This window comes from Poromitra crassiceps, assembly GCF_964638095.1.
Source record: "Poromitra crassiceps genome assembly, chromosome: 3".
NCBI classification, from domain to species: domain Eukaryota; kingdom Metazoa; phylum Chordata; class Actinopteri; order Beryciformes; family Melamphaidae; genus Poromitra; species Poromitra crassiceps.
In genome coordinates, this window is record NC_139625.1 from 3,444,868 (window position 1) to 3,516,956 (window position 72,089).

The window sequence follows — 72,089 nt, forward strand, 5'->3', positions numbered from 1 at the left end:
TGAGAAATCAGATTGTTTGGCATTACAAACTATTCGCCATTAACTTGTCCTGTTTAAAACCAACAAACTCGATTGCTTGTTACGTCACCTATATTGATCAAATAAATTGTCTCTATGCTAGGCTACTTCTGTGCTATTAGTTCCATACATGTACATACGTAGACAATCTTAGTTGTTTGTCAAATAAGCACAAAGTCTATAGCTATCAACTTAAAAGCTTATGTTAGAATAGAAATATCTGTGTGTAATGGGCAAAATCCTCCACTATTGTAGACATCTATAAGAATTTCTATGACAACATGGCGCCTCATTGCTCACCTGTAAAAGCTATCAAGTTATAGAGTGAAAAATGACCTGTGTCATGTGACCTCTGCATCACCTCCTCCTAATGCACTCATCATATGGAGCTCAACAGTCACGTGACATCGTGACGTCACCTTTGGGTCCGGAAGAGAATTCTGCCGTTCATTTTTCTCATCACTTTTAGAAAAATCCTCCTCTAAATAGTTTTAAGCCTGCAACCAAGCCAACCGGCCAGCTAGAGAATCGTGATATATATATATATATATATATATATATATATATATATATATATATATATATATATATATTGGGGTTTTTTTGGGGGGGGGGGGGGGGGGGGGGTTATATATATATATATATATATATATATATATATATATATATATATATATATATATATATATATATATATTGCATATTATATTATATTGTTTTTTGTGGGGGGGCATTTGCCTTTATTAGACAGGACAGTAGGCAGACAGGAAAGGTGAGGAGATAGAGAGAGGGGACGACATGCAGCAAAGGACCTCGGGTTGGATTCGAACCCGCGTCGGCCGCACGAAGAACCGAGCCTCCGTGGTTGCATGCCAGCAGGTGAGCCACCAGGACGCTAACATGTTATATTGTAAGAGTGAATGAACTACTCATCCCATAATCCATTCCGGCATTTCCGGCCAATCTGATAGACCAGAACTGCGCCGCGTCATCAAGCGTCCAGCGCGAAGGCCACTGCCCCTTTTTTACGGGGAAACCCACCATAGGAAAAGACTGTACAAGAAGCCGAAAACACTTCAAACAAACTATTCAAAGCGGTTTAATTTGATAGAGATATACCGAAGAGTTACAGATCTGCGATGTTTTTTTTATAGTCAATATGGATGATGCATGGTAACCTGGTGGAAACTCATCAGTGGGCTGGATACAGTGTTCATAAAACAAGTCCTATTGTCAATGTATCTTGCTTGATCTATCTATGGCCGGCCGAGCTGAAATATATTGTCATGTCATGGTGTCTTTGTAGGGTTGTCAAAAGTATCGGTAGTATCGATAAAAGTCAATACTAAAAATTTGAAACGGATACAATACTCATTTGCAACTGAAAAATCATGACTAGAGCAGGTGTAATCTGCTGTGTTATGATAGGCTGATGACTAGAACAGGTGTAATCTGCTGTGTTATGATAGGCTGATGACTAGAGCAGGTGTAATCTGCTGTGTTATGATAGGCTGATGACTAGAGCAGGTGTAATCTGCTGTGTTATGATAGGCTGATGACTAGAGCAGATGTAATCTGCTGTGTTATGATAGGATGATGACTAGAGCAGGTGTAATCTGCTGTGTTATGATAGGCTGATGACTAGAGCAGGTGTAATCTGCTGTGTTATGATAGGCTGATGACTAGAGCAGGTGTAATCTGCTGTGTTATGATAGGCTGATGACTAGAGCAGGTGTAATCTGCTGTGTTATGATAGGATGATGACTAGAGCAGGTGTAATCTGCTGTGTTATGATAGGCTGATGACGAGAGCAGGTGTAATCTGCTGTGTTATGATAGGCTGATGACTAGAGCAGGTGTAATCTGCTGTGTTATGATAGGATGATGACTAGAGCAGGTGTAATCTGCTGTGTTATGATAGGCTGATGACTAGAGCAGGTGTAATCTGCTGTGTAAGGTTACAATTTTTAATGAGTTTTATTGGGCCTAGATTATGGAGAAGCATGCATCTGTCTGTCCGTCCATCTGTCTTCGTTTATTTTTTAAGCCTCTTGATGTGTTGTTGTCATCTCGCCGCGTGGTATGGAAAATGGTATCGAGTATCGATATTTTCCTGGGTATCGGTATCGAAGTAGAAATTCTAGAATCGTGACATCCCTATGTCTTTGGGCCAATTATAAAAGAAATTAATTCTGTTCTTTTTCTAGTGGCGAGTGGCTTGTGTTCTCCCCCTAAAAGGGGCGCGGCCTTGGCGTTTTGCGGTCTGGTCTATTAGCGGACGATTGAGCGACAGAGCGTTTCAGCCAATGGGAGACCACTCTGAGCGGCAGTGGGCGGGACCAGCGATCTTTAATGGCAGCCATATGAGCTCAATGGCTAACGTTGTCCCTTTAGTCAGCAAGCTGTAGCCTACTTTCGTAGTAGCCTAGCCGGAGAGAGAAGTCGCTCGCGAAGAGAGAGGAATGAGTGCAGGGCCCAGCCAGCGTGCTCCACCAATCACAGACGAACCATACAGCGAGCTGCACCAATCAAAGAGGTCGCTATTACACTTCAGAATTGTGGGTAGTGTACGGTAGTACTTCTCCATGACATTGAATAAAACATGTTTAAAAATAAACAAGGATGATATCATACAAATGTGCGGCTTCTACAGGAACATAGATCATCATCGTTTCGCAATTAGCTCGTGGTTACGACATTATGGCCAATACTCAAAATGTTGCAGGAGGGGGAAATACTCTTCCAGAACCCAGGTGTCACGCCACTGTTGAGCTCGATACAGCATCATTATCAACTACAAAATATTGTACAGCTCTTAACGTCTACCGCACGCCGCCGCCCCCTACAGGGTGGAGGAGCTGGACTTGTAGTCTCTCAGAATGACATCGGCGTATGTCATACTGGGAGGAGTGCACAAGATGGACTCGGACACCGGCGAGGTGGGGTAGGCGGGCGTGACCGGAGGACGCGCGAAATCTCGGAAAGGGGAGGGCGGCATCAAGGCCAGAGAGTCCTCCACGGCTAACTTGGCCTGGACCAGCTCCGCCTCCTCGTCGTGCAGCTGGGCATTGTCGTACATGTAGCCGTGGAGGAGGCCAAACTGCTCGTTCTCCACATCGGGGTCCTCGTCCTCCATGTCGGGGTCGTCGTCGAAGGGGTCCAGCTGGTGCTGTTGGATGAGGTGGGCCTGGTGGTAGACGGGCATTCCCCGGCCACTCACCGCCTCGGGCATGCTGATCATGTCATTGAGCTGAGGGATGTCAATGTTGAATTTGCCCGAATGTGGACCGCCCCGCTCCAGGTGGTCCACCACGACGACGCTTTGGGGGAGAATGCTCTTCTCCCGCTGCAGATGCTCGGGCGTGTAGAGGTCCACCTCGCCCTCGCCCGAGTCTTTCGCGGGCCCACTGGCAGGCGTTTGCCCGTGGGCGATCATCATGGGGGGAGTGACAGGGGGGTTGTATCTGACCGGGTCAATCTCGTCCTCCTCCGCCACATTGTACAAGGTCTTAGTGCTGAGGTCTGAGAACTCCAGGGCTGTGTTTTGGTAGGTATTAGTTAAGGGTCTGATGACAGCCATCTGATTGGAACCTGTCTCCTGTTTCTTCACATGCACTGACAGTCTGTGCCACATGTGATCCCCTTGTGGAGGATGTCTTGCACCTGGTTCAGACCATGACACAGACTTTCCGTTAGAACTATGAACAGAATAAAGATGGCTGTTATTTCACAGGAACCCAGAAAGGTGGATACAACAACAACATTTCTGGTTCATGTAAAAAAAAAATAAAGAAAAAAATAAGATAAATAAATAAATATTGAATTCATATCACTGTGTCACATCTGAGTGTAGAGAGTTAGCTGTATTCACGTTAAAATTCAAAAATGTCAATGAAATAAAGAGCAACATTTGATATGTGATGAATGTAATAATGGTATGTCATATCCCACTTGTGATCCCTTAGCACACAGAGATGCTTGTTTTAATTGTACCAACAGAGCAAAGGTTAAGATGGCTGTGCGAATTGAGTACTGACCTACATCCGTCACTTTAGAACAGGTGTCCCTATAAGAGTGAATACAGCAAGACAACAGGTTTCCTTTGAGAGGGAATTACATTAAGAGACAAAACCAGCATCCCTGAGGTGCCTCAGGAGCAGGACACACACAGACTTTCAATTACTCATGTGGACCCACCTGCCATTTCCGGCGTTCTTCTTCCTCTTGAACATGTTGAGGAGGCTGTTGCTCCGGCAGGCGATTTTGCCGTCGCCGACGTGCATGCGCACCACGTCGGAGGTGGTGAACGCGCTGCGCACGTTGCGCTCCGGCTTGGCGAGGATGATGTACATCTTTGGCGTGAACATGCAGCCCAAGGCCACGGTCACACTCAGGCTGACCGAGAAGGACGTGGTGATGATCTTGTAGTTGCTGCCAAAGTAGATGGGCACAAACGCCAGCCAGATGATGCAGGTGGTGTACATGGTGAAGGCAATGTACTTGGCCTCGTTGAAATTGGCGGGAACGTTGCGGGTCTTGAAGGCGTAGTAGGTGCAGCTCATGATCAGCAAGCCGTTGTAACCCAGCGGCGCCACGACACCTAGATTGCTGGTGTTGCAGATCAGGAAGACCTCTCGGATGCTGGGGTAGGACTTGACGGGCTCGGGAGGCTCCATGACGATGAGGGTGACCTCCAAGGTGAGCTGGGCGCTGACCAGGATGGAGGCGATGACCACCTGGGCCCACGCACTCATGAACCTGGGCTTTCTCGTGCAAATCTTCTTCTTGCTGCCCGCCAGGATGCGGGCGATACGGTTGGTTTTAGTCACCAGGGCAGAGTAGCACATGGCGGCCGAGAGTCCCACGAGGAGCCTCTGGAGATAGCAGGAGGCCACGGTGGGACGGGCGATGAGGGTGAAGGGACAGATGTAGCCCAGGAAGATCCCTGCCAGGATGATGTAGCAGAGCTCCCGACTGGAGGACTTGACCACGGGCGTGTCTCGGTACAAGACGAAGATGAAGGCGACAAACAATGTGATCAGGATGCCCACACAGGAGAAGACCACCTGGACAATGGATTCTGGATTGCTCCACTCCAGGTACCGCAGCGGGATCGTCTCACAGCCTGGAAACAGAAGGAGGGAAAAACATGAGAAGAAGGACCAAAAATAGAATGATTGGAAACATCTAACATGTGCAACGAGAAATACCAAGCCACTGTATTTGTTTTTTTCTGATTTTTCTCCCCTTTCTCCTCAATTGTACATAGCCTATCCCCCCTACTGTCGCGGGTCGCTGCTCCACCCCCTCTGCCGAACTGGTGAGAGTTGTAGACTAGCATTATGCTTCCTCCGAGACATGGGCAGTCGCCAGCCGCTTCTTTTCACCTGACAGCGAGGGGTTTCACCGGCAGAACGTAGTGGGAGGATCACGCTATTCCCCTCAGTTCCCCTCTCCCCCGAACAAGCACCCCGACCGACCAGAGGAGGCGCTAGTGCAGCGACCACCGGCTTCCCACCCGCAGACACGACCAATTGTGTCTGTAGGAACGTCTGACCAAGCCGGAAGTACCGCTGCCCGGGATTTGAACCTGCGTATCCACGGTGGTAGGCGAGTGCTTTTGCCTCTAGACTTTTTCTTTTTTTTCACGATTTTTTTTTTATCCCATTTTTATCCTCATTAGTGCCAATTAGCTGCTCCACCCTCTGCCGATCTGGGGAGAGCCGAAACTGGCTCCATGCTTCCTCCGAGACATGGGCAGTTAGCCAGCCGCTTCTTTTCACCTGACAGGGGAAGCTTCACCGGTAGGACATAGCACGTGGGAGGAACACGCTATACCAGTTCCCCTCCCTCCAAACAGGCGCCGCTAACGACCAGAGGAGGCACCAAATCAGCGACCAGGATATTGCATGTTTTGGTGTGGGGTTACTATATGAAGGAAACCCCCCGGGAGGCACGGGGAGAACATGCAAACTCCACACAGAAAGGCCCTTTTGACGACCCCACCCGGGCGGCGGGCACTCGAGGACATGCGGACGGGCACACACTCCTTCAGCGCTCACGGTGTCCCAGGTGGGAATCGAACCCAGGACCTTCTAGCTGTGAGGCGACAGCGCTTACCACTGCACCACCATGCCCCCTTCTTTTTCTTTTCTTTTTCCCCCTCTGCACTGTATTCTCAGAGCAACTCATAAAAGTTTGATATTTTCAGTATCAGCTCGTTTAGATTTGCACTTATAATCTAGAGAGAAAAGCGGCTAAATAAAAAATGAATTTGCAGGAAGAGAGAAAGCCTGTGAAAATACACTAAGTCTTAAAGTAGGTTTCCAGCTCAACTATAAATAAACCCCTTTCTAGTGAGCCGTGTGGCCAGGCTGGGCTGCAGCCAGTGGAGGGGAGGGAATGCAGCAGGACAAAGGTAAGGTAAGGTAAGGTAAGGGTAAGGTAAAGGTAAGGTAAGGTACTGTAAGTCACTGCATTTTGCAATGGATCCAAAATGATCCCAATCATTTTCTACACGTCAAGGACACTAAATATCTGAGTTATGTTGTTTTAATGTCTGTAAAAAGTAAGATTTTCTTTCAAGTAATCACAAATATTTAGCATTATTTTATTCAAATTGGGTCAGAAAAGTGTACAAAGATCACGTTTTGAAGTGCTATTAGGAGTGTCTTGTCTTTGAACAGCACATACGTGCTATTAGGAGAGTGTCTTGTCTTTGAAAAAAAAAACACGATTTCAGACGGCAGCCCGTCTTTATTGTCACACGAACACTACAACACATGCATGCGGCCACAACACACACTCATGCTGACGGTGGCCGGTGAAATATGTCCTCTGCATTTGACCCATCCAGGCTTGTCCTTTCCTCCAGGGGGCAGGCCAGGAGCAGTGGTCGCTTTTTCTTTCCAGCGCCCGGGGACCAACTTCAGATGTTGTCGTCACTGGTCGGATGACGATCTTCTGCATGTTTTTAGTGGGGGGGTTATGTACGGATGAACCCCCTGGGGGGTACGGGGAGAACATGCAAACTCCACACAGAAAGGCCCTTTCGACGAGATAGCCCACCTGGGCAGTAGGCACTGAAGATATGGGGGGGGGGGGGGTCACAACTCCAGCGCCCACAGCGTCCCAGGCGAGAATCCAACTCAGGACCTCCTAGCTGTGAGGCGACAGCGCTACCGACTGCGCCACCGTACCCCATGAACAGCACAGACGTGCTATTAGGAGAGTGTCTTGTCTTTGAACAGCACAGAAGGCCTTTGAAAGTGGGCCAGAGGAGCGCTAAGTGAAGTAGGGCTGGATAAAGTGGTGAAGATGATGAATGGTTCTCAGGTGTCATGGGAAAGCTTTGGAAATAGGACAGAACAGGTCTGTGAAATAGCACTGCAGAGCCCATAGCAGGACAAACTGTGCAGGTGGGGGGAGGAGGGTGACGCCTTGGAGGAACTTCACTTCCTATGGTGGCTTTAGCAAGACCAGTGGAGCTTCTGATCTGTGAAAGCATCAAACATGCAGTATCACAAAGAGCCTAGCATGTGGCTGAAGTCACCTACTGTACATCCATCTGAAACTAAACGTGTAGTGTAGCGGTAGATTCCCTGCCTACCGACGTGTGTGTCGCAGACCCCCCCCCCCCCCCCCCCCCCGTGTTACCTCCGGCTTGGTCGGGCATCCATACAGGCACGAGTGGCTGTGTCTGCGGGTGGGAAGCCGGATTGAGGGTACATGTCCTGGTTGCTGCACTAGCGCCTCCTCTGGTCGGTCGGGGGGCGCCCGGTCGGGGCGGAAGGGAACTGGCGGGAATAGCGTGATCCCTCCACGTGCTATGTCCTGCTCCCCGCTGTCGGGTGAAAGGAAGCGCCTGGCAACTGCGCACGTGTCGGAGGAAGCGTGGTGCTAGTCTACGGCTCTCCCCAGATCGGCAGAGGGTGGAGCAGCAGGAGGGGAAATTGGCCAAGAGCAGTTGGGGAGAAAATGATGAAAAATCTGAAGGAAAAAAGACAAGACAGGAAGACTAGCAGAGGATACACGTACCTTCCAGTTCGTTGTCGGGCCACCAGCCCAGGTCGCAGGCCTTGCATGTGAACTCATCCTGGACAATCTCATTGTCCTTGCAGGCAGTGCAGATCCAGCAGCAGCTCACCTCCCCCTTCCTGATCACCTGCAAGAAATGCAGAGCAATGCATTGAAGGACACTTTACTGTACAGTATGTGTACGTACTAGTCTGGCTTCATGTAAGAGCGACGTCCACCCCTGTTTAAGACGTGTGACCAAACGGCATAATAAGCATCACCAAAAGGCAGCATGCTGCAGAATAGCGAGGATAGGGAGTGGCCCATCAAGGGCGAAATTTCCATAGACTTTTCAAAATCCAGATTTTGTCCCCCCCTACTTTTTCCACTGCAAAAATTGTGGATGTGGGCCGACATTACTGTATTTGAGAGGCTGTAGTGGTCTCATTTTTAAGGCTAGAGTTAAGATAATATAAGTATCATATGAAACTAGAAGACCTAAGGCATCCATTGATGCCAACCATGTCATGCTAGCTTGCCGGCAAGGGGGCTAAATAACGCTCAGAATTAAGGTAAAATTTAGGTGAGGGAAAAAGTGGCCAAGCATGGCCATTTTCAAAGGGGGCCCTTGACCTTTCACCTCAAGATATCTGAATAAGAATGGGTTCTATGGGTAGCCACGAGTCTCCCCTCTACAGGCAGCCCCACTTTATGCTAATCTCATGCGAAAACAAAAACATTAACACGTTCACTGCCATTGACGAGATATCTCGGCTTACAGAATCCAACGGTTGACTGCCAAAGACGAGATATCTCGGCTTAAATTTTTTTTTTTTTTTTTTGACGGTGGGACGTGGATCCAACCCTTTTACGTCTTTTATACAAATATTGGAGGTATTGAATGTGTATAATCTATTTTACCGACCCACTGAGTGGCGACATGTCTCTCCAGAGTAGGAAGAGGCGAGCCAAAACTGGAGGGAAAAGCGCGAGGAAGCCGTTTTCATACTGTAAAATGGATGGCGAAAACGCTTTCACTTTCGCGCTGACGCACAGCGGTGGCAACGGTGGGGGGTTCCAAGAATAGACTGGATGCACACTTTGAAACACGCACCATAAATAAGCCCAGAATCGCAAGAGCTTGATCAGAGCTCTCAACCGAAACGCCAAGAAACGAGCGAAACCCATCCAGCGAGCCCCATCCAGACTGCCAGGCAGCAGCCAGGCAGCAGCAACTCGTTTGTCACAGACCCGCTGCAGAGCCAAGGAGGGCGGAGGAGAACGCCCACGGAGGGAGGAGTTGGAAGCAGAGGGGGGTTTCCTGCTGTTATGGAGGAAATTACTGTTCAAAACTATTGTTTAGATGTCTGACGTCTTACTGATGCCAAAAATGAATGGTTAAAGTGACTGTTCTATCGAATTTCACAAAAAGCCGTTTATCTCAGAATAAATTTTCTGACGCTGAAACCATGCTGTATTCAACTGCTAATGCTTACATAACTACTAACTCTACAAACTAACTCTTTTAGACAGAGAAAGCACACATTCTATTAGTTCTTTTGAGATATTGTGTGTTCACAAAATCCTAACAGAAACGAATCCTCGTCTCTTGAAAGATGAGCCAGAATCCTCAAAAAAAAACCTTGGCAGAAGCTAACTACAGTATTGAAAAATGGCTGGCAGTGAATGTGTTAAAAATAAACATTAAAAATAAACAAAATGCGGTTTTTGCATGTGTTATGTGTTATTTTTGTCTATTCTGTTTGAGAATGTCTGCATACTGGAGTCCCTAAATCAGGGATACCCAACTTGCTTTGCCCGGGGGCCACTTTCGTGAAATGATAGAAGGCCAGGGGCCAGTTAATAAACAAACAATATACATTTTTCTGTAGCGGATTGTAGGTTTTTGGGGTGTCAGCCGGAGTTTAGTCTGACAATGTTGTGCACACCGGATAGTTAGTTAGGTTAAGTTAGTTAGGTTAAGTACATACATAAGTGCCCTGGGTAGCGAGCAGATGGCAGTATTTGACAATTTAGCAGCTAAATCATAGATTATGTAAGGGATAATGTATAGTGAGCCGGTGATTACTGGGGAAATAATGACCGACAGGTGAATGATTGAGCCCGACGCGCAGCGGAGGGCTTAATGATTCACCTGAAGGTCATTATTCCCAGTAATCACCGGCTCACTATACATTATCCCGCTTAGAACACGGCCTACAACTAAATCATTCAATAATCTGACAAAAATAATTATTCAAATAGATTTTTTAATAGCGTTTTCAACGACAAAGCGGTTTCATTCGTAATTGGCACACAAGACACCACAGCTGCAACTGGTTGGCCTAATTAGTAGTGTACGTGTGAGTGTTGACACAGCTGGATTAATCAGTATAACCAGCAGCAGAGCAGCGGTCGGTTGTCGAGAAATAATGACCGGTGAATCTTGTTGATTGACCAATCAGAATCGAGTATTCAAGAGACCCGTGTTCTAAGTAAGGGATAATGTATTGTGAGCCGGTGATTACTGGCGAAATAATGACCGACAGGTGAATGATTGAGCCCGACACGCAGCGGAGGGCTTAATCATTCACCTGAAGGTCATTATTTCCAGTAATCACCGGCTCACTATACATTATCCCGCTTAGAACACGGCCTACAACTAAATCATTCAATAATCTGACAAAAATAATTATTCAAATAGATTTTTTAATAGCGTTTTCAACGACAAAGCGGTTTCATTCGTAATTGGCACACAAGACACCACAGCTGCAACTGGTTGGCCTAATTGGTAGTGTTTGCTGACAAAAGGCTCTTATCAACTGATTAATCCAGGTGTGGCAGAGCAGCGGTCGGTTGTCGAGAAATAATGACCGGTGAATCTTGTTGATTGACCAATCAGAATCGAGTATTCAAGAGAGCCGTGTTCTAATGAAAGATATTCCATATTCCAGATTGAAATGCTATAACAGAAGTGGAGTATTGGCCAGAATGACATGAACATTTGGACACTTATTCAGCCGGTATCTTGCATGTTGCGTTCAGGTGCGCTGTAATTAGTTTTTTGTTTTTTTTGTTTTTTGTTTATTGTTTATTGTTTGCAATTCCATCGCGGGCCACACAGGGGCGCCCGCGGGCCGTAAGTTGAGTATCACTGCCCTAACTAGTCTTGGAATTGCATAAATTGGGTATGACTGTAAAGCTGAGGTGTGTTATTGTGTCCCCCCCCCCCACACACACACACACACACTTCTCAAACAAGGTTACGCCCTTGTGCCCCCTCATTTTGTGTGAAAAGTCATATTTTATAGCAGCTAGTGCACACACAACCACTGAATGACAATGCTGCTACTAGCAGTGTGTGAGTTCGCTGATAAGATGCATGGGTTGGGACAGGCGTAAGAAGAACAATAATGAAAAGATTTCTCCCTGACCTTGATCTCGCCCTTGGAGCATGGCTCACTGCACACAGAGTGGACCATCTCACTGCTGTTGATGTGAATCAGGTCGTCGTCGATGGTGAGGAGGCCCTCGTGCCAAGAGCCGATGTTGATGTAGTCATAAACGCCATTCTCCACAGCCTGCAGGTTCATAATCTCATACCTGAGTGTGGACAGAAGGTCGTGAGTTAGAAGAAGCTACTGTATGACCGATCAAGGCTAACCGCGGTTATTAGTCTTTTCTAAAAGGGCCAATAAGTAGAGTTTTTACTGCCCCGCCCGCAGCACAAAATGACCAAACTATATCTGGAGGTTGATAGGATTTTGGATCAATAATAGTGATCCAATAGCTACTTTACCAGGTGCTGAGAGTTCTGACTTTCATCTCACCCTACTGTTTGGTTTGGAATATAAACTCCCCACATCTTGAATGGACACACACTCCCAATACATCATGATATATCTTTTCTAGGGGTGGGACAAAATATTACATTATCGATACAATACATACATTATCGATACTTTGGCGCCCGTATCGTGATACCATATTGTGGTTGCATTCTTTTTTGCATAATTTTTTTTGTAAACTTAATTTATACACATTTAGGGACCGCTCGTTATTTAGAAAGGGGGGGTTCACTGGAGGGATTTGGTGTGCTCTGAAATAAAAAGCTGTGCCCCTTCCCTGATCAAAATATATTTTTCCTTGACCCTCCCGAAGCGATTTGAAAAATATAATTGACCCTCCCCAAACAATATTGTGGCGAGCTTGCGTGGAAGAATGCACACTGACACAGATATCTTACTTTTAACCTAACATTTACAGAAACTCCGGCCAGAGGTGATCGAACACACTAACAGTCTCAGTCATGGTGGCTACATTGATAGTAAAACTAAACATATCCTGGCCACACAAACATTGCCATGCCACATAATGCAATCAAAACATGAGCACAACATCACTAAACCACGTTTTTAACTGTACAGTAACAGCTTCCCACAAGAACATGGAACTCCCATAATCCTTTGCGCTGCTTAGAGCAGAACTGTCACCAATCAGAGTGACCGCCTCCTCCGGTCGCTACATAATGCTATTTTCGCTTGTGAAACAATCTTCAGTCTGTGTATATCAATATTTGTGTTTAAATAGTGGTCAATGACTGATGGAAAAAAAGTTCGCCGGTTCTATTATTGTGCGTAAAAACACAACCCTATGTGAAACATATATGTCATCCTGGTGGTATAAATACCCCTTGTAGACTTAACGTAATTTAGGAGATGAGTGAGCCGTAACTCGGTTCTACTGTGACTTCCTAGACGACTTATCTGCGCATAGAGCCCATATATATTTTGTGATGCCATGTCTGTTTGTTTGCTCGACTTTGTTCCAGTGGGTTATTGTACTTCCATATTATCACCAGAAAAGCGCCACCGATTCGCCAGATACTGTACACGCCTACTGTCTGGATAGGCCAAGCACAAAGATTGACAGATAGGACCACCAAAGAGAAACAATGCACCGGGACATACCAAACAGTTTGGACAGGAGGGGTGTAAATGAAGCAACTCAGTAGTTGTTGAAGTCCGAAAAGCAAACATTACACACACAAAAAAGGTTTATATATTTTTATCGAATCAACATTGTATACCCCTCCCCTGGACTCAAATTAAAGAGAGTGTACCCTCCCTCAGACTAAATTTAAAACAAAATTACCCTCCCCTATTTTCCTCCAGTGGACCCTTCCCTAAATAACGAACGGTCCCTTACACATGAATAACTTTTATGACTTTTGGAACGTAAATGCGTTTTTTTTACGCGATTTTTAGAAAACACTTCAAAAGGCATAACAAGTATTCATGTTTGTGAAGATTTATCATGCTGAACCCAAATTTGCGTTCCGATAAACTTTTGTTAACCACAGACCTTATTTTATGCATTTAAGTGAAATTCCCATTCTAAAACCCCGTAGACTTTTCCACTGACGAACCAAAATGGCGGCGATTTCTGGATAAGCCGACAGAAATACATCATCCCTGTGGTACTCTATTGTGAACTGTGCATTTAATCGGGAGAGACCATAGAACATTTCACTCGGACCAAAACTTAAAAAAAACAAAAACTATTTTTTTCTTTAAACCCGCATTTTTCTTAGGTTTTGGTCCCAGTGAAATGTTGTGCGATCTCTCCTGTTTCTAAATATATTTTTATAAGCATTTTACGAAATGTGTATGGGAAAATAAATGGCGGATGAAAATCTCTGGTACATTGCTGAAGCAGGAAGTAGGCGGTCACTTTGTCTCTCTATTGGAAATACAGTCATGTTTGGTGCTTGGCGCTGAAGGCTCCGCTCCTTACAGGAGATGCTCCCTAATTCAGCGCAGCAGCATGCTGAGCTAAACAAGGAGTGCAATGCAGAATCCCCCATGGGGATGCAGGAGTAAGCCCAAAGCAAGACATTGAATAAAGTTGAACCTTTGAGCCATAAGCCGTTTTCCCACATGTGCTTTGTACCGCTAAATGACCGGAACGTGGTCTAATGCCTTCATGTGTGAAAGTTGTTGTTCCGGTATAAGCGCGACCCCGTCGTCGCGGACATTTCACCAGTTTCGAGCCAGTCAGAAGAGCGGTATGCGCGATAACGGACACAAGTAAGAAACGGGTCCAGTCATTTTCCGCTATCAGTGGGCGTTGTCTCACGCTTCCATTCCACGTCGTCAAAATTGTTCAGAGCATCTTCCCAAAATAAATTCCCTCCTGGTCTCTCTCGCTTCCAGACGGTTCTAGTCTCACGCAGCAGCGCAGAGGTACTTAACACTGTCATCATCCGGTTTAGTCTATCTTCATATTCTGCACGATGTTGAGCGGAGAAGACTGCGAACATGAATCTGTTTCTGTTCGCACGTATATCCCTTTCCATTTGCCTTAATTTGTCTGCGTCGCTGTCTACGTTTGAGGAAAAAGCGCGTCAGCAATATTATCAAAGGAGTGGACGCCGGCTCCATGTTTGTTTGTTGTTTTTTTCTGACTGGCCTCAGTGGCCTGCAGCACAGTTTATACGTCATGACCCCAGGCCACTCTCCTCCGCCCCCCGCCCGCTCCGCCCCACCCCACCCCCCAACATACCGGCTATTTGACGACTAGATTCCCACATGCGAACGCTCAGGTGTGAAGGGAAATTCCGGGAAATGTCCGATATTGACTTACAGGTAATTTTCCGGTACGCATGTGGAAAAACGGCTATAGAGACACTGCGGAACGCATCATCATTCAGAAACCACGCCCAACACGGGGGAAAACACAAAGGACCGACTATCGTGCCAACTTCTAGCTACAAACTAACAAACCGTGGCTAACCGGGCGAACAAAGGAACTCTCGTTAGATACAGATAGTTTTGCAGATATCTAGGAGGAACTGGCTAGTGTCAAATAATGAGACGTTGTGTGCGTTTACTTCATTCATTTGAACTGCGAAAAAAGACGTGAGCTCACAATGTTTGTCTGCTGACTTTCTGCTTCCTGAAACTCCCCCCCAATCCTGGTGTTCTCCTATGTCGCGCGCTGCACACAAAGATCTTATATACGGAAGATGAACACTCCAACTTACTTCATTGACAGCTAGATCCACATTTTTCTTCTCAACGGCTTCCTTGTTTTGCTCGGGAGTACAAAAAAACTTTAATTGGTGATTTTTTACATTTGTTGTGTGCGCAGCCCACCACTCAACAGCTTTTAAAGTTTTAGCTATGTTTAGTTCAAGGAAAATGACACTGGTCTATGGGAGTGAACGGAGCTATTTCCCCCGTGATAGGCGTGGCCTATTTCATGCAGTGTCTCTATCCATGACTCTGAACTACAAAGGTGGAGGCTGGGGTGGTGGAGGCAAAGCATTGCCAGCAGCAGCGGTGTGAGGCAGCATATAGGTGAGCAAGATCAGAGTAAGAGGAGGCCATATTTAAATGGACCGCCTTGTTGTGAGAATGGATGTGATTGGTGAATGTTTAAACGCTGATCCAATCAATGGGCTGTCAGCTGATTACAGCTAGGGTGTGTAGCCTATGACTTCCGTGTCCTGCATGAACTACTGCGAGGCTTCATTCGTTTTTATGGTAACGCTTTAGAATACAGCCCGCAACTTACAAGGTATGTACAGGGTAACAAAATCTGAATTTACAGGGTAAGTACAGGGTAACAAAATCTGAACTTACAGGGTAAGTACAGGGTAACAAAATCTGAACTTACAGGGTAAGTACAGGCTAACAAAATCTAAACTTACAGGGTAAGTACAGGGTAACAAAATCTGAATTTACAAGGTAAGTACAGGGTACCAAAATCTGAATTTACGGAATAACTACAGAATAAGTTCTCCTAAATTGAAATGAAATTGAAATGAATATTTCTCATAGGTCATACCCTGTAACAACAGAATAGGTACCCGGTAGTTACAAGACGGTAAAAGTTCTTTATAAGTCCCCCTTTATTACCCCCTTATTCCATAAATTCAGATTGTGTTACCCTGTACTTACCCTGTAAATTAAGATTTTGTTACGCTGTACTTTTTTTTTTTACTTTATTTATACAGGGGGAGTCTCACTGGGAGCAATGCTCTCTTTTTCAGGAGCACCCTGTTCATATTCACACACATTCACACCTGGAGGCTGACCAGTACAACCACAGTCTGATCTGCTGGCCACTGATCAGCTCCACTGGAGCAGTTGGGGTTAAGGGCCTTACTTAAGAGCTAGTGATGCACGGGTCAGGGTTTTTTAAGGTCCGTCAGGGTTTTTTAAGGCCCGCCCCAACCCAACCCGTCATTGGAGCCAGCCCGCCCCGCCCAGCCTGTTAAAATATCTGAAAATTCCGAACCCAGCCCAACCCAGCAGCCCACAACGGCCAATTTAATGTAATATGTCTCCGGACTCAGGAGGAGCACAGCGGAGCTCTCCAAGGTGTGCAAAGCAGCTAATAACTCTGTCTCTCTCCCCCCTCTCTCTCTCACACACACAGACACTCGCATGCTGCCGTGCGCGACAACAGTTGTACTGCTCTGGATGCGTTGCGCGGCTTCTTTCATGTCGTTGATTTCTTTCTGCTCCGTTACAAACTCCGCTATTATCGGTCTTTCTTCAATTAATCCAAGGTCTTCAAATGGAGGTAACAGGTAGAGGAAGGCTACAGAAACACTTCTTATTCTTCCCCATTTCTTTTAATTACCTCATGCGCTTTAAATTGGTCACGTTTGCAGCAGGGGCAGACGGCTTGCAGATACGGCTTTAGGCTTTGCTGTCTGATTTCTTTTAATTACCTCATGCGCTCTCAATTGGTCACGTAGCCTACTCACGTTGCAGTAAAGTTGACAAATAGATCACAGTCGAGTCCACAACAGAAAATCTGCGGTGGCATTAGTTTTATGGTCACTTCAAATAATAATTACAGCAAATAATCCTTCCAAAATGTTTGTTTTGAGAGCACATAGGCTACCTCACTGAAGTGTTTATTTACTCCATGTAGGCTATAGAGAGGGCTTCAGAGTCTGATTGTGTGTACCTACTGTGAGAGAGAGTTAACGTCTTAAGGTTAATTACTCTGCGTGTTTCACTGCTCTAAATGATTTAATAATGTTGCTTTGTCACGTTCTGAGCCTGCTCCGCCCGCACCCGCGATATTTTCATAATTTGCCAACCCAGACCGCCTGCGGGGGCGGGCCAGCCCGCGGGACCCGGCGGGTTCTGGGTGACCCGCGCATATTAAGAGCACCTCAGTGATGGTAATCAGGGAGGGGCAAGCGCTGCCTTTTCACATTCCCCAGCCAGATTGATCCTGCCGGTCCCGGGGATTGAACCGACGGCCTTCCGGCCACAAGCTCGCTTCTCTAACCGTTGGGCCACCACTGCCCCGTACTTACCCTTTAAGTTGCGGGCTGTATTCCAACGCGTTATCGTTTTTTAAAACTTTATTATTATACCAACAGTAGCTTACCTATTAGCAGAAATACGAAAGATGACAGTAAGGGAAGTTCCATGTACCTCCCAGGCGAGTCCCCGTCTTCGTTGAACCATATGTCCTCACCAGAAACCCCCGCGAAGGACGTCTTGAGCAGGAACTCCAGTAACTGGCTGCCGTCGACGGGCTCCATGGCCTCACACAGCCCCACGTGGCCGGGGCACAGGTGGGTGTGCATGTCGTGCAGCCCGTGGGCCATGGCATAGATGGCGTTGATGACGAAGCCCATCTTGCTGTCCTGAACGTAGTTTTCCTCCAGACTTTCATAACCTGCCCAAACATGAGAGCTGGATGAAGACAACGTTCTCCTTTGTCTTTTGGACAGACGTGTGCAGGAGAGCATTGCAGGAGCACTTCATTGTTGCAAGCGTTAGCATGTTATGTGTTTACGCAGTATAACACTGCATATATAATATCACCTCATGTCAATCAGCTCTATAGAGAGGCCAAAGTGAACGTCACTTCCTGCTTCAGCACTGTACCAGAGATTTTCATCCGCCGTTTATTTTCCCATAGACATTTCGTAAAAATGCTTATAAAAAATAGTTGTACTTGTTCAAACCAAACGGTTCAGATATATTTAGAAACGGGAGAGAGCGCATAACTTAACTCGGACGTAAAAGAAAAGAAAAGCGGATTTAAAGAAAATATTTTTTCTATGTGTTTTTTTTTTAGTTTTGGTCCGACTGAAATGTTCTATGGTCTCTCCCGAATCTAACTATAGCTAAACCGTTTGGTTTGACCAAGTAAAACTATTTTTTATACACATTTTTACGAAATGTCTATGGGAAAATAAACGGCGGATGAAAATCTCTGGTACAGTGCTGAAGCAGGAAGTGACGTTCACTTTGGCCTCTCTATAGCTGTGGCTAGCATGAAATAACATAATACAAAGGAGTGATAGGGTGAATTCAGGCAGCAGGCAACATGCCTCTTTGCCTCTGTGGGTGAACGCTTTAAAACAGTGGTTCTCAAAGTGGGCTCCGGGGACCCCCAGGGGTCCTTGAGGTGGTTCCAAGGGGTCCCCAGCAGAAAGAGGAATAATTCGTTTTCACAATAATTCCATCCATGAGTACAAGACAATAATAATGAATTTCTCTTTTTTTGGTCGTGGGTTTCATACACGTTCTGTACTAAACCATCTAAAAGCAAAAATCGTATCAGATGGGGGGAACCCTGGGAGAAAACCTTATCAAAAAGGGGGCTCCGTGGTCTCATTTGTGTCAGTTTAGGGGTCCTTCACGTGAAAAAGTTTGAGAGCCACTGCTTTACAAGACTTGAAGCACTAGAATGTGGCTTCAAAGAAACATCATGACCAGACTATTCACCTTATGCAGGCCCGCCCACTTGACCCATTGTATCGCGACTTCCTGTTCAAAACGCCGGCTGTTTCACCTGCTCAAACTAGTCTGACTCGCCTGGTCAAACCTAGTTGGACTCACATTATACGTCAGACTAGGTTTATGAGTCACAGGAAGTGTAAACACAATCGGAACCTCCGATTGTATTTACACTTCCGGTTAGTCCCTCGAGCCAGACGGTCTCTTCTGAATAAGGTGAATACCCTTTTTTTTTCACAATTCAGGACTCAATTAGAATAGGTCTAAGGTGGTGTCTAATCAAGCGGGAATAGAAAGCGATTCTTCTCATTGACTTGGATCGGACGTTCTCTCATCGTTGCGTTTTTTTTTCCTCGTACAAATGAAATATGGTGGATGAATGAGACGACTGATATTCTGATACAAACAGTGACGTTCCAAACACACCCTATCATTTCAATGTAACGCAAGCTAGAAGCAGCACAAGCATGTATTTATTTGCTCTGTGATTATTATAATAACCAACTTCCTATTAGTCAACAATGCCATCAAAGACTACGTACAGGGTTTTGGGTACAGCAATGGACCATGTACGTATAGTTAGCAGCTCCTTGGGCTGATGAGCACCAGAGCGTAGGACACTCTAGCATCAAGTCATCTGTCAATTCAATGCATTGCCAAAATTCATAAATGTATATTCATAGTGCTAGCAAGACTGGTTAGGAATGCTCGTACATTTATCACTCCCAAGTTAATAACTTGGCTTGGCATATTAATTTAAATCAAAATTAATTTAAAAAATAATTAAAATAATTAAAAAGGATGGGTGGGGGGGGGGGATTAGGGTAGGGAAAGGAAGCTACGGATAGGAAGGTCATAGAGAGAGTCAGGGTTGGAGGGGTGGGTAGGGGGAGTGGCTAAGGGGATGTGGGTGGTGGGAGGGATTGTGTGGTTAGGAATGGGGCGGGGCTAAGGAATAGGGGCTGTAACTAGGGGTAGGAAGGTCGTAGAGAGTCGGGGTTTGAGGGGCGGGTAGGGGGAGTGGCTAGGGGCGTGTGGGTGGTGGGAGGGGGTGTGGTCAGGAAGGGGGGCTAGGGAAAAGGGGCCATAGCTAGGGATAGGAAGGTCATAGAGAGTCAGGGTTCCAGGGGTGGGTAGGGGGAGTGGCTGGGAGGATGTGGGTGGCTTAGGGCGGGTAGGCGTAGGACCAGGTTCCATGTTGAAAACGATTGCCTAAAGTGCCATAAGGCTGAATGGCCACACCACGGCGCTGTGGGCTTCAAGGTATTTGCGCTTGTTTATTAACTGTGCGTCAGGCTGGATTCACAAATGCGCCCAACAAGACTTAAAGCCCCATTCAGCAACTTTTCCAAGTTTTGCTATTGGAGAAACTGCGCCCTCTGCAGTGCAATAGTATCGATAACGATATCGCCGTTCAAAGTCAACAAAACACCGCGCCAGAAAGCCCTATGTACATGTTGTGACATCGGGTACTCACCACGTGATGAAATAATAATCCATAGTTCCGTGAAACATCATTTTCGTAGCAAATCCGAATCGAGTTACTTCCTGGTTTCCAGGAACACAACGCTGCCGCTGTAGAGCGCATGCGCGCATCTTGCCACGGGACGTGGCAGACAAACTGCTTAGTCCCAGGGCTGGCCAATGGAGGGCGGTGTGTGGGATAAATAAAGGCGAGAGTCTCCCTATTACAAGTCAATCTACCATGTCCTATGACTAAAAAGATCTTATACTACAGTAAAAAATTTCAAAAAAAATTACTGATTGAGGCTTTAAGTGAAAAGTAACTGCATGATACTCGGGAAGGGGCGGAGTTATCCAGGCTGACGCACTCTGTGAACATCATCCATTGCTGATGTGTTTGTTGCGCGGGCGGACTAAATCAAATCATGTTCATTAAAGGGTGCACGCACACGCGCACACACACACACACACACACACACACACACACACACACACACACACACACACACACACACACACACACACTCACACACACACACAGACACACACACACACACACACAGGCACACACACACACAGACACACGCACACACACACACGCACACGCACACACACACACACACACACACACACACACACACACAGACAGACACACACAGACACACACCACACACACACACACACACAGACACACACACACAAGTCACGATGAAATATGGCAGCATGCAAGCAGTGTGATTTGTCAAATGCATGATAGCTGAACCCTCTGTCCAAAACTCCAGAAGAAACATTTCACATACATTCTTTCACATGAGTCAAATACAAATGGATGTGCATTATGTGTCAGTGTGCGCACAGTGGCTTTAATGGCTGTTATGTGTCAACAACATGCAACTTAAAGCCAGACCAGCCAGTCGCCATCTCACTCAAATGTTATTGGGCTGTTATACAGCGATATTAGGACCGGAACGGGTGTGAGAGCACACAATGACCGTCCGGACCGGACCAGAACCAGAACCAGTTGTTGTTGAGCTCTCACTGTGGTGAAGGAGAAACATCCCAATAGCTTCATATAGTAGAGGTCAACTGAGATTAATGGTGTAGTTAATTTCAGAAACAATGATCACTGGCCCACTTAAATTCCAAGATTTCAATATCGGATCAAAATAATTTATAATATAAAAAAATGTAATATCAGTCAACCTCTATGTATATTGCCCAAGTGAGGTGCATTTATGCGTCCGTTCAGAGAGAGATACACTCACCGTTTTGGAGCTCTACACCCAAAAAAAACAACAACACAAAACGATAGAAGTGACAGAACAGCAAAGAATAACTCTGTCTCCATTTATGAGTGAGAAAGAAATAGTCTTAATCACATTGAAACACAAAGTGGATTGTAGGAATGGGTGAAGGAAGAGAAGCTCTATTCTTGTAAATCATATGCAAATACCGCAAAGGAAATAAGATCAAATCAACAGATGCAATGGCAAAAACAAATTCATTTGGAGAACCTCTGAGTGTCGTCAAACTGAAATGTATAAGAATGATTTTGTTTATTGCTGCATGCATCATTTTATATTTACGTTTATCAATACATTTATCTCTGGAATTGTCTCTCTGGAATGAACGGGAATATTTCAGAAAGCGGTCGCAACCGCCTCATACCTTCAGTTTTGAAAACGTAAATATTAAACAGGCTTGTATTTCACATGTAGAAGCAATTATGTCAAAAGTTTTTTTTTTCTTTTTTTGGGGGGGGGGGGAAACATGCTTGCCGAGCATTGTTTCGAGGAACCAAGGGCTTCAGCTGATGCATTTTACTTTCTTCCTTTTTTTAAGTGAAAATAATTCAATTTACCTAGGTCATCCTCTGTTAAGCCCAGACGTGACAGAAATGAACAATGTGAAAAGAGATGCGTTATTGGACTGACTTAAAGAGGATTCTACCCTGTGGCAGTCTAATTCATAATTAAAGAAAGTGTTCCAGTTCATGGGGCCTTTTGGCGCCCTCCTCTGGGCATTGCACACATCAGAACAGACAGTTCAGAGAGAAAAAGCCGGTGTGCAGGGAACATCACGTTCCCCCCTCACGGGTCTGTTGATCTACCTGAGCAGTTCCGTGCATAATGGAGGTTCTCCTGCGGGTGTCCGTAGAGGCGGCACTGAAAGCGGTACTGCCAGAACTCGGGGAACCAGGGGTTGCGCGTGTTGGTGCTGAGCCTGAGCTTCAGGAAGTAGTCGTCAAAGGAGGTGACCTCTTCGGACTGCAGCTTCACCGTGAGGCCGCCCGCCGCCTCCGGCTCGTAGCCCTCCACCACCTCGTCTCTGTCTGCCCAGCCGTCACTGAGGAGGGGCGAGCAAACAGCACACATTTTCTATTTATTTTTTTGTTTTATTGTACACATTCAAGTGAACAATAACAATATGTACACATTAGTGATGCGCGGGTCAGGGTTTTTTTAACGGCCGCACCAACCCAACCCGTCATTGGAGCCAGTCCGCCCCGCCCGGCCCGGCCCGTTAAAATATCTGAAAATGCCGAACCCAACCCAACCCATCAGCCCGCAACGGCCAATTTAATGTAATATGTCTCCGGACTCACGCTGAGCGCAGCAGAGCTCCTCTAAGGTGAGCAAACGTCTCTCTCCACCACCCCTCTCGCTTTCTCACACACACACAGACACTCGCATGCGTGCGCGACAACAGTTTTACTGCTCTGGATGAGTTGCGCGGCTGCTTTCATGCCGTTGATTTCTTTCTGCTTCGTCTGCGTTACAAACTCCGCTATTATCGGTCTTTCTTCAATTAATTCAAGGTCTTCAAATGGAGGTAGCAGGTAGAGGTAGGCTACAGAAACACTTCTTATTCTTTCCCATTTCTTTTAACACCTTGAGTGCCATGGACGAGATATCTCGTCTTACATAATCCGACCGTTGAGTGCCAAAGACGAGATATCTCGTCTTACATAAACATTTTTTTTTTTTGACGGTGGGACATCAATCAACCCCTTTTAGGTCTTCTATATCAATCTTGGAGGAAGAGAATGTGTATAATCTATTTTACCGACCACTAAGTGGCGACAGTTCTCTCCCAAGACAGAGAGAAAGCCACAGCCACGGGTCCGCTGCAGAAAGCCAGTCTAATTTTTAAGGAAATAGCTGGGCGAAAACTCTTTCGATTTCACACACACACACACACACACACACACACACACACACACACACACACACACGCGCGCGCGCGCGCGCACACACACACACTCGAGTACCTTTGCGCATAAATAAGACCAGAATCGCAAAAGCTTCTTCAAAGCTCTCAGCCGAAACGAACGAGCCAGTCCACAGTCCAGACTGCCCGAAAGCGGCCGCGGAGCCTCCTCCCTCCGCTGCGGAGGGAGGAGTTTGGAGACACACACACACTCTCTCTCTCTCTCTCTCTCTCTCTCTAGTCCCGAGAGAGAGAGAGAGGAGAGAGAGAGAGAGAGAGAGAGAGAGCACACAGAGTGGGAGACAGACACGCTGTGGGGGCAAAGAACGGACAGAGATCTCTTCCTCTCAGAGCCGCGGAGCAACGCGCGAACACACACACACACACACACACACACACACACACACACACAATACAGTATACAGACTTGCCCAAGGGCACCCATAATCACAGGCAGGTGACTGTTCTGCCTGTTTGATTGAATTTCACAAAACTGCGATTATCTCAGCTTCCTGTCTCAGACGCTAAAACCATGCTGTACTCAACGGCTAATATCTACATAACTACTAACTCTGCAAACTAACTCTTTTAGACAGAGAAAGCACACATTCTATTAGTTCTTTTTAGATGATTGGTGTTCACGAAGTCTTAACAGAAAATAATCCTCGGCTCTTGTAAAATGAGCCAGAATCCTCAAAAAAAAACCTGGCACAACTTACCTACAGGATTGAAAAAACGGCTGGCACTCAATGTGTTAATTACCTCATGCGCTTTAAATTGGTCACGTTGCAGTAAAGTTGACAAATAGATCACAGTCGAGTCCACACAGAAAATCTGCGGTGGCATTAGTTTTATGGACACTTCAACTAATACCGTAAATTCCGGACTATAAGGCGCACCGGTCTATAAGCCGCACCTTCAAAGGTGACTATTTTTTTCTTATATAAGCCGCACCGGACTATAAGCCGCGGGTGTTTTGATGTTTAATTACCATATGTAAGGCTTCGTGCACAGAGGGGATTGTCGGGAAAGAGATGGCTGTTTGGGGAAGCTCCCATTTATTAACATTTCAACAAAACAAAAGTCAGGTCACTAATCCCCAGACAAAATCACACATTGTGAGATGCTTAAAAATCACCATCGGCGGGAGCTTACTCCAGATGCTGTGCAGCCAAGAACACAAGTGAAATTCGTTCTCTCGTGACCTGTGGTTCTCAACGTGATGGACGATTCACCTTTCTTGTTAACAGTCCTAGTGAGAGGCAGGTCGAACGTCAAAGGCACTTCATCCATATTTATGATCTGCTCCGGTCCGATGGAATATTCCTTGATCTTTCTTTGTGTGAATTCGCCGAAGTTTGTAATTTTCTCCTGGTAGTCGGGAGGGAGTTGCTGACACAGTCGTCCGCGCCCTGACGGACAGTCCCTTTCGTCTCGGGTTTGTGCATGATCCTTTGCTGCTGCTGCTGTTGTTGTTCCTGTCTCGCTACTGTCTCAGACATGGCTTTCAGGCTCAATCGCCGCCATCGTCGTAACACAGCCAGTTCTCCATCTTTTGAAGCATGATGTTAGATTACAACGAGCTAGTTGTGTGGCTTAGCCTTCCAAAATGTTGCTGTTAGTTTTTTAGAATGTAATACATAGAATTGGGAATGTTACATTCAATTTCATTCAGACTGTCTTTCAGGCTCAATCGCTGCCTTTTTCCCCCCGGAGCGAGGGAGGAGGGAGGGTGTTTTACCGTAGTGGCTGAGAGAGAGTAGTGGCACAGTGCTCCAATCAGGTCGCGAGGCACATTTTTTGCAACATCATCCAATCAGGGTCTCGCTCTCATAATGTCTGTCTTGCTCTCGTTCTGCCTCATACCAACATCCATAGATTTTGGAGGTTCCCGAGTGGCCGTTTGCTGGAAAAATCCATAGATAAGCCGCACCGTTATATAAGCCGCAGGGGGCAAAAAAGGCCAAAAAACGGGAAAAAAGCCGCGGCTTATAGTCCGGAATTTACGGTACTTACAGTGAATAATCCTTCCAATAATGTTGCTTTGTCACGTTCTGAGCCTGCCCCGGCCGCATCCACGATATTTTCATAATTTGCCAACCCAGACTGCCTGCGGGGCGGGCCAGACCGCCTGCGGGGCGGGCCAGACCGCCTGCGGGGCGGGCCAGACCGCCTGTGGGGCGGGCCAGACCGCGGGACCCGGTGGGTTCTGGGTGACCCGCGCATCACTAGTAGTACACATACAAAATGTCCATATCAGGGGTACAACACAACTACTACAAAAAAAAAAAACTTCCAAAAAAGTCCAGTGCAATGTGTCATCATCAGTCCATGTGATATTTATCAAAAATAAATAATATAAATAATAAATAATAATTGCCTTTTTATTTGTAAGTCCTTTTAACGTGGTGCCATATAGAATCAGTTCTTGGTGAAAACCTCCTCTCATGGACGTGGAATTTTCCTAGCAAAACAAAATTAATTGTAAAAAAAAAAACATAAAATCCTTTTTGTTCTCATCACCTTCAAAGCATATAAAAATGTCTTTATCTTGAAATTGGAATGTTTGCCCAGTTTTCCTTCTTATATAATGTTGGATATCTATCCAGAATATTCTGCTATACATACAGTGATAAAACAAATGAGAAATTGATTCTTCCTCTAGACCACAGAAACTACAAGAATATTCAATATACATTTTTGATTTGACAATTCTGGGGACTGGGTTTGGCTTTGGCCAATCCTGGCGTGTTCCGCCCCCAAATCGAGTGGGATTCAGCGTGTTGTGGCGCTCTCCTCGGGAAGAGCCTGGTGACGCGAGGTTAGTGGAGCTACGCGAGTTAGAGCCGCAGGCAGCCAGCTGCCTTTGTGTGGAGCAGAGCGGAGAGTGCAGCCTGTCGGCCTGGAATCTCCGAGGGGCCGGGGTCTGAATTCGGCCTTAACAATGTTAACTAACGTTATCCTGGAATGCGAGTTTAACGAGCCAGTTACATTTCTTTGCATTCTTAGACATTACCGTTTGTTTTATTTTGTATGTTACATACAATTGGCCAAGTTAGTAGTTAGTTTATGGGCTAGAAATTCTGCCAGATGACAGGCACTAGGCGCCATTTTCCCCTTCATTTGGAGGAGAAAATTCTCCTGAAATAAAGATTGATTGACAGCTGCCATGTCGTGATATGATTGGTTGAAATGGGGTAGAAATTTGATAGTGCAACGTGACGTCAGCAAACTGTAGATTACTGTTGATTACTGAAAAATGAAAAATTTTAAATACATTAATAAATAGGGTACACTGAATACCCAGGTATTTGAACTAAAATAAAAACAAATTCATTTTTGGGTTCAGCTCGACTTTAAAAAAACTTTATGGGAACGCGAATTTGGGTTCAGTATGATAATCTTCACAAACGTGAATAACTTGTATGACTTTTGGAAGGTAATTGAATATTTTTTTTACGCGATTTTAGAACGCTTCAAACGGCATTAAAGTTATTCACGTTTGTGAAGAGTATCCTGCTGAACCCAAATTTGCGTTCCCATAAACTTTTGTTAACCACAGACCTTATTTTATGCATGCGTGAAATCCCCATTCTAAAACCCCATAGACTTTTCCACTGACGAACCAAATGGCGGCGATTTCTGGATAAAGCCTACAAAAATACGTCATCCCTGCGGTAATCTATAGTGTTTGGTCAGTAGCATGGGTCCTCCTCTCTGCAGTAGTGAATGTAGGGCCATTTTAACACTTAGGCCTATTTAAAAAAAATCACGTATAGCACCTTATCCACTGTGTTTCCCTTACTATGTCTCCCTGTCAGCCTTCTTACTAAATGCTGTAGAGTAGCTCACTGTACTTGTGAGTCCACAGACACAATCACAAGTGTGGTGAGAATTCACAGATCAGGACAGTCCAATCTGTACCGCACAGTCTGGCGTGGAGAGGATCATGTTCTGCACACAGACAGGGCTTCGTCAGTGTGAATTGGTGACAGTGCTATTCATAGTTCAAGAGAATGATTTGATATACTGTAAGGCTAGCCTGGGTAAACCCAGCCCCCACGTGACCTGCTCTCAGACAGACTCTGCTCACTAGTCACAAGGTGACTAGTGAGCAGGTCTGAGAGCAGGCAGTGGAGCCCAAACTGTACCCCCAAACTGTACCCCCTCAAAGATTCAACCTCCTACTGTGTACTAGGGCTGTCAAAGAATATTCTATATTAAAATATAAAGATTAAAAGAATATTTGAATATGAAAATTAAGAATTTATTATTATTATTGAAAAATATTTTTATTTAACCAGATAAAAAAAAATGGCCAAGAGAGCAACATATACATAGTTTGCCTGGTTATTTAAAAACATTACAAGGCTACTACTATTACTGTATTAGTACTGACTGAATAAATATAGTGGGAGGGGGGGAACAATGTTTATGTTGAAATAAAAAAATGTTTTATGTTCAAATAAATATACCAAGTAGTTATATAAGCTCTCTGGTTGTATTAGTTTGCTTTGCCACGCACGCACACAATTTTTTTTTTTACTTTTCTTAGAATCCACAAACGCTACGGATTAGCCTCCCGAAAATCTGTGTAAACATCGGCGCGGCCTGGGGTCCTTCAGGCTAGAGCGAGGTGCTCGGCGCAGGCGAATGACGTGCAGCGCACAGGCCTTCTTGAGGCATCCTCTCTGCCCATGGTACGCCATGATGGTACGGCATGGTAGGATTGCCTTTTCACCAGGGAGGGTCTGGTGAGACGAAGGAGGAGCGCGGCCGGGAAAACCACAGGGCCTGAGCCTCCATCCAGGTCTTTCAATGCTGCGGTGTAGCACTAGCTCTATTGCAGCGGATTGGGTGTGATCAGCCCTTCCGCGGGCAACGTTGCAGACAGAGTAGGAAGGCTGATCCGTAGCGGCTGCTTCTGGGACACGGGTCGGGGTCTTAATTGGCCTCGGCTGGGTCTACTGGGCGAGGGTGTATGATGTTGATAGACCCGTAACACCTTACGACCCCAGCTAACATCACTGATGTCCCAGCGCATACTGTAGTATGTATTTTGAAAGTATATATATATATATATATATATATATATATATATATATATATATATATATATATATTTTAGTATTCGAATATATTCGAACTAATATGTTTTGCTTCGAGGGAATATTCAAATATGATTTTGGGACAATTTTGACAGTCCCCATACCTCCAGAAGGTACTACAGGTGTGTTTGTTTGTTTGTTTGTTTTTGTGTACCCCCCAGTGTAACCACTTTGAGAATAAGTGCTGTAGGGTCATTTATTTTGTAAAAGGGCTTAGATGGGATTCAATTATAGAGTTAATCTTCTCACCAGAGACATGAGACATAACACGCGTTAGGTTTGAATCACAGCCAGTGAAAGCTTCCTTTACTTGTGCAGTGTATTTTCACTGCTCCGCCATTTTGCATTCGGCTGCGTTGTTGCGTCACTTTTTGGTTGTGTGAGTCAGACATGAAGGAGGCGGAAAACAAAGCATTATGAAGAAGGCTTAAAGGAACATTGAGTTCCAAACAGAATCTCAACAACAACATGAAAAGACTACAAATAGGTTTGAGAGAGGAGGAAATGCAATAATCCAACGATACATTACTCTGAGAAACTGAAAACATGCAATGATGGTCCAATGAATAAAGAGTATTAAAGTATGAGACCGTGGGCCTTAAAAGCAGCATGATTTTTCACCTTCACTCTTATTCAAACTATTAACACATTCACTGCCAGCCTTTTTTTTTTTACTGTAGGTAGGTTCTGCCAGAGGTTTTTTTTGAGGATTCTGGCTCATTTTATAAGAGCCGAGGATTATTTTCTGCTTTGACTTTGTGAACACAAAGTTCACAAAAGTACTAATAGAATGTGTGCTTTCTCTGTCTAAAATAGTTAGTTTGTAGAGTTAGTAGTTATGTAGATATTAGCCGTTGAGTACAGCATGGTTTCAGCGTCTGAGAGTGAAAGCTGAGATAATCGCAGTTTTGTGAAATTCAATCAAACAGGCAGAACAGTCACTTTAACCATTTATTTTTGGCATCAGTGAGAGATCAGACATCTAAACAATATAGTTCTGAACGCCCTCTCCTTCAAACTCCTCCCTCCGTGGGCGTGTCTGGTGGCTTTCAGCCTGCGTTTGTCACAAGCGAGTGTTCTGCTGCTGCTGCTGCTGCTGCGAGTTTGAGCAGCCTCCCTCCCTGGCAGCGAGTGTGGATAGGGCTCACTTGTTTCTTGGGTTTGAGAGCTTTGATGAAGCTTTGTGCGATTCTAGGCTTTATGCTGCGTGTTTCAAAGTGTGTTTTCCACCCAGTCTATTTTTGGAATCCCCCACCGCCAGCTCCCAGCGCGATAATGCGCGAAAGTGAAAGCGTTTTCGCCAATCCATTTTACAGTAGAGAATGGTTTCCTCGCGCGTTACCCTACAGTTTTGGCTCTGCTTTTCCTAGTGTGGAGAGCACTGTCGCCACTTAGTGGGTCCGTGGAATGGGTTGTACACGTTCGCTGACTCCAATATTTTTATAGGAGACGTGGGGAGCGTTGATCCACGTCCCACCGTCAAAAAAAAAAAATTTTTTTTTAAGATAACTCGTCTTTGGCAGTGAACCGTTGGATTCTGTAAGCCGAGATAACTCGTCAATGGCAGTGAACGTGTTAATTTAACTATAACTGAAAGCAAAAATATTTCATTCACTGAGCCTTCCCTCAAACTGTTTGAGCCCCCCTGTGAGGGGGAGGGCACCTCCCACTTTGGAATCCTCTAAACTGGAGTGTTATAGTGTTCAGGCTAAGATCAGACTAGAATAGAGTATGATGGACCACCTCCAGGACCTGCATGCAGCCAGGACACTGAAGCGGTCTCGCAAGATCATGGCCGACCCCTCCCACCCTGGCCACAAACTCTTTAAGACACGCCCCCACGGCAAGAGACTGAGGTCTGCCAAGACCAGAACCACCCGCCACAAGACCAGCTTCTTCCCAACTGCCATCAGCCTCACCAACAAGGCCCGGAAACCCCTTCCGCCAAGGGCCTCACCAACAACCCCTCCCCCCGCCCACACACACACAAACTCACTACCTCCTCCTAAACTCAACTGAACTCCCCCCCCCCCTCCCCCCATAAAACTGTAACTCATATCTAATTGAATGCCTGTCTAACTGGGACTGTAAATTCATGTAAATTCCCTGCACATTTAATGCCTATTTAACTTAGCCTGTAAATTTCATGTACATTCAATGTAAACTCTTATTTAACTCCGACTGTAAATTCATGTAAATCCACTGCCTATTTAACGTCTATTTAACTCTGTAAGTCTGTAAATCTCATGTAAATCCAACATAAATTCATATTTATCATCCACAGAACACTTCACCACTCATGTACATATTGTATATATTTACTCGGTTTGATTGCACTTGCAACTTTGTGATTGTCTTTAGTTATCTTCCTACTTCTTATCTCTGTATATTGATGTGACCGCTACGCTGCATACAGACACTTTTAGACAAATATGTAACTTGCATACTGTGGCAATACAAGTGATTCTGATTCTGATAGGGCAGACTAGGTTGTAGATTAGCTAGACTCCTGTGTGCTGGTTGGTTCAGGTTAATGGCTAGAATAATCAATTGCTATTGTTGTGTCAGCTAGACTTAGCTAGACATATTCTCTGTGAAGTCCTCTGAGACATGCTTGTGAATTAGGGCTATACAAATAAACTTGACTTGACAATATCAAATAAACTACCGTAATAGCAAAGGCATCCCATGCCAGCAGTGACCAGAGACAATATATCATTATTGCAGATATATTGGATATATATATACTGTATGTTTCTACTAATTCAAGGAATCTCTGTCTGTATGTGTGTCTATAGGCTATGTGTGTCTGTACAGTATGTGTGTGTCTGTGTGTGTGTGTGTGTGTGTGTGTGTGTGTGTGTGTGTGTGTGTGTATTTATCGCATATCTCTCGAACCGTTCATCCGATCGCCTTCACACTTGGCAAGTGTGCTGCCGGGAACCCGAGAGAGTGCAGTGTGAAATTTGGTGGCAATTGGACACGCTCGTAGTCATAGCGCCACCTACTGGCTACACCAGAAATGGTTTGTAACTCTGACTGTACATGGTCAAATCTGCCTAATTTGTCCTTCATTGTTCAGTTTTGTGTTCACACTTTGAATCTAGCAAGATGATCTAAACCAGGGGTGTCAAACATACGGCCCCGGGGCCAGAACCGGCCCGCCAAAGGGTCCAATCCGGCCCCCAGGATGACTTTGCAAAGTGTGAAAATTGCATTGAGAATTCCATTCCAATTTTTTTACGCTCGGGATTTGACACCTAATATTTGATGCACTTGTGAAGGCGAAGAGGTAGCAGGTTTCAGGAGCAAGTTACAATATGAAGTAGGAGATCCATGTTTGCTGTATTCATTAGCCTACTAAATAAATGGTCATCTATTTTCAATACCCTTGAATATAGAGAAGAATTGCCGTCAATTCAGTTACAGACAGTAGGTTTGATATGAGAGGCCTATGGTAGCTGAGAGAACCTTATATTATGTGAAAACGTGTTCTTAGAATGTACCCGTAGGCCTGATGTTTACTAAAAGACACTAAAGGAAAATTGTTATTTATAGAGATGTTGTTATTTATAGGTTATTTATGCATCGCTTTTCTTTGTCTAGTCTGGCCCACTTGAGACCACATTGGACCCCATGTGGCTAAAATGAGTTTGACACCCCTGATTTAAACGCTGTTTCAGAGGACCTTTACTTCCTCCTAAGAGCACAATTCTGGGGGTCAAAACCCCAAAACTTGTCTTGGCATGAAAATGGAAAAATATAAAGATACTGAATATGAATTGTACTGAACCTATCAGCTAGCCAACAGTGCATGTTATGGTCGAGCTGGCACTGTAAAGAACTGACTGTCCAGCATGACAGCATCAACAGTACCCTGACCATCTGCTGCGCAGCATCACAGTCCCTCTATTCCAACACACTGTGTGCCAAGAACCTACAGCTCTGACGTGCGCGCGCCAAATCAGAGCGCAAACCGCTCTCTATGTACAGTACAGTAAAGCGTCATTGACATATGTCTGAAGGCAACTGTGATTATCATATATTTATGTACTAATTTCAGTGTGGGAGGGGAGGGACTATATCATCAAAAGAGCTGAATCTACATTTCTGACGTTGGCAAACACAAGTAGCATTATTTAGATTTATGTAAATCTGTGAATATCCTCTTATGAAATGGTTTCATTTTGTGGGAAGACAGACACAAAGCGGAACAGTTTGAGAGAAATCTCTATAAATCTCAATAAATCCTGCTTCAAATCCATCGTTCCATCACATCCCAAAACGGCGACTACTTTGCTTGACAGTTGAGCAGACACGTTCCCCATTGTTGGAGAGGATGAGATGATGGGGATCTGTGGTGCGAGGACAGCCATCTCCTTCATCCTCCGCACAGCAGAGAAGATGGATGGCTGATGACCAGCAGCACCTCGGGCCTTTTGATTGGCCCGATGCACAGGCCTTTTGATTGGCCCGATGCACAGGCCGGCATGTGTTCAGTTACTGCATTGCTCTAAAAAAACTTCCCCCCCCCCCCCCCCTTTTTCAGACGTCTCCTTGACCCAGAAAGAACACAGAGACGCACCGAAAACTCACGTCCTCCTTCTCTTCTGTGGAGAATTTAGTGTCAGTGCTGCAGTTCAACTGGAAGGAGTCACAGGGACTGGAGGGACTGGAGGGACCAGAGGCTTGTAGTCACAGGGACTGCAGGCTTTTCAAGTTCTCTGCATTTTTACATCATGCATTTCGTCGTGTGGGCTTCCGGAGTGGATTCCGACCAGTAGGAGCTTAGCTCCAGTTCTCATCAGAACTTAGTGAATAGAATCGTCACGCGTGAAAATGGGCTGAGCAGCCTGCTCTCAGTAGATTAACCAGAACAAGATGAAAATGGGCTGAGCAGCCTGCTCTCAGTAGATTAACCAGAACAAGATGAAAATGGGCTGAGCAGCCTGCTCTCAGTAGATTAACCAGAACAAGATGAAAATGGGCTGAGCAGCCTGCTCTCAGTAGATTAACCAGAACAAGATGAAAATGGGCTGAGCAGCCTGCTCTCAGTAGATTAACCAGAACAAGAGTATATCGCACTCTTCCTGATAGGAATGGAGGTGAGCTGAGAAGCTCCAAAGAGGGAGTGCTATGGTATAAGTGCTGCTAAGAGCTTTTGACACAGGCACACACAGGCACACACGCTACAGAGGCACCATTGAAAGCCTGCTGACTGGCTGCTTCACCGCCTGGTACGGGAACTGTACCACCATGGACCGCAGGGCGCTACGGAGGGTGAGGCGCGCGGCCCAGCACGTAACAGGAGACGAGTTGCCAGAACTGCACGAACTGTATAACCAGCGGTGCCTCAGGAGGTCCCTGAAGATCATCAAAGACACAAACCATCCCCACAACAGTCTGTTCTCCCGGCTACCCTCAGGGAGGAGATACAGGGTTCCAAAAACACGCACAAATCGCTTGAGGAACAGTTTCTTCCCGCAGGCCACGAGACTCCTAAATATGCACAAATAGTGCAGTAGTCGTACCGCAGTACCGTACTGCAGCTGCTACTATTACGGATGCCTAACGTTTAATTGTAAATTTAAGTGTATGTTTAATAAGGTGCCTAACGTTTAATTGTAAATTTAAGTGTATGTTTAATAAGGTACATGCTATTTGCACATGTATGTATAAAACGTCGAATTTGGAATGTCTGAACACGTCTAACGTATGCACATGACATGTGCACCTATGTGCAATGAATATGCCACTGTCGTATAAGCCACCGACTTGTCTTATTGCTTATAAGATGCCTATTTCTTATTGCCTTATTGCTGTCTTATTGCTTATTGATGCCTATTTCTTATTGCCTATTACTTATTGCTGTTGCCTATTTGTACTATGTCGTAAACGGAGTCCACTGCACAAGAATTTCACACGTGGTACTTGTACCATGGAGTGACAATAAAAATCTTGAATCTTGAATCTTGATGTTCTCTGTTCCTCGTCACCCAGCTTATGCTGGAGGTGCTGTCCCACATTGGCCCGTCCTGCCTGTGATCTGACAGGGAGAGAGGCTCGCAGTGCCAATGCATTATTCATGAAGGAGCCTGACTGTCTCTTCTGCTTCCAGAGGAACTCTACTCCCAGTACGTACAGTAGACTATACCATGCTGAGTCTGGTTGAACATTATCATAGGAAAGGTAACATCAGTATTTCCACTGTGTCAGTAACATGTACGTATGCCTGGATGGATACAATGTAACTGTGTCAGTAACATGTACGTATGCCTGGATGGATACAATGTAACTGTGTCAGTAACATGTACGTATGCCTGGATGGATACAATGTAACTGTGTCAGTAACATGTACGTATGACTGGATGGATACAATGTAACTGTGTCAGTAACATGTACGTATGACTGGATGGATACAATGTAACTGTGTCAGTAACATGTACGTATGCCTGGATGGATACAATGTAACTGTGTCAGTAACATGTACGTATGACTGGATGGATACAATGTAACTGTGTCAGTAACATGTACGTATGACTGGATGGATACAATGTAACTGTGTCAGTAACATGTACGTATGACTGGATGGATACAATGTAACTGTGTCAGTAACATGTACGTATGCCTGGATGGATACAATGTAACTGTGTCAGTAACATGTACGTATGCCTGGATGGATACAATGTAACTGTGTCAGTAACATGTACGTATGCCTGGATGGATACAATGTAACTGTGTCAGTAACATGCACATTGACGGATCAGTGACATCACAATTGCTCGAGTGACCATCACTGATGACATCCTCGAGTGCTCGAGTGACATCACTGATGATGTCATAGACATTGTGACATCATCGGGGACATCATTACTTTTGACAGGGGGGACAAAAGAACCCACTTGTGCGGGTGGACGGAGTTCGAGAAGGATCGAGAATGTAGGGAAACAGTGGCTGGATGAATCCAGAAGGAGGCGGTAATGCAACAGAAAGGATGCCAACTGCCATAAAACACCACAGAAGAAGAAGAAAGAACCCACTTACTCCATTTTATATAAGAAGAAGATGTGTTGGCCTTTAAAAAGATACTTCTTGCAGAGTTTTGTGCGAAGTGAATAATCCGGAGGGAAAACATTCTCTAATTGCTGACAAAGGGAATAATCTGGAGGTAAAACATTCTCTAATTGCTGACAAAGGAAATAATCCGGAGGGAAAACATTCTCTAATTGCTGACAAAGGGAATAATCTGGAGGTAAAACATTCTCTAATTGCTGACAAAGGGAATAATCTGGAGGGAAAACATTCTCTAATTGCTGACAAAGGGAATAATCTGGAGGGGAAACATTCTCTAATTGCTGACAAAGGGAATAATCTGGAGGTAAAACATTCTCTAATTGCTGACAAAGTGAATAATCTGGAGGTAAAACATTCTCTAATTGCTGACAAAGGGAATAATCTGGAGGTAAAACATTCTCTAATTGCTGACAAAGGGAATAATCTGGAGGTAAAACATTCTCTAATTGCTGACAAAGGGAATAATCTGGAGGTAAAACATTCTCTAATTGCTGACAAAGGGAATAATCTGGAGGTAAAACATTCTCTAATTGCTGACAAAGGGAATAATCTGGAGGTAAAACATTCTCTAATTGCTGACAAAGGGAATAATCTGGAGGTAAAACATTCTCTAATTGCTGACAAAGGGAATAATCTGGAGGTAAAACATTCTCTAATTGCTGACAAAGGAAATAATCCGGAGGGAAAACATTCTCTAATTGCTGACAAAGGGAATAATCTGGAGGGAAAACATTCTCTAATTGCTGACAAAGGGAATAATCTGGAGGGGAAACATTCTCTAATTGCTGACAAAGGGAATAATCTGGAGGTAAAACATTCTCTAATTGCTGACAAAGTGAATAATCTGGAGGTAAAACATTCTCTAATTGCTGACAAAGGGAATAATCTGGAGGTAAAACATTCTCTAATTGCTGACAAAGGGAATAATCTGGAGGGAAAACATTCTCTAATTGCTGACAAAGTGAATAATCTGGAGGTAAAACATTCTCTAATTGCTGACAAAGGGAATAATCTGGAGGTAAAACATTCTCTAATTGCTGACAAAGGGAATAATCTGGAGGGGAAACATTCTCTAATTGCTGACAAAGGGAATAATCTGGAGGGGAAACATTCTCTAATTGCTGACAAAGGGAATAATCTGGAGGGGAAACATTCTCTAATTGCTGACAAAGGGAATAATCTGGAGGGGAAACATTCTCTAATTGCTGACAAAGGGAATAATCTGGAGGGGAAACATTCTCTAATTGCTGACAAAGTGAATAATCTGGAGGGAAAACATTCTCTAATTGCTGACAAAGGGAATAATCCGGAGGGAAAACATTCTCTAATTGCTGACAAAGGGAATAATCTGGAGGGAAAACATTCTCTAATTGCTGACAAAGGGAATAATCTGGAGGTAAAACATTCTCTAATTGCTGACAAAGGAAATAATCCGGAGGGAAAACATTCTCTAATTGCTGACAAAGGGAATAATCTGGAGGGAAAACATTCTCTAATTGCTGACAAAGGGAATAATCTGGAGGTAAAACATTCTCTAATTGCTGACAAAGTGAATAATCTGGAGGTAAAACATTCTCTAATTGCTGACAAAGGGAATAATCTGGAGGTAAAACATTCTCTAATTGCTGACAAAGGGAATAATCTGGAGGGAAAACATTCTCTAATTGCTGACAAAGTGAATAATCTGGAGGTAAAACATTCTCTAATTGCTGACAAAGGGAATAATCTGGAGGTAAAACATTCTCTAATTGCTGACAAAGGGAATAATCTGGAGGGGAAACATTCTCTAATTGCTGACAAAGGGAATAATCTGGAGGGGAAACATTCTCTAATTGCTGACAAAGGGAATAATCTGGAGGGGAAACATTCTCTAATTGCTGACAAAGGGAATAATCTGGAGGGGAAACATTCTCTAATTGCTGACAAAGGGAATAATCTGGAGGTAAAACATTCTCTAATTGCTGACAAAGTGAATAATCTGGAGGTAAAACATTCTCTAATTGCTGACAAAGGGAATAATCTGGAGGTAAAACATTCTCTAATTGCTGACAAAGGGAATAATCTGGAGGGGAAACATTCTCTAATTGCTGACAAAGGGAATAATCTGGAGGGAAAACATTCTCTAATTGCTGACAAAGGGAATAATCTGGAGGGGAAACATTCTCTAATTGCTGACAAAGGGAATAATCTGGAGGGAAAACATTCTCTAATTGCTGACAAAGGGAATAATCTGGAGGGAAAACATTCTCTAATTGCTGACAAAGGGAATAATCTGGAGGGAAAACATTCTCTAATTGCTGACAAAGGGAATAATCTGGAGGGAAAACATTCTCTAATTGCTGACAAAGGGAATAATATGGAGGTAAAACTCAAACCACCTCCATGAACCCTTTCAGTCCGGTTTCCGCGCTAAACATAGCACCGAAACAGCCCTTGTTAAAATCACGAATGACCTCCTCCGTGCAGCTGACTCTGGATTACTCACCATTCTCATCCTTCTTGATCTCACCGCCGCCTTCGACACCATCTCCCACCCACTACTCCTGCAACGACTAGCTGACATTGGGATCACCGGCACTGCACTCTTATGGTTTTCTTCATACCTCACAGACAGACATCAGTTTGTACAACTTGGGAATCACAGGTCTGGGTGTTCTGCTGTCTCACTGGGTGTCCCCCAGGGGTCAGTGTTGGGCCCACTGTTATTCATCACTTACCTCCTTCCCCCTGGGCACAATCCTCCGTCACCATGGTGTTCAATTCCACTGTTACGCCGACGATACACAGCTCTACATCTCCACTATCTCCCAATCCAGCACAGAAGTTTTGGTCCATGCATTTGTAACATCCAGGATTGACTACTGTAACTCTGTTCTCTCCGGCCTACCCACCAAACTCATCAACCGACTCCAGCTCATACAGAACTCTGCCGCCCGGATCATTACCCGCACTAAATCCTCTGATCACATCACCCCCATTCTCATCCAACTCCACTGGCTCCCTGTTCCATACAGAATTAACTACACAATCCTCCTGCTCACTTATAAAGCTCTCAACCACCAAGCACCCATCTACCTCTCTGACCTCCTGCACGACTACACCCCCTCCCGTTCCCTGCGCTCCTCCACTGCTGGTCTCCTCACTGTCCCTTCACACCGCCTCACTACCATGGGTGCAAGGGCCTTCAGCTGCACTGCCCCCAAGCTCTGGAATTCCCTACCCCCACACATCCGACAGTCCGACACGATCACAACATTCAAATCCCACCTCAAAATCCACCTGTTCAAACTGGCCTACTCCCTGTAATTAATGTCACTTCTGCTTCTAATGTCACTCCTGTTTTTAATATGTATATGTTCTTATTACGTGAAACTGTTTTTATATGCACTGTAAGGCGACCTTGGGTGTTTTGAAAGGCGCCTCGAAATAAAATGTATTATTATTATTATTATTAAAACATTCTGTAATTGCTGACAAAGGGAATAATCTGGAGGGAAAACATTCTCTAATTGCTGACTAAGGGAATAATCTGGAGGGAAAACATTCTGTAATTGCTGACTAAAGGAATCATCTGGAGGGAAAACATTCTGTAACAAACCTGCCAATGAGGAGGAACTCGCCGGACACGCCGAGCCGCCGCATGGCCATGAGGAGCCCTCGCACCGTCATGCCTTCACAGAAGCAGACAACAACCCGGGCTTTGGGCAGACGCTCGCGGAGCTTCCTCAGCAGCCTGTCGAAGTGCTTCTCGCCGGCGTTGCTGTAGATCTTGTCAGAATGGGCGATGCAGATGCCTTCTTGAGAGGCCAGCTCCTTGAAGGCTTCCATCCCACTCTCCCCATAGTTGCCTGAGGAGAAACGGGAGGAATCCAGAGTTCACGATACCAACTAACGTGTGGGACGTAAGTATAGGATGTGTTGTATATGTCCTGATATGTGCCTTGTCATTTTAAACTACTACTACATTTTATTTATTATTATGTTTTTTTTCTTTAGTCCCTACTACCCCTATCCCTCAAGAGGGCCCTGCCTTTTGCCAGGTCGCCATTGTAAATAAGTAGGGGTGTCACGATACACTAATTTCACGATACGATACGATACACGATATTGGGTTCACGATAACGATATGATACGATATTTTAACACGTTCACTGCCAATGACGAGTTGACTCGTCAAACACAATCCAACCGTTCACTGCCAATGACGAGTTGACTCGTCAAATTTTTTTTTTTTTTTTTTTTTGACGGTGCTACGTGGATCAATGCCCCCCACGTCTCCTATAAAAATATTGGAAGTATTGAATGTGTATAATCTATTTTACCGACCAACTAAGTGGCGACAGTGCTCTCCCGACAGAGAGAAAGCCAACCAAAAACAGCCGCGGGAGCAAGCCATTCTCAAGGAAATGGCTTGGCGATTTTACAGTCATCAGTCACCAGACTCGCCCGAGAGCGGCTGCTGCTGCCGAGAGCGGAGAGCGGTGCTGGCGTGGGGGATTGCAAATTTGCATAATAGATTATGGGTGAAACACACTTTGAAACACCCGCAGAAAGGCCAGAATCGCACGCATTCCGAAAACCCAGAAACGAACGAGCCTCATTCTCATACTGTAGGCGAAAACGCTTTCACGCTGCTGCACGGGCGCACAACGGTGGGGGGTTCCAAAAATAGCCTGGTTGAAAAACACAGTTTGAAACACGCAGCATAAAGCCTAGAATCGCACAAAGCTTCATCAAAGCTCTCAAACCCAAGAAACAAGTGAGCCCTATCCACACTCGCTGCCAGGGAGGGAGGCTGCTCAAACTCGCAGCAGCAGCAGCAGCAGCAGCAGAACACTTGCTTGTGACAAACGCAGGCTGAAAGCCACCAGACACGCCCACGGAGGGAGGAGTTTGAAGGAGAGGGCGTTCAGAACTATATTGTTTAGATGTCTGATCTCTCACTGATGCCAAAAATAAATGGTTAAAGTGACTGTTCTGCCTGTTTGATTGAATTTCACAAAACTGCGATTATCTCAGCTTTCACTCTCAGACAGCTGAAACCATGCTGTACTCAACGGCTAATATCTACATAACTACTAACTCTACAAACTAACTCTTTTAGACAGAGAAAGCACACATTCTATTAGTACTTTTGTGAACTTTGTGTTCACAAACTCCAAGCAGAAAATAATCCTCGGCTCTTGTAAAATGAGCCAGAATCCTCAAAAAAAACCTCTGGCAGAACCTACCTACAGTAAAAAAAAAAAAAGGCTGGCAGTGAATGTGTTAACAATATTTTTTTTTAACAAAAGTAAATAATTTTTATGTATTTATTTATCATTTATTTAACCATGTGAGTCCCGTTGAAATCGAAACCTCTTTTCAAGGGAGCCCTGGGAAAATACTGGAAAAATAGTCTTTCATTTGAAATACACAAAATACAAAACAAATGCTGTTTTTGGAAATTGTTATTATAATAACTAGAAAACAACATGGAAGATAATGCTTCTCTTGCCATAGAATGTGTCACACTGTCACAAACTAAATTTTTGTTGCATGGTGAAAGAAAAATAAAGTATACAATCTATTTCTTAAATAACTCATGCTCAATGGTCCCTAAACTTATGTAATCTTATGTACCCCTTGAGCTGTTTTGCCATGCCAGTAGTAGTCTACCCCCTCACTCATGCGTGTTGATTCTGCTAAATTTGTTCTATTATTATTCAGGAGCAAAATAAAAAATTTTTTTACGATATCATTTTTTTCTGACGATACGCATATTGTGACGTTTCGATATCGCGATATATTGTGCGACAAAATATCGTGACACCCCTATAAATAAGAATCTGTTCTTAATGACTTGCCTGGTTTAAATAAAGGTATGTGAATAAAATTCATAGGAGGAACAATCTGGGCACCCAGAGGCTATCAGTCAGGCTGTAGGAGAAAGAAACGGCTCAATGGGGTTTTGAGTCATAAGCAGTGTTGGGGTAACTCATTACAAAAATAATATATTACATGTAATCTATTACTTTTAGCAATAACTCAGTAATATAACTTATTACAACAGGATTTCAGTAATATTATACCAGCTACTTTGTCAAGTAACACAAGTTACAAATTGAGTTACATTTTCTTTGATCAAAGCGCATATTTAAATAAAGATATAATCATTTCCTAATCAAATTGTGTGTTTTTATGCAAATAACCACTATAGATGAGAATAACAAAGGAAAAAGATAACATTTTGAATTTTGGACGGTTTACACTGACTTCAAGACGGTTGAAATTATTTTTCGGGATGGTTCCGGGGCGGCGATGTCATTCTGCTACTGCAGTTATTTTGGTGAAAGTAATGCAAAACTAGTGTCATAACTTAAGTAACGAGTTACACAGACAGTAATATTGTAAAATAACGTATTACTTTCAAATGAAAGTAACTCGTAATATGTAGTATATTACATTTAGAAAGTAACTTGCCCAACACTGGTCATAAGTTACCATATTCGTTGTCAGTATTCAAAATGTGATTTCCTAACATGGGTTGTTATTATTTCAACGTTATTTGCTGAACTCGCATGCTCCTTCCCTCAGGCAGCAATTCCCTGCTTGACATTCATACATTCAAACCTTTGCACAAACCAATGTAACCCATGTAACCCGTTGTTGGGTAGTCAGTCCCCCTGCAGCTGGGGATCGAACTCGGGACCTCCGGCATGGGAGGCGGACGGACACTCTAGCAAGGAGGCGAACACCCACTAGAGCAGGGCTCAGCAGCCTAAGGCACGGGTGCCACCTCTGACATGCAAAGGGTTAACCAGTGGTACGGCAGCACGCAGCATATATATATATATATATATATATATGTTGGTCTCGACCTAGTTTCAAGATGAAGACCAGACCTCATATCATATCACAATAGCCATCAGCTCCTAGCCTAAAACAAGTGTAATCCTAGTGTGACGTCCGCTGTGACGTGTGTCTCATCACACCATCCTCAACAGCCAATCAGCCCCTCAACTTGCCAATATGACGTCGGTAATGTCGTCAGTGCCGAGGCTATGACGTGGCAGTACATATAGCCATGCTCAGCGTGTCATCGTCCTCTTTCCCTGATCCTTCTCCTCCATGGTCGCTGTACCTGGGATGATCGTATCCCATCCTCTGAAGCTGTGTTTCGCCCCACCCACCTCCCCAGTCCACCACCAACGTCTTGACTCCTGAAGAATTACCTACGGGGGGGGATTCTCTATCCTAGTCTGAGCAGATGCCTCAAGAAGAGAGGCATCTTACCACAGAGTCATTACGCCAAAGAACTAGTTGCCATGCTGCCATGCCATAGAATTAGTTGCCGTGCCATTTCATGCCATAGATGTTATCGCCATGCCATTCGTGAATAAAGCTCGCTTGTTAAACTTTACCCTCTGGTCTCTCATGATTGAAATATATATATATACCGTATTTCCTCTAATAGTAACCAGCGCTACCTGCTGGCTACGTTACACCAATACATCCCCAGGCCGCACAGCGCTACCTGCTGGCTACGTTACACCAATACATCCCCAGGCCGCACAGCGCTACCTGCTGGCTACGTTACACCAATACATCCCCAGGCCGCACAGCGCTACCTGCTGGCTACGTTACACCAATACATCCCCAGGCCGCACAGCGCTACCTGCTGGCTACGTTACACCAATACATCCCCAGGCCGCACAGCGCTACCTGCTGGCTACCGTTACACCAATACATCCCCAGGCCGCACAGCGCTACCTGCTGGCTACGTTACACCAATACATCCCCAGGCCGCACAGCGCTACCTGCTGGCTACGTTACACCAATACATCCCCAGGCCGCACAGCGCTACCTGCTGGCTACCGTTACACCAATACATCCCCAGGCTGCACAGCGCTACCTGCTGGCTACCGTTACACCAATACATCCCCAGGCCGCACAGCGATACCTGCTGGTTACGTTACACCAATACATGCCCAGGCCGCACAGCGATACCTGCTGGCTATGTTACACCAATACATCCCCAGGCCGCACAGGACTACCTGCTGGCTACCGTTACACCACTACATCCCCAGGCCGCACAGCGCTACCTGCTGGCTACGTTACACCAATACATCCCCAGGCCGCACAGGACTACCTGCTGGCTACCGTTACACCAATACATCCCCAGGCCGCACAGGACTACCTGCTGGCTACCGTTACACCAATACATCCCCAGGCCGCACAGGACTACCTGCTGGCTACCTGCTGGCTATGTTACACCAATACATCCCCAGGCCGCACAGCGCTACCTGCTGGCTATCGTTACACCAATACATCCCCAGGTCGCACAGGACTACCTGCTGGCTACCATTACACCAATACATCCCCAGGTCGCACAGCGCTACCTGCTGGCTACCGTTACACCAATACATCCCCAGGCCGCACAGCGCTCGCTACCTGCTGGCTATCGTTACACCAATACATCCCCAGGCCGCACAGCGCTACCTGCTGGCTATCGTTACACCAATACATCCCCAGGTCGCACAGCGCTACCTGCTGGCTACCGTTACACCAATACATCCCCAGGCCGCACAGCGCTCGCTACCTGCTGGCTATCGTTACACCAATACATGCCCAGGCCGCACAGCACTACCTGCTGGCTACCTGCTGGCTACGTTACACCAATACATCCCCAGGTCACACAGCGCTACCTGCTGGCTACGTTACACCAATACATCACCAGGCCTTCTTTTTTTTTGCAAGTGAGCTGCTCCACTGAAGCAAATGGGGCTAAGTGTGTTAATTAAGGCTACCTGAGTGCGGGAGTACATTATTCACTTTCACTGTCCCGGTCCAAACTTCCACGTTCCAACTTCCGAGTTGGGAAGAAGTTTCATGCTACAGGGTCTCTGGGAAACGTTGCAAATTATTCAAAAGTGTTCAGGCTGTAATCAGTCTACTTCTGCTATGCACTGATTTTTTATTTTATTTTTACCCCCCATTAGTGCTAATTTTAATTTATTTATCCTGGTTGCTGCTCCACCCTCTGACGATCTGGGGAGAGCCGAAACTGGCTCCATGCTTCCTCCGAGACATGGGCAGTTAGCCAGCCGCTTCTTTTCACCTGACAGGGGAAGCTTCACCGGTAGGACATAGCACGTGGGAGGATCACGCTATTCCAACGAGTTCCCCTCCCTCCGAACAGTCCTAACAACCAGAGGAGGCACCACATCAGCAACCAGGATATTGCATGTTTTTGGTGAGGGGTTCCTATATGAAGGAAACCCCCAGGGGGCACGGGGAGAACATGCAAACTCCACACAGAAAGGCCCTTTTGACGACCCCACCCGGGCGGTGGGCACTCGAGGACATGCGGACGGGCACACACTCCTTCAGCGCTCACAGCGTCCCAGGTGGGAATCGAACCCAGGACCTTCTAACTGTGAGGCGACAGCGCTTACCACTGCGCCACCGTACCCCCTGATTCTTTTATTTCTTAAAACGATATGCAGATCCTCCTCACAGTAACAACGAGGGCCTGCCACAAGTTTTGATTGGAATTTTATCAGCTCATCACAAACTCGTCTCACAGACTCCCGCAGCAAAAACACATCAGAGATTGGTAACTGCTGCTGCTTTATGGATCATTTGGATATGCATATTAAGGGGTTCTGCTGTCACTCTGGCTCAGTGCCAAGAAGAGGTATCTGAATTATTAGAATCTATCTAATATCCTAATTTTCAACAAATCCTCTGTTAATAATATGAGGTTATTAATATTACTTTACTTTACTTTATTGTTTATTTGGACAGGACAATGCACGTTAAAAGACAGTTATACACGTACAGAATCATCCATACGTGACAACGGTAAAAGTGCCGGGGTTAGCCGAAGCTCATTTTCACCCGCAGTCCTCGGGACATAAACAACTAAAAACTACAAGATAAATACAGAAAACTGGAATAAAAAAGCAATATAGTAAAAATGCACAAGGGATAAAAATACATACACAAGGGATAACAATACATACACGGAACAAAAGCAATACTCACAAACAGATAAGATAATAAAATAATAAAAGGGCTATTAGTTATGGGTGCACTGTTGTGTCGATTTGAGCCATTCCTTGATTTTGAGTTTAAAAGTGGGGAAGGCGGGACATTCCCTCACTGCGGCCGGGAGACAATATATGTTTAAAAGTAATGCAAACGTGTGATGTTCCAGAAATGGGTATAAAAACCACACATCCTTATGGAGGAGCGGCAGAGCGTCAGCCTGGACTGAAAAGAATCATTCAACACAAAGCAGGGCAGCATCTTCTTATAGAGGTGGAAAGCAGGTTGCTGCCTGCCGCCGCTGGTACTATCTGCAGGATCAACTCCACTATGTTCATGATACTATCTGCAGGATCAACTCCACTATGTTCATGATACTATCTGCAGGATCAACTCCACTATGTTCATGATACTATCTGCAGGATCAACTCCACTATGTTCATGATACTATCTGCAGGATCAACTCCACTATGTTCATGATACTATCTGCAGGATCAACTCCACTATGTTCATGATACTATCTGCAGGATCAACTCCACTATGTTCATGATACTATCTGCAGGATCAACTCCACTATGTTCATGATACTATCTGCAGGATCAACTCCACTATGTTCATGATACTATCTGCAGGATCAACTCCACTATGTTCATGATACTATCTGCAGGATCAACTCCACTATGTTCATGACACTATCTGCAGGATCAACTCCACTATGTTCATGATACTATCTGCAGGATCAACTCCACTATGTTCATGATACTATCTGCAGGATCAACTCCACTATGTTCATGATACTATCTGCAGGATCAACTCCACTATGTTCATGATACTATCTGCAGGATCAACTCCACTATGTTCATGATACTATCTGCAGGATCAACTCCACTATGTTCATGATACTATCTGCAGGATCAACTCCACTATGTTCATGATACTATCTGCAGGATCAACTCCACTATGTTCATGATACTATCTGCAGGATCAACTCCACTATGTCCATGATACTATCTGCAGGATCAACTCCACTATGTTCATGATACTATCTGCAGGATCAACTCCACTATGTTCATGATACTATCTGCAGGATCAACTCCACTATGTTCATGATACTATCTGCAGGATCAACTCCACTATGTTCATGATACTATCTGCAGGATCAACTCCACTATGTTCATGACACTATCTGCAGGATCAACTCCACTATGTTCATGATACTATCTGCAGGATCAACTCCACTATGTTCATGATACTATCTGCAGGATCAACTCCACTATGTTCATGATACTATCTGCAGGATCAACTCCACTATGTTCATGATACTATCTGCAGGATCAACTCCACTATGTTCATGATACTATCTGCAGGATCAACTCCACTATGTTCATGATACTATCTGCAGGATCAACTCCACTATGTTCATGATACTATCTGCAGGATCAACTCCACTATGTTCATGATACTATCTGCAGGATCAACTCCACTATGTTCATGATACTATCTGCAGGATCAACTCCACTATGTTCATGATACTATCTGCAGGATCAACTCCACTATGTTCATGACACTATCTGCAGGATCAACTCCACTATGTTCATGATACTATCTGCAGGATCAACTCCACTATGTTCATGATACTATCTGCAGGATCAACTCCACTATGTTCATGATACTATCTGCAGGATCAACTCCACTATGTTCATGATACTATCTGCAGGATCAACTCCACTATGTTCATGATACTATCTGCAGGATCAACTCCACTATGTTCATGATACTATCTGCAGGATCAACTCCACTATGTTCATGATACTATCTGCAGGATCAACTCCACTATGTTCATGATACTATCTGCACGATCAACTCCACTATGTTCATGATACTATCTGCACGATCAACTCCACTATGTTCATGATACTATCTGCAGGATCAACTCCACTATGTTCATGATACTATCTGCAGGATCAACTCCACTATGTTCATGGTACTATCTGCAGGATCAACTCCACTATGTTCATGATACTATCTGCAGGATCAACTCCACTATGTTCATGATAGTACTATCTGCAGGATCAACTCCACTATGTTCATGATACTATCTGCAGGATCAACTCCACTATGTTCATGATACTATCTGCACGATCAACTCCACTATGTTCATGGTACTATCTGCACGATCAACTCCACTATGTTCATGATACTATCTGCAGGATCAACTCCACTATGTTCATGATACTATCTGCAGGATCAACTCCACTATGTTCATGATACTATCTGCAGGATCAACTCCACTATGTTCATGGTACTATCTGCAGGATCAACTCCACTATGTTCATGATACTATCTGCAGGATCAACTCCACTATGTTCATGATACTATCTGCAGGATCAACTCCACTATGTTCATGGAAAGGGAAAAAATTCCCACACATGCTTCTTTCATAGTATTTCGTTTAGGCCGCTGGAACAAAGTAGGACATAATTTCTTGCTTTTTTTTATTAACTGACAATATGACGTACTGACCACACTATTCCAGACAGGAACCTCATATAATAGGCTAAACTTTATAAGCTTAATTTCACTTTTCAAAACAGAAGTTACAAGTGCACAAACATTTAAAAAATTAAATAAAAAAAAAAAAGGGGGGGGGGGGGGGGTAATCACAGTCCATTGAAGAGCAATGGAGATGTTTGTATATTGGTAATTTTGCAATCAGGGTTGCAATGCAAACTACTGAAATGTAACATTATTTGAGAGATCGAGTGTTGGAAAGGTAAAGCAGTCTCAGGATTCTCCAAAACGACAGCGTGTGTTCCTCAGTTTGCTCTAACATGGAGGACACCATTCTCTCTTCTGCCCCCTCAAATTGCCCTGTGCCTCAGAGGTCCGAGCACAACCGTCTGCAGCTACCTGTTGTTAGAAAAACTCTTTCTCCATGGGTAGAGTTCCTGCCATGAGTCCTGATTTAAATCAGACCTTTGCGTCAAATCCACTCAAGCTGGGCAATAAGACTATACAGACAATATTGCTGCAGATTAGAACACAACGATACTGATAAAAACAATGATGAGCGACTGAAGCCCCAATGATGGACTAAGACAGATTAAGGTGGACTATTACGGAATGCCTGAAGCAGGGATGAGCAACTCTGATGATAGAGAGGAGCCACACACAAAATGTCCTCTCTACCAGAGGGCCAGATTGTGACCGTGCACTTCCACCAGTAGCCTACTGTAACACCATCACTCCCAAATATAGCTACTAATTTGATGAAAAGGACTGGTAATCCAAGTTTATTATACCAAACATTTATATTTTTCATATTCAAATGTAGTCATTCTTCCATTCAGATGACACCAGAAACTTTGCTCTATACAGCTTTAAAACAGCCCGCTACAGCAATTTGATGGGGTACATCACCCAAATATGTCATATTAATTAGTATTGTTGCATGTGCAATGTGCATCCTGGATATAGTTTGTTAGAGTAGCATTAGCTCAAATGCTAACGTTAAACAGTATGTGGATGGACAATGCTAACGCCATTAGCGCCACGTTCTGAGATGTACAGTAAGATAAAAACACAGATCAGATTTGGGTGGTCTAAACTAACCTGAGCAAAAACTGATTGACCCAGGGGCCACACCAGTTGCCCACTCCTGGCCTAAAGCAACCTTCTTCTGTGTCTCCCTTGCTCTGATTCCCCAGACAAATCCCTAAGTCAGGGATACTCAACTTGCTTTGCCCGGGGGCCACTTTCGTGAAATGATAGAAGGCCAGGGGCAGGTTAATAAACAATCAATATACATTTTTCTGTAGCGGATTGTAGGTTTTTGGGGTGTCAGCCGGAGTTTAGTCTGACAATGTTGTGCCTCACCGGATAGTTAGTTAGGTTAAGCACATACATAAGTGCCTGGGTAGCGAGCAGACGGCGGTATTTGACAATTTAGCAGCTAAATCATAGATTATTGAAAGATATTCCATATTCCAGACTGAAATGCTATAACAGAAGTATTGGCCAGAATGACATGAACATTTGGACACTTATTCAGCGGGTATCTTGCATGTTGCGTTCAGGTGCACTGTAAAAGAAATGCAATTCCATCGCGGGCCGCAAGTTGAGTATCACTGCCCTAAGGCCTTTTCTCCTTGAAGAAAAACGTGTCTCTTACCCTCTGTGTGCACTGCCGACACATAGGTCCAGTTGTACCGTTTGACAATGTCCAGGAGGGCCCGGGCCTGCAGCGTGTCCGTGGGCACCACCCTGAGGAAGTACTTGAACAGCGTTTTGTCGCTGAGGTCAATGCTGGTGGCGGAGTAGGCGATCTGCGGGATGTTGAACAGCTGCAGCAGGTTTTGCACTTGGATCGCCACCGAGCTGGAGCCGGGCCCGATGACCCCGGCGATGGGCTTCTTGGTGGAGGGCGGCTGATGGCTGCCGGACGGCGCGCCGTCCGCGACGCACCACTTGGAGCCGTCCTTCTCGTCGCGCACGGAGATGAGGGAGTCTCGGATGAACTCGATGCTCTGCTCCAGGGCCACCGAGGAGTGCCAGCAGGAGTCGCGGATCTCGCAGCCCAGCGTGATGTTGGGCAACAGGTCGGGGTCCGAGTTAATCCGATCCAGGGTGTGGAACATGGCCTCCACCCGCTGGATGCCGTACTGCTCGCGGACCTCCCCGCACTTCCTCTCGGCCACCCTCTCCGCAGAGGGCTGGTGGTGGACGGAGAAGAGGGCGCCGATTATGATGTCGCCGTCCATCCGCGCCACCATGCGCAGAGACCGCTCATGCTTGGCACTGGACCAAACAAACGCCTCAAACAGTAAGATGGGGAAGTAGAAAACGCTCAGTGCCGTCAGGGAAATCATAGTCGACGCTGTGTCGCGACCGCCGGCAGGGAAATCATGTCCACTTGGCCATAATGGACGTCCATCGATCGATCCTCTCTTTTCTTGTAACGACAGCAGTTAACTCAGCCACGTCTCCGTCAGCACCCTGTATAGAGAGAGACATAGAGAGATGTGTGAATTCCTGTTCTTTACACTTGCAACAGGCATTTAATTCATCCCAACTGTTGCTTTCAGTCACATCACAGTCCTCCTCTAAGGCAGTGGTTCTCAAAGCGGGGGTCCGAGGACCCCCAGGGGGTCCTTGAGGGGGTTCCAGGGGGTCCCCAGCTAAAAGGGGAATCATTTATTTTCACTATAATTCCAATCCATAAGTGACACATTGAACGAATGTATGACTGTTTGGTCATGGGTTTCATTATGCTTTCTGTAATAAAACATTTAAAAACTAAAATGTCATCAGATGGGGGATGATGGGAGAAAATCGTATTAAATGGGGCTCCGTGGTCTAATTTGTGTACGTTTAGGGGTCCTTGACGTGAGAAGGTTTGAGAACCACTGCTCTAAGGCAGAGGTTCTCAAATGTTTTTCAGCCAAGGACCCCTTAGAAGATAGAAAATATACCGGCGGGGACCCCCTCATTCTGATTGGTGATTCTGGGCTAAGCTTAATTTTTTTCCACGGTAACGTGCTTGACTTTGAAATTGATAGGTTTGTTAGATTAGAATGTAATCCATGAACCATTTTAGATTTAAAGCATACAATATTTTCGTTGACCTATGAAGCTTTTGCACACAAAAAATAGTTTTTATTTGTATTTTCCTGAAAACTTTTCGCGGACCCCCTTGCAAAGCGCCACGGACCCCTGGGGGTCCCCGGACCCCCGTTTGAAAACCACTGCTCTAAGGGAGCAGGAATATCCCCATTTGATCACAAACCATGCAAAAGAGTGTGCAAACACACTGACATAGATACAAAGAAATATATCAAAAACATGCACACAAAAAAGGGGCAACATTGGCGTTTGCGATACAGCAAACAGAGCTATAACAGTACGATGTCAACAGTGATCATCTTTAAAGAAACTCAATGACTGCGATAGGCTGTGAGGGATTCAAAGTGAGTTCTATAATGGGAAGCTTATTAGTTTCAGCACCACGGACAGCGCCTCTGCTGTAGTTGAGCTTCTCTCAGTTCACTGCGTTTCCCTCAAGCTGATCAATTTCAGCCTCACAGTAACTTCACCCAACGACGACAATAAACGACAATAAATGCATCACACAACGTTATTATATTTGAACCCTTATTGCTGTTTGGACAGCTGACTCCAGCTCCTCCATCGCAGCCACAAACTGTGCCGATCATGTGGGACATTATTTCTAAGATCGTCAGCCGTCCACATTCCAATTAAAGGGCACAGCTGCTTAATTGATCAAGCTGACCGAACAGTCGGTCAAGTTCAGGGAAACGTTCCCACTCGAGGATCCGCAAAGCACCCAAATCTAATTGAAATTCTTTACCTACCTGCAGCGGGCAATTCGAGACATAGCGTTCCTCTCTCAGACTGGACTCCAGCTTCTGGCGAGAAAACACTGTGAGGTTGTGTGTGTGTGTGTATGTGTGTGTGTGAGTGTGTGTGTGTGTCTCTCTCTCTCTCCTCTCGCTCTCTCTCTCTCTCTCATCCTATGCCCTTGTTCTCCTCTATGAAGACACTGCATCTTGAAAGCGGGTCACCCTGACTGCAGTGCCCCTGATTTTTGAAGCCACAGCTATAGAGGAGCGGATGTTTCATAAAATGCCCCGATAAATGGAACGTTTCTCCCTCTTCTTTTCTTCTTCTTCTGCAACAAAATAGCCTACTTAACTCAATCGACCCTTTTCACAGCAGCCATTGTGTGTCTAAAAAAGGCGGGGAGTAACACAGGCGCAAGCAGAACATTAACGCGGGTCTGCAAGTTCCAATCCATTTGAGGTGTTCCAGTGCTGGGGGGCCCGCGTTAATGTTTTGTGTTTTGTTTTGATGGCCGCTGTGAAAAAGGAGCCGAGCGCTATGTGTGAAGCCAGAACTCTGTAGTAGGGTTATGTTATGCCCAAGTTTCCTTTCCATTTGAAACAGTGATTTTATTGAATTCCAATCCCAACTCATTTATCCTGCATTCATGGCTCGCTGTGCAGATACTGCATCATCTAAAAATAACTTGATATAAAACAAAACCATATTCTGATACAGGAATAATGAAGACAATAGCAATTTATTCATTTAAAAAACGCTCTGGCACCATCTGGCTGTAAACCGGGGGACTTGCTGACATTCTGTGTTGGCCGCTTAGGTTTCTCCTCAATGCAACAAAGTAGTTTATGTCTGCAGTGTTTATGTCCAACCACTGATTAGCACAACTTCAACAGTGAGCGAACTAGCTACTACGATGCTAATATATAGGGTTGCAGGTTTCCAGACTTCTCTGTCAGACCCTAGTTGACATCTGAGTATACAAGTGCGTCACTTTGTGTTGAAAAGTGGTGGGGACATGTCCCCATTGTCAATGACACCTATGGCCACACCACAATTTGGAGGTTTTGGTTTTTTTCATTTAATTTTGTATTTATTTAACCTTTATTTAAAGGAACACTCTGCCCATTTTCAACCAGCTTTGTATCATTAGAACATCAGTAGTATATCAGAAAACTGTAAACTGTTTTGAAGTCTGTCATTTAATTTGACAGTTATTGAGTGTTAACACTTTCAGTGCCACGGCCCTTGGGCAAAAGGTTGCTTGCTGTGCCACATAGGCCGCAATGCATTTTAAAACAGTCATATAATTTCTTTAATAATTACTATGTAAACACTGAACACGCACAAATAACGATGAGACTCTCTTCTATCACCTGCAAAAAAAAGTTTATTGATCCCATTTTCCGTTCTTTAGTTATGAGCCGGAGAAGATAGCTTGATTGAACGAAAAAAAGAGCTTTTTTTCTACGAGCTGAGATAATGAGCCTTTTGTGAAATTAAACATTTCAAGCACATCACTGACTCTGAAGCTAATTTTCTGATGTAGTCACACCTCAAAAATAATTTCCTTCAATAAAACAGTGAAGGCAAGGGAATTTTGTTTGGAAGAATAATATTTTTAGCTGAAACCAGCAGCGCTGGCGCCTGCATGCGCTGCTGGTTGCAGCTTCTTGCTGATCTTTTGCTGCTGGTGGGCATCGGATATTCTGGCTTGCGTTTGCCAACCCTGTCCTGCTGTCTGGGTCTGTGTTGTGTACTTGGCTCTGCGTGCCCACCTCCCCCCCTCCTCCTCCCCCCCCCCCCCCGTTGTGGGAGGAGTGTCTCTCTGCTCTGCTGTTTTCTCGTTTTCTCTGCCTGTGCTCAGCACTGAAAAAGTCTGCTAGATCCTGCTTTTTTACAGCCGCGTGTACCAGCTCCCATGCTTCGAGTTGAGAATAATAACAAATCCACGGCTGATCATGTGTTGCAGCGGACACGGAGGCTGTTGCAGCGGACATCGAGGTGCTCAATTGTGATAGCAGATTGGCTGCTGCAGGGGCACAGCTAAACGTTGCTTCAATGAAGCCGCTGCATACGGACGGATGCGATGCGATTTCCTTCCCCCCAATGACTTCTTCTGTGTGTTTCACTCCACGTTCTCTCATCTGGAGAGCGCTGTCGCCACCTAAGGGTTCTGTAAAATAGGTTAGACACATTCAATACCTCTGAATATTGTAAGAGGCGATGTAAGAGGCATAGATCGACACCCCCCCGTCAAAAAAAAAAAATCGAGTTATGACGCCATTTGGCGTCGCTGGCACTGTACGGTAAATTTCTAATGACGCCATATGGCGTCGCTGGCACTGAATGTGTTAAAGTGTGGACTGGTCCACTCAAATTAATAACTCATTAACTCAAATCAACTCTCAATAACTGTCAAACTAGATGAATGATGAATAGTTTGACAGTTATTGAGAGTTGATTTGAATAGAACGACGGGTGTGCAGAGAAGGCCAGTTGACAGAAGAATATAAAGTGCAGTGGTGTGTAGGTACTGAAGGGAGCATTTGTAGCAAAGCGGATAGCAGAGTGATGAAGCACGTCGAGCTTCTGAGGTTCTGGGTTTGAGCCTCAGTGAAAGCTTGGACTTTGAAGAACTTCTCAAGTGAAGACTGAAAAGCTCTGACAGATATGACTTGACCTTGTGACACTCACAGAGTTTGACAGCTGTATAGTTTTGAGGTTGTGGGTTTGAGCCTGAGTCAGTTAGAGAGTTTAGAAAGTGGACACCCAGAGACAAAAGAGTGAAATAATCTGAGAAAAAACCTGTCTTAAGAAATGTGAGCCAGTGGCTCACAGAGTTTGATTGCTGCCCAGCAGCATTAAGGTTGTGGGTTCGAGCCTTGAGGCAGTTTTGAGGTTGTGGGTTCGAGCCTCAGGCAGTTTTGAGGTTGTGGGTTCGAGCCTCAGGCAGTTTTGAGGTTGTGGGTTCGAGCCTTGAGGCAGTTTTGAGGTTGTGGGTTCGAGCCTCGAGGCAGTTTTGAGGTTGTGGGTTCGAGCCTCAGGCAGTTTTGAACGGCGACAGGCAGAGGAAAGTGATAAAAGAGAAGAGCTGTGAGAGCGAAGGGGAGCTGGTGGTGTGATGGAGTTGTCGACCACATAGAAGCCAGCGGGTGGCTGGTTCGATTCCTGCTTCTCCACCACTAGCTGGAGCTGGGAGGGGGCTGGTCTCCCATTCATTTTCCCATAGACATCTCCTAACATGCTTATAGAAATAGTTCTACTTGTTCAAACCAAACGATACAGATATATTTAGAAACAGGAGAGATCGCATAACATTTCACTCGGACCAAAACGTAAAAAAAAAAATTGGGTTTAAAGAAAATATTTTTTCGATGTTGTTTTTTAGTTTTGGTCCGAATGAAATGTTCTATGGTCTCTCCCGATTCTAAATATAGCTGAGCCGTTTGGTTTGACCAAGTAAAACTATTTTCATAAGCATTTTATGAAATGTGTATGGGAAAATAAATTGCGGAAAAAGATCTCTGGTACAGTGCTGAAGCAGGAAGTGACGTTCACTTTGCCGCTCTGTATATATTTCGTTTGGGCTTTGGCATCTGATTTGAAAGCCTAAAGAGTGAGACAGACAGGATTTGAACCAGTGAACAACTACACACCATGCAGCTGTTTATCTGACTGAGCTAGAGCTCAGGGACTGTCCAGTCTCCTTCATCAGCTTATTGATATCAGTGTTCAAAACGACTGATGATAAAGATAAATAACTGCTGACATCTGACAGTCAGCAATTTATAATGTGAACATTTCTGAAGCCGGTCTGCTGCAGGGATTGAACCAACAACTAACTAATAACTTAACACTAGTGCCACTAGTGTTAGTTACCAAGCAAGCAGAAACAGTCATATTTCCAACCAGTGAGAGGCACCAAGCAAGCAAGGCATCTAGTCTGCCACAAAGCTATTAGAAGCAGCAGAGGAAGAAGCTCGCCCGATAGCTCGCTAACAGATTAGCCCTAGTATTGTTTAGCAAACTATCAGAAACAGCCTTATCTTTATGAGGTTTTAATAATTTTACTATTCTATTGTATTCTGTATTTTGTTTTGTATCTATCTGTAGTCCAGACCTGGCTTACTCCGCCTACCTGTCACTTTGAATACAGCAGGGCCTTTACCTAGGCCTGGTTCTGCTCTCCCACACAGTGGGACTGACCAGACTATTGTCATTTATATATGCATACATTGTTGTATGTAGACATTTTCTTTGATAATGGAACTTTTGTGTTGTGTATTGCTTGGTTCTTGAATTCTTTATATATTGTAAGTGAATTTTGATATTTCGTTTATTGAAAGTACTTCCGTTCTCAGTGTATTTAAACGTCATCTCCGCCTGACACAGCAACACGCTGAAGAAGGCCGTTAGGCTGAAACGTCCGTGTGTGTGCTGTACCTGGTGTCAAGCTGGAATAAACTAAACGAAAGGACATTTTTGTGTGCTGGCTCTCCTTCTCCTAATAATTTTACTAGACACAAGTAACTCTATAGAGCCCCGTTGTAAGGTCAGTTGATCAAAATAACGCATATTTTGAAAAGGGTTTTACTTTGTGATTGTGGAGCAAATCAGCAGCTAACAGGCTGTGATATTATACACAGTGAAGTGGCAGTGCTGTTATCATGAAATATCAGCACTGCTAGGATCCCTCTTGTCCAATCAAATGGACTGTTGTATAAATTAAGATCATCATGATCATGATTTTTTCAATATCTACAACAACAACAACAACAACAACAACAACAACAACAACAACAACACAGGAAACAGCTGTGACTCATGGGGAAGTAATACCGCATTGCATTCAAGACAACTCAGGTAGCCTAAGTTTCAACGCGGAACCTCCGGCCAGACAGATTTGCGTTCACGCTGCACCGGGAAACCCAAACTGTTGCTATAGCAACCCATGTTAGCATGGTAGCTACCTACTAGTGAACAATGCTAACCGAACATGCTGAATGTTGAATTTCACACAGAGCGAAACACAGATGACACAAACACATATGAAACGTTAACATTACATCATTGAGACCTCAAATTGTGTGTTAAAACGTCAACAAACGTCTTTATAATCATTTTGTGATTTCAACTCGGAGAAACCGGAGCTCTGAATGATACCCGAATTTCCTAGCTGTAATTCTGGCCTGAACAACCGTTCAATTCACTTTTTACAGGTCGGAACCCATTTTTTCCAGCGGTCGGAGTTGTCTTGAACAGGGTATTGTATGGGTATGTACTGTCCTCTGATTTGAACAGAACCCTATTGGCCAGCCGCAATCCGCAAACTAGTCTGACGTCATTTATGACGTCATAAATGACGTCAGACTAGTTTGCGGATTGCGGCCGTCGGCTATATAAGAGCACCTGGCTGGCCCAGCTTAAAGTTATTTGTTATCTAACTTGGTCTATTAACGGCACGTGTTTTTAGCTCCACGCTGTGAACAAGAGCATATTAGGGCATAATTACTTTCTTGAAAGTGAAAGTGAAGATGGAGGAACTAGTAGCAACGTTACAGCCGTTAACGGCCGTAATAGACTTACTCACCGAGGGATACGGCGATGATGACGACGACGACAGCCCTGCTGCCTCCACAGTCGACTGGAGCAGCATCATCGCTCAGTTCATGAACTGGCCACAGCAAGGCGACATGCAGGGCCTAGTGCCGCCGGTCACCATGGCCGCCAACTCAGCAGCCCAGCAAAGACCCATCAGCACGCCCCAGTACACCCACCACCAGACACCTCAGGGTCGTCAGCAGATGGCGCCCAGCGACCAGGTGGTGGTGGTGGTGGTACAAGAAGGTGCAGCGGGAGGAGACGGGGACCAGATCATCACCAGCACATCAGCAGCAGCCAGCTCCAGCTCCCTGTCTTCATGGACCCGCCGAGTGAGGACCGTCACTCCGGTGGGACTGTCTCCAGCTGGCATGAAGGAGTACCGGCTGGCACAAAACAAAGAGGCCGCCCGGCTATGTCGCCGGAACAGAAAGGACTACGTCCAGCGTCTGGAACAACGCGAGGCCGATCTGGAGAAACAGAACGACGCCCTGATGCTAGAACTCCAGACATTAAAGGCCCGTTATTGTTGCGTTTGAGCCAGGAGAGGTCGAGGGAGACGCCCCCCCCCCCCCCCCCCCAAACACACGCACACACTATCATCTTTCCTGTGCGTCAATCAAATCTTTGCACTGACTTAAATCACAGAGCACTTTTAGAACTTTTATAATGCATTGTGGCCTTTGAATGTGATATTTTGTATCAACTTTTTTTATACATTGTCTTGTTTACTTGAACAAAACTAAATTCCCCTTGTGGACAATAAAGTACCTACAACTATAACTATAACTAACTAGTTTGTGTTTTGTTTGTATCTGGGGACAGAGTGATGACAGTGATGATGATGTCACTGGTGATGATGTAGTCTGGCAAGGGAGACTACTGATGATGGGAACATAGGGGGAGCTTCCATGATGGCCTTGGAAATTGTGGGTAAGGTTAGTTCCAGAACTAGATACCACCAGCACGACAAGTTTACTGGAGACACCCTGCCTAGTCCAGTGTCACCTGAATGACCCTGTTAGTTCATGGAGCCTTAACAAGGCCTTAGTGTCACCTGAACGACCCTGTTAGTTCATGGAGCCTTAACAAGGCCTTAGTGTCACCTGAACGACCCTGTTAGTTCATGGAGCCTTAACAAGGCCTTAGTGTCACCTGAACGACCCTGTTAGTTCATGGAGCCTTAACAAGGCCTTAGTGTCACCTGAACGACCCTGTTAGTTCATGGAGCCTTAACAAGGCCTTAGTGTCACCTGAACGACCCTGTTAGTTCATGGAGCCTTAACAAGGCCTTAGTGTCACCTGAACGACCCTGTTAGTTCATGGAGCCTTAACAAGGCCTTAAAACAGAAATTGCAAGTAGCACAGAATAGACTGCTGAGAGCAGTATATAATGTAGGGCTGGGTGACACAGGTCCCAGTTCCCTCAGCTTCAATGGTTCCCAGTAGAGCAGTGGTTCCCAAACTTTTTAAAGTCATGTACCCCCTGGAGCATTCAACCTCCTGTCGCGTACCCCCCTAGACCTCCACAGACGGGCAACTCTCATATGATGTTAAATATGAAGACATGACAGTGTTTTTAACAATTTTGCTGTTTATTCAGCCTCATAAAAAGTCCTCTCATAACACAGGGATGCAAACAAATTCGCTTTTCTTTTTCGGGCTTCGGGCTCGGATTCACCATCACTTTGACCAGCGCAAGCGCCTGTGTTCACACTACTAGCTGCGAGGCTAGCACCGCTAACGGTACTGTTTGCTCTGCTAAACATCGCCCCACTTGAGGCCCTGGATCTGCTTTGGACCGCCGGGACTCGGCCTTCACCTGCTGTGCACCTGTGTGGGTTTAACTTTGCCGGGGGGGTCAGATTTATTTTGGCGTACCCCGTGTAGTACCTCCACGTACCCCTAGGGGTACGCGTACCCCAGTTTGGGAACCACTGCAGTAGAGGATAGGTTGCATCAAAAGCATAGGATCTTAAATGGCAGATTTACTGGCCACTTTTTGACAAGATTCAGACCCCCTGGGCATGCCCCATGTAAGGTAGGTAGTTGGTAGTTGTTAGTTAAGGTGGGTTTGTGTGACCTCATCTGAAGTGAGGGCTATCTATGCCTCACAAAGCATTTAAAAATTTGATGAAACACAATCATTAAATACATTATAGATTAGCTTTTTAATCAGGAATCAAACATAACTGTCTTTATGAATTACTAACGCTCAGTATGTATGAACAATGCTTTATACTACACGATTAATTAAGTAGCCTAGTAATACTTAACTCATGCTTAATAGTGTGCAGTTATTATAAAGTGTTTCCATAACATCAACAAAGTAACACCATAAATGTTTAGTGTGTGATGAAAATCACAATACATCCACTGAGCTCTTAGAAAGGTGCAGAATAAAAGTATCGCTTTTCCTAAAAACAAAATATTATGATTGTGATTTTTTTTTTGGACGGGTCCCAAATGAATGTTTTGTTTATTGTATGTGTAGAATTGTTGAACTTTGAAAATTCTTGAATCTACAGGCCATCTTAAACAAGGTGGTACATTACGTTATGTCATTTAGCAGGCGCTTTTCTCAAAGGCGACTTACAGTCAACAGTAGTGAAATCAACTGTGCAACAGTCTTTCACGTCACGTGACGTCAGCACGATGCCGAGGGGGGCGTGACAAAGTGGCGTATTTTGATATTTCCCCGGGAGTGAGACCAGGTTGGGTTGGGATTGGGAATAGATGCTTATGCTTATGCTAAATGGTTTTTAAATCCAACTGTTTAACATGTTACATTCTGATGCCATGATAAAAAAAAACACTTGCTTCTATTACTAACTTCTGAATTTTATTATTTAGAAAAACAAACACTCAAGATAGTCCCAATAAACATTAGTCTGGAAACACAAATACTGTAATTTGTCCATATTCTTTCCCTTTTTTCCAAAATTTCCAGACCTGGAAAATACTCAAATCAAATTCCATACTTGCATAGGAACCCATCAGCAGCAGTATTATGAATCCCACACTGGGAAAGCTTGGAGAATAGTAGAGGCATCACAGGCCATGCAAGACAGTAACAAACCTCATACTGAAACAGCTTCTGTCTTAAACATGTCCAGGATATTCTGAAATGGAGAACTTGTGAAATCAGCTGGTGTCATGCTGCTTGTGAATGAAAAGCTGCATACACATGGGCCTTTGATGGCACAGAATAAAGGCCAAAAAGCCACTTTTAAAAACGGATAGACTCTTTATTAAAATGCTTCAGACGGTCAAACAACGATGCTGGCATAACTCGATGAAAACACACTTCAGCACGAGTGAAAACTGAAACTCTGAATGCTGATGAAAACATTGATCTACTCCAGGCACCTGCAAAGACTGCTGCCATCCCTAGAAAGGCAAACGCATAAGTTGTGCTACAAATGTGCCATATTTGTGTCATTGCTGCAGGTTTGTGTGTGTGAACCCAAACAGACCAAGATATTACTTATTAGGTCCGCATTCCAGCCACACATTACAAAGGCTTAAAGGGACAGCTCACCCTAAAATCCAAAATACATATTTTTCCTCTCACCTGTAGTGCCATTTATCCATCTAGATTGTTTTGTGTTAGTAGTCTGGGTTTTGGAGATATCAGCCGTAGAGATGTCTGCCTTCTCTCCAATACAATGGAACTGGATGGCACTCACTCGGCTTGTGGTGCTCAAAGCGCCAAAAAGAAAATACAATGGGAAAACTCAACAGCAATGTCTCTTTATATACATATGTACACAGTATACATACATATATATATATACAGTATATATATATATATATACTGTATATATATATATATAGTTCCTACATAAAACTGCTCACAACAAGGTCTGTGGATTATCTTGAGTAACCGGGTTACGATTTCTGGAAAGAGACATTTGCTGTTGAGTTTCTCAAATTTATTTTTTTCACGGTTTGAGCACCACAAGCAGAGTTCCATCCAGACAGACATCTCTCCAGTCAATATCTTCAAAACTCAGACAACTGTCGCAATACAATCTAGATGGATAAATGGCACTACAGGTGAGAGGAAAAATATGTATTTTGCATTTTAGGGTGAGCTGTCCCTTTAAACCTGAAGAATGAGGTCATGGAGTGGCCCCCTAAACATGTGATCCATTCAAACTGGAATCAGTTATGATACAAGTTAAAGAAGAAGCAGCATGTAACAGTTTGTATGAAAATGTACTAACTCTGATGCTGAGAAATACATGGTCAGAGTCAGAGTATGTGACTGGGCTGAATCACTTTCTTCAAATACATCTCACTCACATGCAGAAAACGAGGGGGATATTCCCACTATTTGAGCAATAATCACCCCCCCCAGCACTATGATTTACAGTACATACTATCATGTGCAAATCAACATTTCAAATACAAACCTAGACAATCTTACTTAGGCAAATTTGTCATCTCAAATAAGAGTACCGGTAAAAAAATAAAATCAAAATAAACAAGGAAAATCAAAAGATAGCTTGCAGTTCAAATCATGTTTGGGCTTTACAACAAACTTCCAAAATATGGGGAAATATGGGGGGGGGGGGGGATTCTCAATGAATATCAAAACCTTTCCACTTTCCTCACCAACTATTGGTTATTATGCCATGTCAATTTTCTGCCCATTTTCCAATTCTTTTTGCAGCTATTCTTCACATAAGGGAACAAAACCTTTCATCTAGTGTATTTTCACACCTTGTTAAACTGGATTTTTTTTTTTTTCAATCCAAACATAAAAATATCTAATATCCAAAAATATAATTAAACAAGACTGACGACTTCATGGTTTGACGGCACATTCAAAAATATTTCAGCTGACAGCCTAATTCAATTCCTCACATTAAAAAAAAAACACGAGGATTTGGACGCTGAAGACATGTAAATGGTTAGTCCGGCACTGCAATACACACCGTTAGTTATTAATACTGAGTGGTACACCAGTCAGTTCTAAGACCCCACAATAATCAAAGTACTGTAGCTGACAAGTCATTGCGTCATTTCAGCAATTTTGTAGACTACACACACAACTTACTGCTATGGCCAGCACTCACTGATGCAGCTTCATGCTACAACCCTGAGACACAAACAAACATGTGAACACAGTGGACGTGTAGTGCCAAAAAAAGAAAAAAAAAAAAGTTTTGTTAAAAATATAACCACGATAAATAACAAATATGAATATAATTAGTGATGCTCGTTACCAGAGGGGAGCATGTGCCCGTTAGATTAACCTCCTGGCCCGCAGGGTTTCGAGGTCTGACATTCAGGTTCCAAAAAATTCACCAAGTACGATTACTATTTCACCAGCCAAACTGCTTTTTTTTTTTAGAATGGAAAGTAACCTCCACACACAGAGGCTGGCAAAGTAGCTGGTAGAATAGAGAAACTTTGCCAACCACCGCCAAAATGTATTTGCCATTTGACTGGTGGCTGGCTAGTGTTAATTCATTCCCCACTCTGTATAACATGCCTGCATATTTGTCAGAAGTGAGATAGGCGTCAAGGCATAGATGGCCCAAACAGTGGCTTCAGTGCCCCCTGCTGGATCAAAACACACCCAACATCCAAATGGAGTTGGAATGCTATATTATGCTGGTTAAAAAGAAATCCAATCAACAGCTTACGTTGAACACGTTCAGTTCAGCCTTTACAATTGGCATGCGTTGTGTACAGTTGGATGTTTGGTCAGTATCTTAAAAATGCAGAATTAAAGCCACGACGATGAAGTCTAAATGAAAACTAGGAGCTTCGGGCACAACGTGGTATGGTGGTCTCTCTCTCTAGGTATCAAGGTCAGATATAAAAACCGTTCAAAAGGGAAGAGATACCAGTAAACCGTTCCCGGCAGGAAGCAGTTGGGAAATCTCACCTTTATGACTAGAAGAAATGATTAAATCAAGTGTATGATAAGTTAAGGCTCTCCCCTCGTCTCCAATGCAGCACAGTGCCGATATAAAAATAAAAACTCTACATCAAAACATCAGAGTATTTACACTTGGTGAGAGTATGTTAGAGTCGATCTTCAGTACATTGGTATTAGTATATCCATTGGAGTGGAAGGCGAGCACTTTCATTTGCCTGTTTATAGTCTGTGATTGAAGTGTGGCAGCCTCTGTTGAAACACAATAGAGAGGCAAAGCGAACGTCACATTCCTGCTTCAGCACTGTACCACAGATTTTCCCATAGACATTTCGTAAAATGCTTATAGAAATAGTTGTACTTGGGCAAACCAAACGGTTCAGCTATATTTAGAATCGGGAGACACCATAGAACATTTTGCTGGGACCAAAACAACAACAAAACAAAGCTAGAAAAAACATTTGATTTAAATCCGTTTTTTTTTTTTTTTACGTCCTGGTCCGAGTGAAATGTTATGTGGTCTCTCCTGTTTCTAAATATAACGGAAGCGTTTGGTTTGAACAAGTAAAACTATTTTCATAAGCATTTGACAGGAAATCACAAAAAGTGTGGACCAAATCAGCTCAAAAGGCAATAGTATACAAAGTGAAAAAGTGGGGAGCTACTTGGAGTTTTATATCTGTGTACAAGCAGTTACAAAACAGAATATATCTTCAATGTATTTTTTTTCCCACTTTATAAGCATTTTACGAAATGTCTATGAGAAAATAAATGGCGGATGAAAATCTCCGGTACAGTGCTGAAGCAGGAAGTGACGTTCACTTTGGCTCTCTCTTGCCCCACCACCACTGGCTTTGCTAACATGGTCATTTATGGGGATTGGAGAGAATTAGTTTTTCTTCCACTGTGAAACAAAACTGGACTAACAGTGATGCCAGTTAACCATGAGTTTCTCGGGTATTTTGAGGTTTGGAAGAGGCTTAAATTGACAATGTTTGTAAACACTGGAGTAAAATACACCTGCATGTGGAGTTATAGAGAGTCAAAGTGACCGCCTACTTCCTGCTTCAGCATAGACATTTCGTAAAATAGTTTTACTTGTTCAAACCAAACGGTTCAGATATATTTAGAAACAGGAGAGACCACATAACATTTAACTCTCAGAGCCAAAACGTAAAAAAGATTGCCGATTTGAAGTTTTGGTCCGAGTGAAATGTTCTATGGATCTCTCCCGATTGTAAATATAGCTGAACCGTTTGGTTTGACCAAGGAAAACAATTTTTTTAATACGCATTTTACGAAATGTCTATGGGAAAATAAATGGCGGATAAGAAAATCTCTGGTACAGTGCTGAGGCAGGAAGTCGGCGGTCACTTTGCCTCTCTATTATGACAGTTTAAGATAGTCCCAAAAAGCGGATTGTATCTTTAAGAAGCGCTCATGCCACTGGCTTGAGGACTGAACGTAAACAGCGTCCCTCTTTTGTGAGCTCCCTGGTGAAACACATGCACGGCAGAGGGATGGCCTCCTCCCGACGTGCGATCGTGTTGAACTTGCACTTTTTCAGATGGTCGGCCATGCTGGAGATGTTGGCAAACTTCCACTCGTTCACCGTACCGAAGGCTGTGCTGAAGCGCCACACCTGATTTGGACAAACGAACAACAGAGAATCAACCAACCCGTTACTTTTCACAGAGACCAACGTCTTACCTAGGCTGACGCTTGCTGGCATATCAGGATTCCCACACCAAATTCGAGGACTTTTCAGAACACCTGTCAACTGTCAACTTCAATTTCTATTGTTGAACAAAATCTATAAATTCAAACTATCAATGACTACCGGTATATATATTCCGTTTAATTTTTCCCAATTCCGTTTTTTCCATCTTAATTTTAATTTAGGGGTGAGGATAGATTTTTTTTTATGACATGGCCCTCTCAGACTAGCCTAGGTAAACCCAGCTCCCACGTGACCTGCTCTCTCAGTTCCCAGTCACTAGCGACTGAGAACAGGTCTGAGAGCAGGTCACGTGGGGGATGGGTTTACCCAGGCTACTCTCAGACAGCCTCTTTGACATGTTTCTCAAAGTGAAAACCATATTGAGAGGTGACATAAGGGTCCCACACAAGATCGACCCCCCTCTGAAAACACCCCAATCGAAAACAATCATTTCTCTAGGCCTATTTTACAATTATGAAATCATTTATGGTAGGTTACCACAATAATTAGGTCTACTTTTGATTTTGATCATTAGGCCTACTTTTATCCATTTCAGCCAAATTATGGAAAATTCTGCAAGATTCCATGTTTTACAGTTACCAAATTGCATGAATCCGTCCGTTTTTTACGTTTTGCGGAAATCACATGGCCCTACTACTAGGGCTGGGTTAAAAAAAATCGATATATCGATATTGAATCGATATTCACGTGAAGGAACAAGTATCGATACATAAATCCCAGTATCGATCTTTTAAAATGCATTTTACAATTAAAAAAATAAAATAAACATAGGCTATAATATTATAGGCTGTGTGTGGTAGTTAAAACATAGTTTCAAGTTGATGTTTATTTATGTTTGTAGTTGAAACAAAAACATAAATACTGTAGGCGACATGTGCATTGTGCATGCACCATGAGCCAGATGTACAGACCTCAAATCTGTTTGCACTATAATGTTTGTGAACTGGAAATGTTCATGAGCTGTATTTTATTTGATTTGATTTACAAAGCATTTATACTTTATGAAACACAGTTTACAACACGCTGCTGTTCAATGATTCTGTTGTATAGTGGAAATCTAAATTTGTTTGGCTTCTCACAGAAGACTGTAAAGAAAGAGACAGAAGACTGTAAAGAAAGATAAGATGTTGAATGACTATGTTGGTCATGTTTAAATAAAAAATAATGACATGATGTAACTGTTTGCTTTATGGTCAATTCTTAATGTAAATATTAATATTTTTTAATAATGCACCAGGTTAGAGGGTTCCTTGTACAATTTACAGCATTAGTTCTTTGAGAATCTCTTCCATTATCAAAGCAAAACTGGTATTGTAACTCAAATATCGATATTGAATCGTATCGTATCGACTTGGGACCTTGTGAATCAGAATCGTATCGGGAAATCATTGGCGATACCCAGCCCTACCTACTACATAATGTGCTCGTTATATTTGCAGGAAATAACTCACTCAAGGACTCACCTTATCCGTTATCTGCCACGAAGAAGAGCCATCGGCACGCCGCTTCTTCCCCCACAGCAGGACCACCATGCCGCGCATCTGCAGCAAGCTGGCGCACACGTCTCTCATGGTGCGGGACACCCTGGACAGTTGACACAAGCTGAAGCCGTCCAGGAAGCTGGCGACATGCTGCAACAGCTCAAACGGCAGACTGCTGAGATGGTCACAGTGGGAGCCAAAGCGACAGGCGTTCCTCGGCAGGTTCAGGTTGTCCCCGGCTCTCAGCGGCAGACCGGGCCGCACCCCGAAAGAGCCCAGGTGCCTGTCGTGGATGACCCGGGAGCCCTGCACAGAGGGGCAGAACCGCCTCTGGGAGTAGGTGCAGCCGTAGTAGGCCAGGGGGCAGCGGTGCTCCATCCAGCCGTTGAGGCCGGCGTGGATGTCCCCGTGGACATTTTTGAAGTGGGAGGAGAACTCGTCGCGTCGGAACAGCTGGCCGCACACAAACGTGAACATGGAGCGCTGCTTGGTCTGGTAGCGGGCCACGCACTCGAGCACCAGGTCCAGCCGGAGGGTGTGGAAGGGGCTCGGGTTGGAGAGCTGCGGGCTGGCGTGGTCGCAGGCCGACGCCGAGGCGATGTCGCCCACCATGGTGTTGGTGGCGAGTATGGCCGAGGGGAAGGAGAACGTCTGCGTGCCAAAGTCGATGTGGTAGCCGTCCACGAACCGGCTGTCCGAGATGCCGCGGCCCCCCGGCGAGTCGCCGAGGCAGAAGAGCAGCGCCGCGGTGATGAGGTCGATGCCGTGCAGGCCCATGGGGTCGTCCGCCACCTCCAGGTCCGACGTGTCGACGGCCTTGTCCTCCATCTTGGCCCGGAACAAGTTGTAGTCCGACAGCAGGCACCGTCGTCCGTTGAACGTGAACACGCCGATGCCTCGAAGCACGTCTACGTTCTGCAGCTTACGCTCCAGACACCGGTAGCCCAGCTCAATGGGCAGGTGGTGTAGCAAATTATTCCGCACGGCGTGCTCGGGCAGCAGGAACGGCGGCAACGGCGGCGAAAGCGGTCCCGGTTGGGGCACGGGGGGCGGTTCCGGAACTTCCAGTGCTAGGCACGGAGGCATGGAATGATGATAAGGCAACTCCGGCCGGACATAGTAGGAGTTACTGATTGGCTGGTTGACGACGATGTCCTCCTTCGTGTCTTCGAGAAACAACTCGACAAACTGGTTCTCCTCCACCCAGCCGATCTCGTCGTCCTCCCCGTCCGTCCCCGCCGCACAATCCACTCCGCCCACTGCTCCGAGCTGCACACACTCTGAATCCGAATCCGAATCCGAGTCACTCTCCTTCATATCTACATTCTTCACATCCGCCACGGCAAAATCACGACGGCTATCGCCATTTTCTCCATTGTGAAGCGCTCCGTTCTTGTCGGTCTTTTCCCCGTTTAAATTGCCCACGATCACACCGACGTCCTTGGAATTGGAGAGGATGTCCAACGCAACTGCCAAACTTCTGCTCGTCTCCACCGAGGCCTTATACAAGTCATTGTAGGGCTCTTCTTCCATGTCCACTGTTCCGTTGCTCGACGTCGTCTCTGGCGGTCGTCTTGACGCGGTGGCCATCTTGCCGCTTTCGTCGTCTCGCTTATCCCCGTTCTTCGACACGTTGGTCGTCACCTTCAGAGACTCTAGCAGCATCCTCTGGTCTTGCAGCGCCAGGGCCATGTCTAGCTGCTCCACCTCGTCAAAGTCTTTGCTCAAGTTCTCGTAGGACTTGCGGTCGGCATAGCTCACGGGCCAGCGGTTCCACTCCATGGTGCAGCACACCACACTTGCCGGGCACATCGCGAGGTGTTCGGCCATCTTGATGCCAGCGATAGTGAACGGACAGCCGAATCCACTATTTAGGCAAGGCACCCTTTCATACGGACACAGTAGGCGATGTTCCTCTATTTTGCACGCGTGAAAAACGGCCCCACAGACAAGATGGCAGCCAACGAGGTCGCAGGAAACGCCAGTCTCTGGCCTCGTCATGCACCTTCTGTTGATGCACTTGAGGCAGTGGGTGTGCAGGCTCTCCATGTTCACGTAGCTGCTCCTTGTCCGAGTGGTGCTTCCAGGAAAAAAAGGGGTGAAGTTTTCCAACCCTGAAACAAACGCAAGCAAAAACACACGTTTCATACATTTTCACAAGTTGAGAACTATGAGAAGCACTGATCCCTCAATGTTTTCATGCTGTAAGCCTGGCCACCAGTCAAGTGTTGGGACATAACCCTGATGCTACCATTCTTCAACCCTCCGATGTGAAACATGTGAAGTAGTCCCGAGTTAATTCCTAGACATGTCGACCCATAAACATGTTGACTAGTAGCTGTTCCAATAACAGTTGACAACACTCCTCCTCTCTCAGGTTACATGGCGGTCACACTGGTTCTTGGGAGGACCTGAGGGCACTGTACACTTGACCCCCTCACCTCTGACTCTCAGAAGCAACTCCCCCATTATGTTGTTTGATGACAAGTCTGACAACAAAACTTTGAGAATGTGAACATGCTATGCAGACTGTTTGCCCAACAGCAAAAAATAGACCCATGAGGTTAAACACTTTGAGGTTGGTTCGACTTAAGGGCTCTGTAAGATGAGGTGTCCTGGCTAAAAGACGGCAAATAATAATTTAGAGGACCACAACAATGACGTTGCTAGCCCAAAGCCCATACCGCAACGCCACACACAAGAGCCATTGTTCGAGTCACACTGCAGCCATGGGCCAACAACAATAGCTAGCTAATAGCTAAATTACGCAAGCGTAGCTGGCAAATGAGCAAACAGCTAAAAACACAAACAGGACCCGGTGTTATGGCGATTGAACAACACACGTTGATCTTAGGGATTAACGAGGGAAACTTGTTTAACATCCAAACGGTCGTTTGCATGGAGGTATAAAAGCGCCACTGATTCATTCGAAGCTGCTCTGACGGGACACAAAACTTTGTTACACAAAAGCCCAACAACATCAACAACATGGCCAGCCAGCGAGCTAGCTAGCATCAGCTAGCAGCTACAGTGCCGAGTGGGCTAGCCAGCTAATAAGTTAGCTTTTAGAAAACTGCTTACCCGAATAAAGGGGGCACGGCTCTTGTCTGATCTTGGACCTGATCTCAACTCTCAGAGAAACAACGCGAAAAAACGCGAGCTATAAAAATAGCTCAGTGCCACAGACTCACGTCTCCTTTATGAGAGCAGGCTGTGACTGGTTTCTACTTTGCTATCTGAGACCTTCGCTGTATGTTCTGAGTCGGCGTTTGTGTTGATCCTAAAAGTGTGTGGGGCGCTAGAGTATGACGTCATCAAGCGAAAGACCAGTCACATTGGGGCGAAGAAGCGACGCGCGCAGACCTGATGAGAGCGCACTGAAATAGACCGGCTGGGGGAATAACCCACAAGATAGTATACTGTACATGTCACCGCACATATCGGCGTTATGATGCTTTCAGTGGTTCTCAAAGTGAGGTCCAGGGACGCCCAGGTGGTCCTCAGCAAAAATGAATACTTTATTTTCTCCTATAATTCCATCCATGAGAAACACAATTATGTATGACTATATATCCATATTATAGGTCATGGGTTTCATACACTTTCTGTATTCTGTTCTGTAATACATCTGAAAGCAACAAATCGTATCAGATGGGGGACCCTGGGACAAAATCTTAGGCAGATACTTTTACAATGAAAGAATCAAGGACAACACTTGGAGAAAATCTTTATTAAGTTTTGTTGCTTTTTTTTTTTACAAAACAAGAAATTAGTTTCAAACAGAGAAATATATGCAAGGCATTTCATTATGATCATAAATCGTGTGTGTGTGTGTGTGTGTGTATGTGTGTGTTTGTCCGTCCGTCCATTTGTTTGTTTACAAGGCCCCCTGACTCATGAGGCCACCTCTGAGATGTGGTGAATGTTGGACAGGGTGAGCTGAGCTTCCTGCGCCGGGTAGGAACGTCTGGAGCGAAGCCATAGCCTCCCAAACACCCCTGTGACCAGCAGCAAGACGACAAGCAGGCCGCCGAGGACAAAGGTCTCCACAGGGGGGACTCCTCCTGCATCTGCAGAGAAAAGGACACAGACGCATAGCAATTGTTGTAGCATCTGCAAGGCTTTGAAAGTTGGCTCGTCTAATCAGTGGTTCTCAAACTTCTCTCACCTCAAGGAGCCCTAAATTGACACAAATTAGACCACGGACCCCCATTTGATGAGACTTTGTCCCAGGGTCCCCCATCTGCAGTGTTGGGGCTAACGCATTACAAAGTAACACATTACTGTAAATCACATTACACAAGTAAGGTAAGTAAAGTAAGTAAATTACATGTGTCTGTAACGAGTAGTGTAAGACTTAACGGTTCTTAAATCCAGTAATCACATTACAGTTACTAAATCAAACACTATGTCATTACTTGTGTTACATAAATCCCATTATCAGAAGGATTGAGATTGAATCTGCAGGATTATGGAAAAAACGTCAGACGTGCGGTGCTTTTACATGCACGATTGCGCAACACGCTAGAATGGATGGGCTGGAGGGATGGGGAGGTGTGAGGATTGGTTAGGTTTAGGCATGAGGAGTGATGATTGGCTGGTTCAGGCCAATCAGAGGTAGAGCCCCTCTGGCCAATCCATTGTAGCACCAACTTTCATAGAAGTTTGAGGCAGATGGGGGGGGGGGGGATGGCAGTGCGGTCTAGAACTTTTGAGGCGTGGAGATAATACACATTACTCCACATCTTAGGCGATGCTGCGGGCGTAACGCAAAAGTAATGTAACGTGTAGTGTCACAAATTACTTTCTCCAAGGAGTAATTCATTAAGTAAAGTAAGGAATTACATTTTTATAATGTAATGTGTAATATACGGTATTAGTTTTTTTTGAGTAACGACCCCCAACACTGCCCATCTGATACGAGTTTGGCTTTTAGATGTTTTATTAAAGAAAGTCCTATGAAACCCATGGCCAAAATAGTCATACATTCTGTAATTGTGGATGGAATTATAGTGAAAATAAATTGTTGCCTTTTTTGCTGGGGACCCCCTGGAACCCCCCACCCCACCCAAGGCCCCCTGGGGGTCCCCAGACCCCACTTTGAGAACCACTGCGCTCCATGAATGAGTCACGGAGATGGTGCAAAAGACATCAGTGGGAACATACTCAGACTGGGCTTGTCCCTTTCTCCCAGGAGTCGTCTGATTGGTCCATAAGATACTGTATGGGACAGAGGGATGTCTCTCCGCATCCTCGCAAATCCATCCTCACCGGAACAGTTCTGTTTATTGGCAAACACATCAGTGAATGA

General features: G+C 44.8%; 3 protein-coding genes across 3 annotated transcripts in view; all 3 read right to left on the reverse strand.

The window, feature by feature from the left end:
- Positions 1–2,859: 2,859 nt before the first annotated feature.
- grm1b (glutamate receptor, metabotropic 1b) lies at positions 2,860–50,570 on the reverse strand (the record flags this gene model as incomplete). The annotated part of the gene is made up of 8 exons (XM_083633820.1): positions 2,860–3,715; positions 4,215–5,142; positions 8,055–8,181; positions 11,468–11,636; positions 17,498–17,744; positions 22,389–22,624; positions 39,269–39,518; positions 49,874–50,570. 8 exons carry the CDS (start codon positions 50,568–50,570, stop codon positions 2,860–2,862), a joined length of 3,510 nt encoding a protein of 1,169 aa, XP_083489946.1.
- Positions 50,571–64,994: 14,424 nt separating this feature from the next.
- Positions 64,995–68,827, reverse strand: fbxo30a (F-box protein 30a; the record flags this gene model as incomplete). Its single annotated transcript, XM_083633822.1, has 2 exons — positions 64,995–65,198; positions 66,761–68,827. The coding sequence occupies 2 exons, from the start codon at positions 68,825–68,827 to the stop codon at positions 64,995–64,997; spliced, it is 2,271 nt and encodes a 756-aa protein (XP_083489948.1).
- A 1,832-nt stretch (positions 68,828–70,659) lies between these two features.
- LOC310774381 (uromodulin) overlaps positions 70,660–72,089 on the reverse strand; it is a 3,340-nt gene continuing 1,910 nt past the window's right edge. The window contains exons 3-4 of the mRNA XM_083634443.1: positions 71,945–72,059; positions 70,660–70,848 (exon numbers count right to left, since the gene is read on the reverse strand). Of these exons, the coding sequence (XP_083490569.1) occupies positions 70,673–70,848; positions 71,945–72,059 (291 nt within the window). The 3' untranslated portion in view covers positions 70,660–70,672. The remainder of the gene's footprint in view (positions 70,849–71,944; positions 72,060–72,089) is intronic.